Source organism: Arvicola amphibius, chromosome 1 (assembly GCF_903992535.2).
Source record: "Arvicola amphibius chromosome 1, mArvAmp1.2, whole genome shotgun sequence".
In the NCBI taxonomy this organism is placed as follows: Eukaryota; Metazoa; Chordata; class Mammalia; order Rodentia; family Cricetidae; genus Arvicola; species Arvicola amphibius.
The window spans coordinates 174,775,136-174,836,687 of record NC_052047.1 but is presented as its reverse complement, the minus strand read 5'-3'; the positions used below and the strand labels follow the sequence as shown (position 1 = coordinate 174,836,687).

Sequence of the window (61,552 nt, the reverse complement as noted above, 5' to 3'; positions counted from 1 at the left end):
TGAGGAACAAGTGAGAAGGTTGCAGTGGGAGCTACAACTGTAGCTTCCTGTCTTTTGAAATGAATACCTGAAATCAATCTAGATTCCTCTGGAATTGCATTATTATTCTTTTATTTATCAGTAGTTACTCGATCTTTCATGGCATGTGTCATGCTCCTCATTAGAATAAAAGTACCTAGCTGGGCGGTGGTGGCGCACGCCTTTAATCCCAGCACTCGGGAGGCAGAGGCAGGCGGTTCGAGACCAGCCTGGTCTACAAGAGCTAGCTCCAGGACAGGCTCTAAAGCTGCAGAGAAACCCTGTCTCAAAAAAACAAAACAACAACAACAAAAAAAAGAATAAAAGTACCTGAGAAGATGCTTTTTCGTCCTGTTTCTTTTCTAAAAATATTTTACATTTTTGAGATTATAATATAATTATATCATTTCTACCTTATCTTTCCTCCCTCAAGCCTTCCTGTTTCTTTCCATGGAGACTTGGATCTTAAATTTGGATCCCCAAGTCTTTCCCTAATTCTACAATTTCTAATAAGGGCCAACCTACTGTGGAGTTCCCACCGAACTGCAGGAGGTAGGCGGGATAAGGATGGTCCCAGGTTCATTTCAAAGTCCTGCTCTATAAGAATGGATGAGGATGACACATTCGAGGCCATGTCATAGACACCCGTGGCCTCTCTGCACCTGTTTAGGGTAGATAGGACACTTCAGTTCTCATCCTGCTCTGGATGTTGCTTTTCCTCTCACTGATATTGAGCCATGGCATCCTTCTGCAGCCTCTGGTACCTTCGGTTCTAATGTGAAACACCAACAGTCTCCTCTTTAGGATGTGCAAATCTATACCCCACACTCTGGCTTCTTGTAAATCTATATCCCGCACTTCAGCTTCTTAACTTTATATTTCAAGTACATTCTGTGCCATTTCCACTTATTTTTCTGCTCATTCTCTCAAATTCTTACTGTGCCTAAACTAAACTCTCATTTACACCTAGGCCAGGAAACCAGAAAATTGTAAACAGTAAAGCAAATAACTAAATAAACAATAAAATTCCAAAGGCAAAGAAGTTCGTTGTCAGGTCTTCCAAAACACAATTTTGCTTATAGACTTTGGCTTCCTTTGTCTGTTAGCATCTAAAATTAGCTTGGTAGGGCCTCGACAACAGGCTATGTAGCCTAGGCTGGCTGTGAATTCACTATATAGCTCAGATTGGCCTCTTGCACGCCGGGATAACTGGCATACGCCATCACACCTGACCTCACAAAGTCTGCTTTATGATAATGGTGTTAATGCTGCTTCTGATTTATTGAATACTGGCCACAGAGGAATACACAACATGGCTGTGTGGCTACACATCAACACCATTGAATCAAAAGACGATAGAGGAGCCACTGTTAAGCCTGAAACCTTCTGTACTTTCCTTTTTCTTTCGGAGATTTTAGTTTTCTGATCTATGAACTGAATGACAACAGAATGAACTTCTGTTTACCATGAAGGTTAAAGGTGATGCTTCACATGAATTATGTTTCACAGTGCCATCTGTGCAGTATGCCCTTAGGTAAAATTTTAGACATTAGAAAGGAGGAAGGGAGTGGGGCCATGGTGGCGCACGCCTTTAATCCCAGCACTCAGGAGGCAGAGGCAGGTGGATCTCTGTGAGTTTGTATTCAGTCTGGTCTACAGAGGGAGTTCCAGGTCAGTCTGAGCTACACAGAGAGACCCTGCCTTGACAAACAACAAACAAAACAAAAATAAAAAAGGAAAGGTTATATCTATCTTTGGGCATTACAGGAAGCCTTTAAAGTAATCTTGCTTAGCCCTAACATGGGTTAGCAGCAGAGAAGATTGAGTTTAATAGCCCCCCCACCCACCCGCCCTTGGTATGTTCCCACAAAGAACCTCCCTTCCTTGGCAGAACCATGTATTGAGGATCTGGTGTCAATGGAGTGTCTTCTCTTGCATGGGCCTGCCTGGTTGGCCTTTCTTCCTTTTCTTGAGATTGAGTTCGAATTGAGTAGAGCATCTCCCTGCTCTTACCCTTTTCTTGAGAGGGAAGAGTAGGTGTGGTAGATATTTGTGCTCAAAACAGGTATGTTAATGTGCAGCTGACACCCCATTGCAGAAGCCAGCAAACTCATGCGAAGATGCAGAGATGTTTCCTGCATTTTCTATGCTTGTGTAAAAGAGGTAGCCAAGAGCTTATCCTGGCTTTTAAAACATTTGAACAGTTCTTGACAAAAGCAATAATTCATTAGGTACCAGAAGGGCAATCAATCAATCAATCAATCAATCAATCAGCTTCTATAACAGATCTCCAAGAGTTTTCTTTGCTGGTTACACAAAGAAATATGGAATGCACAGGCAAAAATCCCCTTATCCAGAGGGAAGCATCTCAAGCCCAGTGAAACTCCACTATAGGTATTGATTTTGGGTTAAGCCTCTATGACAATTCAGTTACATTTAATGAAGGAATTATTGAATTCCATTTGCAAACCTCATCTCTACCCAAACTCGTACATTCGTGCTTTGATTTACTTAATAAAAAAACTTCTAACCCTCTTTATTTGGCATTTTATTTCTTTCATGGGCTTCAGATTGCTTGGAAGTGCCATCGCTCTCAATACTTAGTGTGTATTTTTTTTCTGAATCAATACTATCATTAGAGATCTACTCATATTCAAGACATATAACTGACATGTTAGTCATTTTCAAGTCACTGATGGGGAAGGAAGTTTAAATTCGAGAAATTTGAGATCAAATTACTTAAACTAGGTCAATGCAATATAATGGCTATTTAAATATGATAAATGTCTTTTTCCATTTTACATGATCTTTATGATGAACCAATATATTGTCCTTCATTCTCTCAACCTGTTTATTTGTGAATACATATTGTCTCTTGCTTTTACTGTCATGTGTGGCAGTGTAATTTGTTAATACATTATACATTATATAAGTGGAGATGAAGATTTTTCTCTGTCCCACCCATTCCACTGTACTGGTTTCTCTCCACCCACCAGGTCCCCACAGTTGCGTATAAAATAAGCACTCTGATGTGCTTATTTTATTAATTAATATCAGTTACAATCAGATATAATTAATATCAGTTACAATTGTTTGGCCAATGGCCTTGACTTCTTACAGCTAGCTCTCTCTTTTAAATTAACCCATTTCTATTACTCTATGTATCATCATGCGGTAGTGGCTTACCCATAATGCCCTGGTATCTTGCTTCCCCGGTGGTTACATGGCATCTCCCTGACTTCACCTTCTCATTCTCCCTATCTTTGTTTCGATTTCCCAGCTATGTCTATATTCTGCCTGGCCATTGGCTGAAGCAGCTTTATTCATCAACCAACAAGAGAAACACATAGTCACAGCATACAGAAGGACATCATTTAATATTATAACTAATTCAGGATGGCGGTCTGTGGTAGAATACTCATATAAGAGGAAATTTAAGATTCACTCGGGGGACAATTCAATGAGGGCCTTAAGTCTGAGGGGGAATTTGGATTTGGGTGGTAACTGATTGGGGAATCTTATGAAGTGGCTCCTGCAGAGGCCTACATCATAACATGCAAAGTTAAACCCCTAACTCCAGTTGTGTGACACCTGTAATTCAGACTGGCAGTCCTAGTCCAACATGCTAATTCTACACTGAACACACCTCAAGGCTGAGGGATAAATGACAACTCCAACATACTTGAGGCTCCAAAGTTGTGAACAACTTCCAAGGAATTGACCAGTCTCTTTCTACTCGGAGAGGACATTGTACCAGATTCTGACCATTCTTTGTTTGAGAATATTTATCAAGTGCCCATTACATAGTGGCCCATCATGAGACTGCAGCAATGAAAAAAAAAAGAGAGAAAAGTGTGTGCGATGGCTCAGGCAACAAAGCACTGGCCAGCCACGTGAATTAAATCCCAGAGTCTTACAAGATGCTAGGAAAGAAATGGAACCCTGCATGTTCTTCACACATGTGCTGTAGAATTCACATTGCTACACACACACACACACACAGAAACACACACACACACACACAAACACACACACACACAAACACACACACACACACATGTGCTGTTTTTTGTCTTTAATTTCTTACCCCCATAGAATTTATAGTTTAGGAGAAAATCAGTCCAGGCAGGCCTGATAGGCTCATTGCAGAGTTAAAAATATGTTTACTGGAAGCTCCTTCTGTTTGTCTCTAGATCCCTTCTTTTCTGGTTTTTTTTTCTCTGCATATGAGATTTCTGACCTATCAAGACACAGAGAATGGAGAAAGGGCAGAGATGTTATTTCTTCTGTCTATTCTACAACAAAGACAACATAAATTCTTCTGGCAGTGTGTGTGTGTGTGTGTGTGTGTGTGTGTGTGTGTGTGTGAGAGAGAGAGAGAGAGAGAGAGAGAGAGAGAGAGAGAGAGAGAGAGAGAGAGAGAGAGAGAGAGAGAGCGCTTTTGAAAGATAATGGCTTCTGGGGGCAGAGAGTCAGTTTTCTCCAAGGATGTGGCCTGTGTTGCAGTGAGTGGCCCTTCAACCTCAGGCCCTCCAGCTGTGCTACAGTGGGGTACAGTGAAAAAGAAGATGTGAGTTAAGAAGCAGATAATGGGGGGCTGGAGAGATGGCTCAGAGGTTAAGAGCATTACCTGCTCTTCCAAAGGTCCTGAGTTCAATTCCCAGCAACCACATGGTGGCTCACAACCATCTGTAATGGGGTCTGGTGCCCTCTTCTGGCCTGCAGGCATACACACAGACAGAATATTGTATACATAATAAATAAATAAATATTAAAAAAAAGAAGCAGATAATGGAGTCTGGGAGATGTTGGATGGGGGAGGGGTGGGCGTGATAAAAATACATTGCACACACGTATGGAATTCTCAGAGTAAATAAAAAAAAATAATTTGAAAAACGGCAACATATTTTCCTACTCTTTAGATTCCTAGCCTTTAATAGTTTCTGTTTTCTGTCCAGTGGAATGCCCTTTACCTGTTCCTGTCAATAACTGCGAACATTACTTAAACAGGGGCCACATGCCACAGATTTCCTGACCCCAGAACATTAGTACACTTGTCAAGTTCCGAAAACTGCTTCCTAATTAGGAGAAAAGAGATTTATTTTTACCAAACAAAGCTTAAAGTGACTCTGCCAAGGTCAATGGTCAGATGGAATTCGCAGAAATATTTTTATTACTTACTAACCACCAGCTGATCTATCTAGGTACTCAAGAAGAATGGCCCTTAATGAATTGCATTCTGTGATGGGACTGCTTCACACAAAATCTTCAACCCAGTGGACAGGGCTTTGGTTTTAGTCTTCCCTTTAAAGCGTTAAGCATGAATTTAAGGCGCAAGCCCTCCAAACATCTCTTTATGGGGAACTAGAATGGTCTTATGTTTGCATTGGTTTCCTAGCAAAGGCTTAAGAACTTAATTGAATTACCAGGTGATTAATTAAGTCCTGATAACTTACTCCTTCATCAAGTAGCCAAGCTGCCTTTTATCATTTTTTTTTTTAAAAATTCATTTATGAGTCATCTCAATGTTTCAGCTCTAATTTTAAAGTTTAATAACTTAAGGTTCTGGGGGTGGTGATATGGTTCAGTGGTAAGAGCTCTTGCTTAGCAAGCCTAGGGTCCTGGGTTCAATCCCTAGGACCCTCTCAGCATTTGCCGGGTGAGATGGGAGGCAAAGACAGGACACGGTCTCCGCATCTCGCCAGCCAGCAGCAAGCAGTATGCATTAAGGTAGAAACAAGATCCTTTCATAATAAGCTGCAAAGGGAGAGGTGACTCCTCAGTGTGGCCCTCTGATCTCCACACATATGCCACGGCACATGTGCAATGGTATTCACACACACACACACACACACACACACACACACCATACAAATATCCTACATGCTATAATAATAACTAAAAAATGAATGCTCTGAAACTATATATGCAACTCTGCAACTGGTATCCATTTTGGATGGGCTCTGGAATGCCTCCACAGAGCAGTGTTTTGGGGGCTTACTCCCCAGCATCCTGTGTGATTTTGATGGCATCAGAGCCTCTAGGGGGTGAGAATTGGTGACAGAATAAGGGGAGGTTTTTGAAGTTTATGCCTGCCTCTGGTCTTGGATTTTTGTTTCAGGTCTGCTGTATGGGAAGCGTCTCCACTACAAGCTCCTGTTGCTGGGAACTCCACCATGCCTTCTGGGCCACGAGAGACTGCTCTCTAAAACCATGGGCCAGCTGTCTGGAGAGATGATGGCTCAGCAGTTGAGAATGCATACTGTTCTTGAAGAGGACCTAAGTTTGCTTCCCAGGATCTGCCCGTAACTCCAGCTCCGGAGGATCTGACACCCTCTTCGGTTTACGTGAGCATCTGCACATGTATGCAGTCAGCTGCACACAGACAGCAAGCATTTACATAATGCAGTGTTTTTAATTTTTAAAAATGTGAGCCGAACTGTTTCTCCTCTTTTGGTCTGCTAGGTGTTCTGCCATTGTGATGCAAAAGATATGAGTTCAGTACCCCATCCAGGGCTCCCTGTCGTGCTTGGCGTTGATAAACTAATTGACTGCTGACGGTGGTGCAATTTAACAAGGGGAAGGAAGGGACTATGACTGGTGAATTGTTTTCTTCATTGTGAATTGCATAGAAGGGTTTCACAGTTGTTGCCCTGGAAACTTCTGGGATTGCCCAATCACTTTCCCCATTAGTTCCTGCTTCTCTTCAAGACTTTCAGAGAGGGCTCAGCACTTAGAAAGGTTGGCTGCCCTTGCAGAGAACCCCACCATAGTCCCTAGCACCCTCATGGCAGCTCAGAACTGTCTGTAACTCCAGTTATGATTCTCGAGGTTCCACATGTGAAAGGAGGGGAGGCAACAGACATGCCATGAGCACTATGGCAAAATGCAATAAAGAAATCAAACATAGAAATTAAGATCACTTTTAGAAAGACTAAGGATTTACGAGTTTGGGTTTTAAAATTCCATATTAGTTCAACTTTGATTTTATATTATTCAATGTTTTTTACCCCTAGGAACTCAATCCTGTATATAAACATATGCACCTTCGGGCTCACAGTCTTTAGACTGTCATCCAAAATGCCTTAGAATGTTTTGGAACTGCTTTTAGGATTTTCAGTTGGACAGACCTTGGGTAACCAAATCAGAAACTCATTAAAGGGTAAATGTGCTTGCTTAGATGGTGTAGATGCAATATTGGAACCAATGGAGAGAATACTAAAGGAAAAGTTGTGTCACTGTGTGGGCTTGCTAGCAGTTTCTACATGAAGGAACACGTGGGCTAGGCTCTCAAGGGTTTTAATTATTTCTATCAGTAGGTAGTATTAACTCCAACTGGCAGGTGACTGTTTAAACACGTATATTGCAATCCTCCGAATAACTCCTTCAAAATTACAGAAGACACGCATAACGTGGTGATTCACAAATTAGTAAACATAGAAAATATCCAAATGCTATAAAAGAAGATGGGGAGGACAGAACAAAATAACAAAGGCAGCATATATGAGCTTGTCATAAAATGGCTGAGCTAATTTGATCATTTCAAATATTTTATTGTTTGTTAATAGGCTAATTATAACAGAATATCAATCACTTTCCTAGGCTTCTTTTGTGACATGTCATCACTGACCAAACAGTAACAACTCCTCTCTCACAGTTTTGTAGTCCAAAGCCCAGACAACAATTAATTTTAAACTGATCTGTTCTTTTTTTTTTGGTGAGGATTTGGAGATTTTGTTTCATCTCGTTTAAAATGGTCAGTTAACAAGCAGCCCCACTAGCTAGCAGTATTAAGGTTTTCTACCCTCTTCATGCATAGGCTGCCAAGAAACCAGGTGTGTATGTGACTGCTCTATCAGAGCCCCGTCCTGTGACCATTGGTTCTTGGCTGCTTTCTCAAGGAGAAGATGCCACAGGTGCACATTATACAAATCGCCGCGGTCACCCTCTCCTCATTCATATTCTAGATCTGCCTTTTCAAATGCCATTTCCTACTATCTTTGGAAATAAAAAGCAACTGTTCAAGTGGTTTTCATTCATTTCTGGCAAACTAATAAGGAGGGAAAAACAAATTCAAATATTGAGAGAGGAGTTAGATGAGTAATACTTGGGTCTAATCTTCATCAAGTGGTGTCTGAGAAATACAACTGCCACCGTTCTTAGTTTATTTTATTTAACACTTCACTTGGATCCTAACATGAATTTAAGTGTGTCATGCAGACCAGGAGTGAGACAGCATCAGCTGGCTCCCTCCCACGGACACATCTCACCAAACATCTTGAGTGGAGTCTGAACATTGAAATTTATTTTAATTAATTAATTCTACATCTATTATTAGTACTGTTGTTATATATTGTGATATGTGTGTGAGTGTAAGCATGCACATACTACAGGGCACACACTAGAGTACAACATTGGAGTCAAATCTCTTCCACAGTGGATTCCAGAGGTCAAAGTCAAATGATCAGGCTTGCATGAGAAGCACTTTTACCTACTATGCCATGTCCCTGGCTTGTGATTTGCCTGTTCTGTGATTATATTTGTCCTTATCTATATTTATTTCAAGTTATGATGAAAATACATTTTATTTGAAAATAAAAAATAAATACATTATCTATCATTCCCACTTGGTGTTGAAACACCCATTAAGTAGTTGAAATATTGAACATCTGAAAAAGAAAAGCCAATGAAACGTTCCCTCTTGTCCAGTTCAGAAAAATGCTTTCCAGTTCAAATCCACAAGTGACTAAATGAGGCTTGAAGATTAGATTTTAGGGCTGGAAAGATGGCTCAGAGGTTAAGAGCATTGCCTGCTCTTCCAAAAGTCCTGAGTTCAGTTCCCAGCAACCACATGGTGGCTCACAACCATCTGTAACGGGGTCTGGTGCCCTCTTCTGGCCTGCAGGCATACACACAGACAGAATATTGTATACATAATAAATAAATAAATGTTTAAAAAAAAGATTAGATTTTATTAGTCAAGATGTCTCTTCGGCATGTTTCTTGTGGATTAATGAAGAGGGGACAAACTGTTGCTGAGTGGTAGAATCCTAATGTCAGACAAGAGCCATAGTTCAGATGTATAACTATCAAGTTGGGAATTCTACAGCTATGCTGGCTGATTCCTGAACTTTCCCGTTGTAACAGTAACGCTCCGGTTTTTCCCATTCCTTGGCACTAACATGAATTGTGCCTAACTGGGCAAAGACTCCTTAAATGGTTCCAGAACTTCTCCACAGGTGCTCTCACTGGTGTGGCTCACCTGAGGAGCAGCAAGGGTGGATGGAGATGGAGCTGGAAGTTGGAAAAAGGCTGGACCCTTTTTACACTCAAAGAGAATCAACAAAAAGGAAAGTTAGCTCAATCACCCCGCCTGCTCATTTCCTGAGGGAGGAAACTAATACTGGAGAGAGTTTTCTCGGGGAAACAAAGTCACGTGAACATGGCAAAGACTTTCCCCTTGGGTAAAGAGTGAGTAGATAGGTGCTTTGATGTGGGAACATAAAAACGAGTCGTTCCTAAACATCAAAGCGCGAATTTCAGCAGCAAGCGCAGGTTATACAGTGTCTGGATATTGAAAAGTATTCTATTCTAGAAGCTTGTAAATTCGTGTTTCCTTCCAATTTCAATCCAACTGGATATGAAGTTAATATCAGCATCCTTTCCAAGGAGCACCTGCTTGTCACTCACTCATCATTAAAAGTCCAGGTGGAGTTTATAATTAAACAACATCTACGTGACCAATATTTACTGGGGACCTCCTATACTAACACTGTGATAGATACTGGCATCCCATGCAGAATTAACATCTGTCAGAGTCCTTGATATGACTCAGATAGGAAGGTGGATATTAATGAAGTCACATCATGCATAGATCTGCTGTTAGACTGTAGTAAGTATATGAGGAAAAGACAGTATACTGTTAAGCCTATAAGAAGACCTAAGCTGGGTATGGCGGCATATATTGGGAATCCCAGCTACTTGGGAAACTGAGGCAGGAGGTTATCCTTGAGACTAGGCATATTTTTAGAATGTCACCTCAACAGCATTCTAAGATTAACTGTTCCTCAAAAACTAAAAGTGAAAAGATCTTATTGAGAGCATAAAAGGGATCACACACACACACACACACACACACACACACACACACACACACACACCTGTAACTGGAAGTTTTTCTCTTGCCTGCCAGTTCCCAATTAACCACTCTAAGGCTTAATATTAACTACAAATTGTTGGGCCTATTAGCTCAGGCTTATTATTAACTAGATCCAAACTTAAATGGACCCATTTTTATTATTCTATATTTTACGACGAGGCTTGTGGCTTGTTACCTAATATCTTGCTTCCCCAATGGCCCCTGGTGTCTCTCAGAGTCTGTCTTCTTTCTCCTTGTATCTCTATTTGGATTTCCAACCTGGCTCTATTTTTCCTGGCTTTTAGCCGAATCATCATCTTTATTAACCAATGCTAATAAAACATATTAACAGCATGCAGAGGGACATCCAACATCATACATCCTGCATCCCTCACACACATATACAAACACACTCATTCACACAAACACACACACACACATATATATATACATACATACACACATAAAATAAAATATTTATGAAATCTATTAAAAATGGATCATCTGAGACCAAAGCTCCAAAACTCTTCTTGTGTCATGCAGGACATTCATGCTTTTTCTATGATTTTTCAGGCTCTTTCAAAGAGGGATATCAAAGGCTAAATAACTAATAGGTCTTATGAACATATGTTTGGGCACATCAGATACCCAAGGCATAGCAGTAAGTGGAAATACTAATTTCTTTCAAAGAAGTTTGCATGTGGACTATTAATATCAAAATTATTTTTGAGAAATAAGACAAGTAACATTAGCTAGACAGTAGAATAATCAAGGCTAGCCATAGAGAAAAAATTCTGAGTCCCTTATGACCATCATTTAAGCAATGATTAATATCTTTGGTTCACCAATAAATATCTTATTTATAAAGATTCTTGTCCTGAGTAGTATTTAAAATGGAAGAGGAAAAAAAATGAAAAAGTTCTCTTTTATCCCAGAACAAAGCTCTCTACACATTCTACCCCCTACATCTTCTAAAAAACCTTTCCTTCAGGAAGGTTTTCTTCCCAGGTGCTTTTCCCATCTCTAGTCTGGGGCATCAGAATCAAAGCAGGCAACCTGTTACCCCAAATACTAAACTTAGAGTTCCAGCAGAAAGTTCTAATTCTACTAAGTCTACTTTCCAAGAAGACCCGCAGAATGGTGAGTGAGGTCTAAGGAACCTGGAGCATTCTTTCGGCACACACACATATAAGTTAGTAGAAAAGAAGAGAGAAATGTCTAAGTCAACAGTTGCCTGGGACATTTTTAGCAGAGGCTCATTCCAGGCCAGCCAGTGAGACCAGAGCAGCAAAGGCCTGTGACTCAGAAGCTGCCTTTCCTTATAAGGTCAAGGTTCTCCGGGTGGTATTTTGACTACTTAGGGAGGAGGCATTCGCTTCTCTGAAGAAGCCAGAATTTTCTGTTCCTCTCTACCAAAAAAGTATGCCACTGACAAATCTGTGTTAAAAATGCAAAGCGTGCCCGCATTCTTTCAGGTTGGGGCAGTGCCCTTTTTTTTTTTTTTTTTTTTTTTTTTTTTAACCAACATTCATGGCAGAGTTTGGGGCTAAGCTCTTGTTGTCATGGCTTCAGGAAAACAAACAGTTTTAGTTGTTCCATCCTGAGTTTTAAATTCAAAATTGAACAAAAGCTGCACGAAGATTCATCAGGATTTTATCTCTGAACAGAATATTCCTATGGCAAATCTTTGCTGTGAAGTAAGAGCATGAGCTGAGCACATAGCTAGGACTACTTAGAAACGTCGTTCATGTTCTGATTAGTCAAATACTCTGGTTAAGTGAGATCAGCTACACATAATTCGAAGGACTTTAATCCACATTAGTGTACAAAAATGAAAGATAAGTGCAGATAATTATAACACAGTTATTCCTGAATTAATTTACTTCTGAAAGAGAAAAGGTACACTCATGACGTACCTCAAGCTCACAAGAAAAAATTCCAATTATTGTTGCATGCAATAGCAAAAAAATAATTTTTATCTGAATAATATTGTTTGAATTATAGATAAAATATAACCATAAAGCATGAATACCATACTAGTACTCTCTGGAGATTTCATTCATGTGAAGGTTTAGATTTGTGAGAGATGAGAGGGTGTTTTGTCTTGGTGTTTGACCATGCTTGGCAGTTTGCAGTTTCTTCACTTTCTTAACAGATCAAAGTGCCAATTTTCACGAAGACCCTGACTGGCAAGTGCATCAACCAGAGGTGGAGCCCAATGACATCATCCAGAATGTGAAAGCTAAGACCAAGGATGCATAAGGACGACAATCCCCAGACCAACTGAGGATCATCTTTGCAGAAGCTGGAGCATAGCCACGTGTTTCTAATTATAATATTCAGAAAGAGTCAACCCTGCACCCGGATTGCCATCCGAGGGGGGTGGATAATTATTTTTCCGTCTGCATCCCTAGTGGGCCATGATGGTATTACCCTACATTGTAGTCCTTTGACCAGATTTAAGTTTAAAAATCATAAGTTTCAGTAATAACTGTATCTCCATTAAAAATTAATAATAGATTTGTGCTTATTCCAGCTTGCATCCCCAGAGGGGGGACAAAGAAAATGACCTCCTTCTCCACCCTCCTCTTTTGAACTGAGAGGTGGCTGAATGGATTCCTGGGTGTGAACGGTCATTGCTCCTGGACTAGTGGAAGCTGCAAGTCTCAGCCTGTTTTTTTTATTTTAATTGACCTTTTCAAGATTCAAATTAAAGAAAGAAAGAAAATCATAAAGCAAAATGTGGCGCTTCATCTGCTCAGTCTCCATCTCAGGTGGCTTCGGAAACGACGGCCCTTGTTCTGAGTCTTGCTGCTGTTTGAAAGTTGTTGCCAGGTGCGCTCAAGTTAGCAATGTGGACTGTCACAAAATGCATGCAAGAGTGGAACAACGCTAAGGATCATAATGTTGTCACCAGAATCCAGCATTTCACCACACCCTTCTTCCTGGCCACCTGCAAGAGAAGGAGCTGTGCCATTTCCGTTTTGTAGACAACGAGACCAAGGAGTTACTAAGATTCGAGGCCAGCGGGTTTGAAAGACTGATGCAAGAATAATGCTTGATTCCAACCGAATTCCAAAGGCCACACTTCAGCCTCTGTTTCATTTGTCATTTCTCATAGGTAACAAGAATCTTGCCTGGCTCTAGCTATCTCAGTTTCCAGTCAGACTTTCAAAGCAGTGGGAGCTGGGTAGTATGGAATTACCCTATAGGGTCTCAAAGCTGTAGACAAGGAAGGAAAATGTCTCAGATTTCAAGTTACAGCTTCTGACATTCTTGAAGCATCCAGAGATTGCTCTCAGGGTCTTAACTCCCTGCTTTCTTTTCTGGGCTGTAAAGTGTGTCTGACGCAGACTAGCGTGAACTCCTAGAATGATCTTGGCTCAAAGCCATCTCTGCACTCTTCGGGCCACTTTCCTCTTCCGGGAATAATCAAGTCTCAAGGTCCTCCGGTGGAAACTTAAGTGTCTGCCTCTTCCTATGTTACTCAACATCAAATACTTAGGTACCACCCAACACCAAAGCCTAAGCTTGAACAGCTTAAGTGACAACAGACAAAAGACTCCACAAATTGAGATTTTATATTTTCCAGAATTCTTGATCAGGACTGACAGTAGAGCCCAGTGGTCAGGGCTCTTATTTGGATTCCTCATGGGTAAAGCTCTGAGGACAGTCCCGGGACTGCAGACTTCACCAAGGCCACTTAGCCATACTCTTGACCTAGCAGGCATGGCTGTGGCGAAAAGTGAGCAAGAGGTGAGTTGCTGCTCTGCCGAGAAGGGACAGCCTCTGCCTGTTAGTGGTGGTATAGTGATGGTATCCGACTTCTACTTCCCTTTTATGACGGATTCAGCTTCGCTGGTAGATGTCACAGATAAATAGAAGAGTTCACACTTTCTCTTTCGCTTTTTCAAATTTGAAATTCTAATCAAAGATTATTAGAGGCAGAAATAGCGAAACTGCAGCAAACCGTATAGCAGTAAGCAGTAAGCATGCGACCGAAAGGCCTGAGGGTTCTGTGAACTGTTCAAAGCCATGCAGACGACTAGCAGTTGCAAAACCTGACAGGAAATATTGGCTACTCACCTCCTTTCTGCTGTGTTGTCCTGCGGGCTTGTGCCTGCGGTGTCTCACAGGGAACTCTTACAGTACTGATACTATCATTAATTTTGTGTGCTTTTTTTGTTTTGTTTTGTTTCATTTTGGTTTGGTTTGGTTTGGTTTTTCGAGACAAGGTTTCTCTCTAGCTTTGGAACTTACACTGGAACTCCCTTTATAGAACAAATTGATCTCAAGCTCACAGAGATCTGGCTGTCTCTGCCACCCCAGTGCTGGGATTAAGGGTGTGTGCCACCACCTCCTGACTGTATGCTTTGGTGTCCCCCTGTTCTATGTCTCCGGCCTATTGAGTGGCTCTTGCTTTAATGCAGATCTGCATAAAAATCTCCACGTCAGAGAACCTGGCTCAAGGGAGGCCTGGGATGAAGATGATAGAATAATATATGATATATCTTAACCTGCTGTCCAGTGATTTTGTTGATTATGGTTCTGGAAGTTTAGGCCACACTTTAGAAAATTGTGCTCACAGCGTTTGCAGGGACCGAGGTGGAAAAAATGATGGCAAATTATATTTAATAAGCGATTTACTTTTTGGAAGGGTTATCTCCAAATGAGCCATAATGATCAGTTAACAGCAAATGTATTGCCAAGCTGATCCTTGAGGAAGGGCTTGTCTGAAGCTAAGGGATCGTGGAGAAAATCTGTGCTGTATAGAAGAGGTGCGGAAGAGGCCTGACAGCCAGTGTTGGCCACTTTGCCAAATGACCTGATAGGCTAGAGCATATGTGATCCAGTCTCTGTTCCATGTGGGAGCGTTTGGTTATTGGATAATACTATTGTACCCAATGTTCTTAAACTCCTGAGCAAGAACCCTGGGCAGACACCAGACACACCTTGCGTGTGGAAAACAGGGCCAAGCTCTCGGGTTGGAATAAATATGAAATTACACAAAAAAGCCTAGAACCACAGAACTCCCCTTATCCTATACACCTTATCTACTCTTTTCTTAAAAGGAAGTAGAAGGTTACCGAAGATAAGTGTCTGAGATGTTCACTATAGCTCTTTGAAAGCTGTGGAAAACAGGAAGTTGCGTAACTGCATTCCTGAGCAGGCTGGCCCAAGGGAATAACCAGCACACTGGTTCTCTCCAAATGTCTGCAACCCAATGGTTGAGTGTAGGAAAATGTGTAGAAAAGACGAGAGTTGACAGAAGTTAATTGTGTTAAGTGTGTCACTGCAATAATAGGAGCATTATTTGAAGCTGTGGGGACAGGGTCCAGTTGGAGGAAGTAGGACCTTGGAGGCACGCCCTTGGGGCTGTGTCTTGCCCCAACTCCTTGCATTTCTGTCTCTACTTCCTAACCTCCTATGCGCTGTATAGTAGCTGCTCTGCCCCTCCCTTCCCACTACCTTGGCGGTGGATGACAGCACTGAAACTGTATGCCAATGTAAACCTGTGTCCCTTTTAGTTGTCTGTGTCCTATTTTGTCATGGTGGTGAGGAGAGAAAATACCACACGTCAGTAGCAGGAAGGACAAGGATTGATTACTAGAGATGATTGCAGTCACCTGCCTGAAGGCTGATATAGAAGCAGCTAGGAAATAATTTACTACCAGCACCTATTTGCCTTTTAATTCTTACACACTTTTACTTTTCCACAATTTGACATCCCTAGGGACCCAAAGACATTTTTTTATGTCTTTAAATCTCCAAACATTGTTATATAAATAAGAGCGAAATCACGTCTTGAGTGAGAGTACTCATTTCTTAGGTGTTTCCCATCTGGATATGAAGTGCATTTCTTAATAAACTTCCACTAGAATTTCTGTTATTCAGCTCTCTTTTGTTGCAATGATCTGAGGTCAGCACTCAGAAAGAGAGAGAGATTATTCTTTTTCTGCTGTACGATGCAAAAATATATGTATATATATGTAGTACATGAGCCCCAAGATAGGGCCTAACCAATATAATGAGAATCAGAAATAAGGAGTTTGGTTAAAGGAGCCATTTAGAGTGATCTAGAAGGTAACTAGAAATTGTAACGTTGTAATAAAGTATGGCTATGCAGAGAAGGGAGAATAAGGGGAAGTCTGCAAAAAGCTGGGGGTGATGCTTCACACTTACAACCCTGTGCTTGGAGGCTAAGGCCAGAGAATCACCATGAATTTAAGGCCAACCTGGTCCTCAAAAAGTTCCAGGGCAGTCTCAGAAAGAAAGAGAAAGAGAGAGAGAAGGGCAGAGGGAGATGGTGAGAGGGTGGGAAGAGTGAAGGAAGAAAAGGAAGGGTTAAAAAAAGAAAGCAAATTTGTGCAAATGTTTAGTTAAGAGTGTTTGCACATTTTAGTTCTTTACAAACTGGGTGGGAATATCAGTCTAACTGCTCTAGAATTACCTTCCTTTTTTTTTTTTATCTAAAATATCATTATCCAAGTTAACCCTTCACTTTCTTTACCGGCCTTTGATAAAAAATGGTGTTTTGGTGCAGTTAGGTGATTTGCCAGCACTGAAGAAATCCAAAAGAATTTGCTGTTGTCTTAATCCATAGGTCCAGAGGACATGGGACATGCCACACACTGTTGGAAAGTTTAAATTCCTAGAAGAATTTCTAGAGCGAGGTAAAAGTAACTTGGCTATCTAAAGCCAGTTGACTGTAAAAAATTAAAATCCTTGGGTACTAATCATAACCCTCTAAGAATGTCAGAGGTGCTGTTTAAATCCTTACTGCCAAGGAGAGAAACTCATTCTTCACACAACCTACACAGTAAGCACTATCCTTGGGGACATATTCAAGTCTTCCTCTTTTGTGAATTATTGGAAATGAAGACAGAACATTTAGGACATTACCAGGCTTTTGCTACAAATGTTACATTCCTCAAAGGCTGATCAGATAAGTCTATGACAATAAAAACTGTTTGAAGGGTTGGAGGCACGCTGAGTGGTTAGGAGAGCCTGAAGTTCTTCTGTAAGACCTGAGTTTGGATTCCAGCACTGGGGAGTCAAACACATGCACTCTTACACACACACACACACACACACACAAATGTGTGCATGTTCACATGCACTAAAAATATTAAAAATAAAAACACTTTCCTTTTGGGAAGATAGCTTCAGAAGCAGAGGACAGTATTCAGTAGCAATGAATGAGTACCCTTTGTACCATAAGCTCCCAGGAGTTGATATTGATGATGATAGTTGCCCCTTCTACTTTTTTACCTATACTTTTTCTCTAAAGTCAGTGACTTAGGGATGGTATCCTTTCCTACATTCCACAGCGTGAGCAGGGTGCCTCTTTTCTGTTTTATACACTGTGCATCCTTTGGATATTTTTGGTGATGAGCCACTCTTCTGTGAATTCAGTCAGCCTTTTTCTTTTCTTTAGCTATTTGTCCCCCAAATTGTATAGACCCAGGTCTAGCTCCTGTGCCTATCACTCATTGTGACTAAGTGTGATTTAGAAGAAGGTCCTCAACTCTGTCAGTCCCGGGTATCTACTTTAAAAACTGGATCTACAGAAATTATGCTTAGTGCTGAGTGTAGGGTGTCCATTTCACACTAACTGCATAGCTTGTCAATGTTGCTGATGTCCTGGAAGAATGGAAGGGTCACCTGATCTCTACTTCTGTCCAATGGGCTCAGAGGCATGGAGGAAGATCAGCAGGCTTCATTTCAACGTGTCAACTTTCTTTTACAAGTGATTTTGTATGGCAGGGTGACAGGTCACCTCCACAGCCAAGGGACAGTTCCTAATCATGCAGTCAAGGGCCAGTGACAAAGCAGCAGCCTGGACGGCACCTAAGGGCTAAAGGAGTTTGAGTGACGCTGACTTCTCAGCTCCTCTCTGGGCCACACAGGCAGGCTCATCCTATCTACATCCTGTCTTCACCTCCTCTTTTCCTTAATGCTACATGCAGCCTCGATGTATAAGCATAGTGTGACTACCATAAAATGATCGCCCCTCTCCATATTTAGGAGAGTCCACTGTGTCTCTTGTGAGAGCGTTGCTGTGAAATCCCAGCTAGTCAGAGGCAGGCCCTTCCTGATCTCAGTTCCTTAGCAAATGGTCCAGAAGGCCAGCTTGACAGTGGGCTGGTTTCTTCTGAGGAATGTGCAAACCATGCCTGCATCTGCCCCAGGACACTAACCCGCTGTCTGGGCAATTCAGCAGTTGTTCTGAGGGCTCAGGATGCTTATCTCTCCCCCCACCCCCCCCAAGAGCAGCTGAGCTGCCTCCTGTTGCAGGAGCAGAGCAGAGGAATGCTGTGGAAGAGACCCAGGCCTCTGGCCACCCAGATTAGAGAGTTTTGTGCTGAGGTCCCTATATGGTTGTGTTAGAGTGAACGGCCAGCTCCAGCCTGTCTCTGCTCCTTGTTTGGGAAGCAAGTGGGAGGGGATCGGACTAAGGGGCTATATAACCCTTCAGCATCCAGCTTCCCCAAGACACCACCCACCCAGAGTGGAGAAGCCCAGCCAGTCACTATCAGGGTAAGTGGCACCAGCCCAGGGGTGTGACTGAGAGATTCCCTGGACTCTTATGGCTCAGTGTAACCAGACATTGTGCTACTCTGGATGACTCTCACATTCTGCAGTTTTGAATGAATATTTATACTATTAAAGTGGGTGTAGCTTTTGAGCTTACATGATTTTACATTCAGATTGAGCTAAAATGAAAGTTGATTTAGAAGTTGATGAAGAGAACTGAAATTTTGTTTATGCATGTCACCTGAAAAACCTGTTTATACTAAACCGATTGACTGTCCGGGTACTGCTGCCTACTCTAGGGGTGAAGTCTAGCTGAATATGGCAAATTATGCGTTTATTTCTGCTGGGATTGGAAACTTGGATTTGTCTATGGTTCCTATTTAGAGTGGAGACTGTACTTTTAGTGCAACTGAGGTAACTGGAAGTGGTTGTGAGGAGTGAACTGGGGTGTCCAGCCCTCTGGTTTCTGCTGAACGTATTCACTGCTTCCGGGTCTCCGTGGCTCTAACGTGGCGTCGCGTGTTGGAAATGTGTTTCTTGTGAGTGTGCTGGTGTCCTTGCTGTTCAGACCTGTGTCATTGCTCATTTGTAGCATAGCATAGCTTCTGTGCTCTCTGCAAAGAAAAAAGGAAGTGTCTCATCCAGGGGAGGACTGCTTTGCATTTCTCTGCCCCAAGGGTCCCTCGTCCTGGCAAGCAGCGCCTCTGTGGAGTCAGCCTTGCCACCCGAGGCGAACCCCCTGTAACTCGGGGTTTGGTAGCTAGGGCCGGGAATGCAGTTTTCTCAATAAGATTTTCCTCCCATTTTGTGATTCATGACTAAATATGGTTTGCGTCTTGAGACCCAGCAGCCGGGAATGGTACTGTCCTAGCCTCCTCCCTTCCCCACCCCTCCCTGACAATTCAGTTTTGGCACGAGATGCACTCCACTGTGCTGCACCGAACTCCCTGACCCGGGTGCAGTTCCAAAAGCAGTCGCTGAAGCCTGTGTGTTTTACCTAATTAGGAAATGCTCCGCTTAGCCCTGAGCCACTCATTCAGGTTAGATAAGAGCTGTAAACCACTTCAGCAGTTTCTCTGGGAACGCGCAGGCTTCTTTTCTAGCGATAGTGCTCCTTTCGGGATTTATTAAGACAGATTTTCTGCACATTTTTAGGTGAAACATAAATACATCTTTCCTGAATTTATACAGTTTTTTTTTTTGCATTTTTGGGGGGGAGGTGGCAAGCAACTTATTTTTCTGAATATATTAAAGTCATCTCTATGCGACAAAAAGTTTAGGTGGTTTATCCTTCCCCATTTTGAGAGAGCTTCCTAATTCTAAGTGGTTTATCCGATTTGTTGACCTGCTGTCCAGTGGGGGAAAACAGGCTTAGTATATGCACAGACCCCCCTGCCTGTCCTTGCTGCTGGCTGCCTCTGATAGTCAGGGCACTTTCACCTGGGACTCTTTGTATTTACAAACTGTCTTCGGACTCCTCATCGTCTACCAAAAAGGTAGCGTCTGAAAGAAAAGGGGAAAGCGAGGAAATGAAAGAAATCATGAACAAGTCCTGTTTCCCGTTCTCATGGGGGGAATCCACAATGAGGATTTCATTCTAATCCTGAGGGCAGTGTTGAAAAGAAGGACAAGCTGACAAACAACGCTCTGGATAATGACAAAAACCCCACAGTGGTATCCATTCGCAAAGTTCTGAATATCCTTCCAAGCTGTCAAAAACCCAAGCTTAAATGCCAGTTACTTAAAATTTTGTTTTAAAACCAAGGGAGTATATTCTCAATTAATCAAATTTAGAAGATAGGCCAGAACTCAGGGAAGAAAATAAAGGCTTCTACAAAACCCAATACTTTCCACTTCAAAAGAACACCACCAGTAAACACCTTGGTGAGAATAAGTAAGCTTTCTGCAAACAAACAAACAAAACCCCACATCTTATTGTGGTCATATTATGCTACTTTCCCTAGCTTATTAGTCTTACGTAAGATTAGCTGTTAGCATACTGTTGAATTTTCAGCTTAACAATGACTTTAAGGAAGAAATGCCGTAACTCCTAAAATTTCAAACACCCTCTTGGTGTTTCTATATTAGAGTTTCAAAATTCAAATTTCTATATTAGATCAGTTCCTGTTGGCTTCAAATGTGTGATCCACCTTCCTCAGCTCCCAAGTGCTAGGATTACAGGTGTGCATTGCCTCACACAGCTTTGATTTATGTTTAATGTCTCCCCGAATGTGCAAATCTTCAGAGCCAAAAAAACTGTCTTTTAAACATTTAAAATGACCAAATAGTTTAACATTTTCAAATTGACAAATATTGTTCTTTCTGTAAAAATCTACCTTTAAAAAACACATATTTAGAAAAAACTGTGAATTTTATTTGATATAGACAAATAAAACTGGATAGTTCTTCAACACATGCTAAACCCCGGGAACCCTGCTCTCTTACTCTGGAACTCTATCTATGCAGTTTGTCCTTTCTTGATGTGCCCTAGCCAGCTTGAGAGTGTTGGAGGAGCCTGTGACACGCCAGTCCTTGTGCTGAGGGCCTGTACTGTTAACCTGGAAGTCAGAGTTGGAGCTCATCAAAGGCTCTACAGCCTAGTGAAAGCATTTCAAGATAAAGAGTGTGTTAGCTGAGATTTGGGGAGAGCCTCCAGCTAGAATAACACAAAAGGGCCAAGAACCCTGTCTGAGGGCCGGAGTGATGGTGAGCTCTGGGTGATTGGCCTGGTATAGAAAGGGCTGCTTCCTCCCTGTCTCTGTAGAACCCCGTGAAGCTGCTCCAGCAATGTGTGAAGAGGAGGACAGCACTGCTCTGGTGTGTGACAATGGCTCTGGGCTCTGCAAAGCTGGCTTCGCTGGTGACGACGCTCCCAGGGCTGTTTTCCCATCCATCGTGGGACGTCCCAGGCATCAGGTGAGACAAATTCTCATTGAATAGGGAAAGAACAGGACTATAGGCTCGATCTCTCTGTCTCTACATGTATCTAACGGTTGTCAGACCTGTCTGTGTCTACATGTGTCCATTGACACATTGCCAGGTGCTTTCTGCCCAGAGTTTACACCACCTTCTGAAAAGACTGGGGTATAACCTAGTGGTGTAAGGTTCTCTCTCTCTCTCTCTCTCTCTCTCTCTCTCTCTCTCCTCTGCCCCTGTCCCTGTCCCTGTACTGGTTATGATTGATGTCCAGGAATAAATGTCAACTTCACATATCAAGAAAGATTATCTGGCACATTTTATATATATATATATATATATATATATATATATATATATATATATATACATATAATACCTATAACATGTATAATATATAATGGCTAGTATTCTGCTATAGTTATAGATAATAATATATAATTATAATATAGTTTAAAAGTCTTTCATTTTCTCATGTACACTATCGAAATACAGCCACTGTGACCATTGTCCTCCCTGCAGTAGCGGCAACAGCAGAAATCGCTATATGCTACCCTTATGAACATCATCACCCTTTCTGGGAAAGAAATTAAAACAACAGTCAACCTCACAGAGTTTGGTTTTAGATGAAAGGGAACACTGTTACTAAGTGTAACTTTATATCCCATGAGTTGTCAGAGAAATCGTCAACTGCACTGACTTGGGGTGTGTTGCACCGTTTTAGGGAGTGATGGTGGGAATGGGACAGAAAGACAGCTACGTGGGCGACGAAGCACAGAGCAAAAGAGGGATCCTGACCTTGAAGTACCCGATAGAGCACGGAATCATCACCAACTGGGATGACATGGAAAAGGTACCAAAACCTTTCTGCAGGCTGTGTCTTCAGGGTGCAGGGTGTGGTGCCAGTGTCCTGAGATGGGAACAATAAGCTGCCACATGGGGCTGCTGTGGAAGACAGCTGGCCAGCATTGCTCAGCTGCGCTGCTGTTTGCTCTTGTTTAAGTTGGATTATTAGTCATTGAAAAGAATCTTGATGTACTTCATTCTGAAAATGAATTTCTTGGCTATTGATGTTTATAAACTGGTGGGAGACGGTTCTGTAGGTGGGAGCAGCCCTTCACTAATGTGGGACTGATTTTCTTCCACACTCTTTGGCCTGCTTGTGAGGACAGGTGTCCCCAGAGCAGCAGGTGTCTAGAGCTAGAATTCTGGGATGACCCTAAAGCAGCCCATTCTTCAGAGTTTTTTGTTAATTCAGGCAGTTTTCTTAATTTTCAAAACTGAAAAGAGCAGACCATAGTGCATTTGGTACATTTCTAAATGTCCCTCAACATATTTAAGTGCAATCGTGACTGAAAATTTTTTTAAATGAATACTTTAAAGTTCTTGTCCTGTGTCATATTGAGCAAGACCTTTGCTTCCAGACCATTGTGAAAGCCAATGGAAAGCAAGTCAAATACAAGAATTATAAAGATTGTTATTAGACATTTTAGAAACACTAGTAGCAAAAAAGTAAAAGGAACAATAAGAAGGGAACATAATTTTTAAATTACAGCAGAACATGTTAGAACTGTAATACCTGCTTCTTATTTATGTATGTATTAGCTTTTTGAACCCCTGAACACATATACTCATGCACACATGCTCACATGTGTCATTTAAAAATAAATCCTACACATAAGGCTGCTACAATGTCTTGCTAATTATGTGTACGCCTTCCTTTCTCTGCAAGGGCGGCGTCCTTAGCTTTGCTCTTGATTGTGGACTTGGTGCAATTGCAGTTTGTACCATGCAGGTGGCGGTGTCACCAGTGGAAAAGGGTCCTTCAGGCATCTCTCCGCGGAGCCAAGAGCATGGCAGCAGGGATGACCTGGGAAAGAGAGTATTGGAATGGGAAAACAAAAACAACCAAACAAAATCCCAAATCTCTGCTTTCCTGGCATTTAAAGTCAGAACTTTCTCTGGAGAAAGGGAGTGAAGGAAGGATTGGGTGTTTTTACAACCCGTTTTAACCATGGTGTGTAGTAGAAGACCGGGATTTTTGAGCATTCTGTTTTTCCTTGCACTTTATAGAGCAGTGTGTCTACTCAATTGATTATCTATTCGGTGGAATGAGGTGAAGGGAATAAGGAATAGTCGCCCTCTGATCTTTACTGTACTGATGAATTATGAAGATGGTTTTCCAAACTTGCTCAGCCCTGCCCTTTCTTCCTTTCATGCCCTGCCCCCACCCCACCCCGCCAAGGGACAGGACTTGCCAGAGTCCCTTTCTTTGTTGGAAACCACAAAACCAAAAGCAGGAAACTTGAATCGTGACAAGGTCTTTCAAGTTGGTTTTACTTTCATTGGTCTGCAACCTGTCAGCCATGCATGTTTACCCTTGGGTAAATCTTATATTCCCAATGCTGGTGGACAGCAACCCTTCCTTAAAAGGCGAATTATTTTAACCCTTTCCATAATAATGCATTCTTTTTAACATTCGGGAATTAAAGACACTGCTTAACTACAAAGCCAATGAACTTTTGTCCAAAATACATTCATACAAAAACACTACACACAGGTTGGTGTGGGGTTTTGGGGAAATGTCTAAGGCTTTCGTTTGCCCCTGCCCCCCCCCAAAGGAAAGTCTAGACTGTTCCTGCAGAGGCTGCTTTACCTGTCCCTGGAAGGTGAAGATGCTGAGGGAAACAGAAGTGAAGCCCTTTTCTCTACCTGCACACACCTACACACAACTGCACACACACACACACACACACACACACACACACACGGTCAAGAACAGTCTCCAAAAGCACTAGAGATGGCAATTGAGTTTTCAGGTGAGCCGCCTTCATTTATATGTACAGTCGTTTGACCTTTTCTTTATCATCCTAAATCAATTCCCCATGAATAAACTAGAGGAAGGCATGAGCAAAGGCGATGTAGCTGAATAATGAATGAAACTGTTTAGCCACTGGGCTGACTAGTTACTCTAGTGTTATCTTATGTAGCTCATAACAGAACCAGTGAAGCACATGCTGTTTATTTTCTCCTTCACTTACCAGTGGAGCTGGGAACTTGTTAGCTCACACAAACAGGAAGTGGCCCAGCTGCGGTCTGAATCCTCCCTTGACTACAGAGCCTATGTCCTTGACCACAACACCATCCTGCCACACACACACACACCTGGTTTTGAGTAGCCCCTTACTAGGTGCGCAGCCTCGTGCATTCGGTTCATACCCTCTGGGCCTCCGAATCTTCACAGATAGATGAGGCCTTGCCCATTTCACCCGATGCTAGTTTTGCTCTGCACATTCTGGTCCCTTTCCTGGAAGGCCCTTCAGTGGCCCACAACAGCACCCCACTCTTTCTCCCACCCCTCCTCTCTAGATCTGGCACCACTCCTTCTATAATGAACTTCGTGTGGCCCCTGAAGAGCACCCCACCCTGCTGACGGAGGCACCACTGAACCCCAAGGCCAACCGGGAGAAAATGACCCAGGTAAATATTTGTTCTGGAATGCAATGCTGTTGGATTGGGGGTAAGGCTAACTGGAGGAAGACTACAGCAAGGTAGATACAGGGCCCTAGCTGGCAGTTCACAGATTGACCACCTGGAGACACCCCCAAAGGCCAGGGGTCATGACAGTGCTCACATCTTTACTGCCCAAAATCTACACCGTTTTCCCTCAAAGGGCAAGAAAAAAAGTTTAGAGGTTTAATTAGGAAGGGAAGATTTAGGGTTCGAATCTTCCGACCATAAACATCCAACAAGCATGGCAATTACTGTCTCTATTGTCTGTGTGACACTTGAGATCCTACAGCAAGAGACCACCCAGGGATCTAGCTCTGGAGAGTTCTGGTGTGGATGCGCTGTAAAATGAGAGCATCTAATGTCTGTTCCACCCAGGCCCTGGTCAAGCATGGGGTGTGTTTCACATGCGCTCTAACCCCTAACGTTGTGAAGCAGGAGCTTCCATCCCAGTAACTTCAAAGACGAAATTAAGGCAAGAGGTGTACTGAGTGTTTTTCCTAATGTCACGATGTGAGGAGCGGCAGTGCCTGGAGTTGACCCGTGGCTTTTCCTGCTGAGAAATCCTAAACGCATACAGCCCAGGGCCTCCTTCTTGGAAGAGCACTTGGTGTGCACACCAGGACATCAACTGCTCTGAGAATCACACTACCTGTCCAGAAGCCATAGTTCTAGTAAAGCTGGTTTCTAGCAAACATCAGACATTCCTTCAGGTTCATACACTAGGGAGTGTTACTAAAATGGAGGCTGAGGACTTCTTCTGATGCAGGAGGCACCTAGGGGTTCTGATTTTAATTTTGTCCCCGAACCACATGGACTAATGAGTTGCATTTATCTGTAGCCAAGATCATGGCATCTCCTATGCTATCCATGGGGCCTCATTTCCGGGGCTGGCATTGACCCACAGTTTCATAAAAACATGGCCAAGATTAAACTGAACCTGAGACCAATCACACAGCCAGGGTTATTCCCAGCATTGGACTTTTCGTTATGCCTCTTGGGTGTTACCTTGTTGATAATCTTAGAGTCTCTCTGAGAGCTCACTTACTCCACAACCCATGTCCCTTCACATTTGAGAAATAAGGAGAGAGTGAACACTTAGTGAATCCTGTCACATCAAATTCAGGACCAAGACTAGAGCCCGCCACTCTCCACCATACCGGGTCTTGTGTTCATGCTGCTGGCTCCTTTCCTCTCCCATCGGGTCACCAGTGTGATGGTCCTGTCTATTGCCACCTTCATTTTTCTTTCTTGTGGGACCAGCTCTGCCTTGGCCTTCCTTCCTTCCTTTGGTCTTATGTGTCTGCAGGGTCCGTATCAGGCAAGGGGTTATCCTCTCACATGCTCTTTGTAAGACTGATGGCATCATCTACTTAACTGTTTGGATTCTTTTGCAGATTATGTTTGAGACCTTCAATGTCCCTGCCATGTATGTGGCTATTCAGGCTGTGCTGTCCCTCTACGCCTCTGGACGTACAACTGGTAGGTAGCCAGGGGAATGGGAACCTTAGTCCAGTGAATCCACCAGAAAAAAATGAGATTTGATGGTTACAACCTCCAGCTTGTGATGGATGAGAAGTCAATAAACACAGACAGAGATGGCCCCCCCTGCTCTAAAAACAAAAAAACAAACAAAAAAAAAAAACCAAAAAATGAAACAACAAGAAAAAACACTTTGCTTTTTTCAAAATCAGCCCTGGGCCCCACTTCTTTAGCAAGAGTGTTCAGGGACTTTTTCTTTCCTCTTCCTATCTCCCCCAAGCACTCTCTAATTTTACCTAATCTAATCTAATCTAATCTAATCCCGTCACCACGTTCTTTCTTCCCCTCCTATAAGAGGCTAAGGAATTACTGCTCCTCGCAGTCTTCTGTGTACTAGAGCAGCAAGTAACTGCACACCAGCTGCAGTGGTGACTTACAGCAAGGTCAATGATCCCCTAGGTATTGTGCTGGACTCTGGAGATGGTGTTACTCACAACGTCCCCATCTATGAGGGCTACGCTCTGCCCCATGCCATCATGCGTCTGGACTTGGCTGGCCGAGATCTCACCGACTACCTCATGAAGATCCTGACTGAACGTGGCTATTCCTTCGTGACTACTGGTGAGACCCAGGGGATGTCAAGGGAAGAGGGTGGGGGGCAGCATGCTGCTCACAGTCACTTAGTGGAATGAGTGCCGTCACTCAAAAGGGGTCATGGAGCTAGAGAGATGGCTCAGCTGGTAAGACCATTTGTTGTGCCAACGTGACAACCTAAGGACAATTCCTGGAGCCACAGGGAAAGGAGAGAGTTGGTCGGCAAGAGTTCCCTTCTGCCGTCCACACAAGTATACCTGAATGCACATGTGGGCACACAAACATGCGCACACACAGCTATATCCACGTAATAATAATAATATTAATAAGTAAAATCTGGGGGGCTGGAGAGATGGCTCAGCGGTTAAGAGCATTGCCTGCTCTTCCAAAGGTCCTGAGTTCAATTCCTAGCAACCACATGGTGGCTCACAACCATCTGTAATGACGTCTGGTGCCCTCTTCTGCCCTGCAGGCATACATGCAGACAGAATATTGTATACATAATAAATAAATATTAAAAAAGTAAAATTCTAAAGATAAAAAGTAAACTACTAAAAATGTTGGCGAGTTAGTGACTTAACTAATAGTAAAGTCTGTCTCCAATGCACAGAGCAAAGCACAGCTTTTCTTGCCTTGTGATTGCAAAGTTATTGCAGTTTCTCTGAGAGTGGCTATAGACAGGGGTGTAGAGGGGAAGTCGGGGTGAGAATGCATTTGTGTATGCTGCTAGAGATCAAATCCAGCATCTTGCATTTGCTAGCCCAGCGCCCCATCCCTGAACTACACCCACAGGGCTACTCAGATATTTTTTAATTTCTGCATTATAAATAGAAAAGAAGGGGTATAAAGATAGAGAGGTGTGGCTGGAGATCTTTGGAGACACCTAACAGTGCTTGAGTCCCTACTTGTTACCTTCTAGCCATGTGACCTTGAACACTAATCAGCTTTGCTAAGCTGTGGTCCTCTGATCTGTAAAATGGGCAGAGTCAGAGATTCTGCCTCCTGTGACATGGGGTGGGTAGGCTTTAGCCCCCGTGCAGACCCTAATGTATACGGTGTTTGTATGTGTTTGACAGCTGAGCGTGAGATTGTCCGTGACATCAAGGAGAAGTTGTGCTATGTAGCGCTGGACTTTGAAAACGAGATGGCCACTGCGGCCTCCTCCTCTTCCCTGGAGAAGAGCTATGAACTGCCTGATGGGCAGGTCATCACCATTGGGAATGAACGCTTCCGTTGCCCGGAGACCCTCTTCCAGCCATCTTTCATTGGTAGGCACTGGAGGGGTGGAGCCTCCCTATTCTGTACCCAGCCTGTCCCTCACTACATTTGCAGCTAGAAATGAATCAGGGCTTCAGAAATAGAAGCAGTCCGACAGGAAGGAAAGTGACGTATTTCCAAAATGAGAAGACCACAGGGAGCCAAGAAAGCACTTGACTGCCTCGGGAAGCTCTCTTAAGTCATGGTTCCCACAAACACGCTCTCCGCATGCAAAGTAAAAGATAAACGGTATCTGTGTTTGGGATGTAGTGGAGCACAGGGATGGTTGGGGCTCTGAGTTTGGGGATGCTGGGTGTGAGGCAGAACAACTAGAGGGCACCTATTCCATACCGGCAAGGCACAGTTTGCAGAGGCATCCTCTTTGGAGGCTGGGGGCCAGGTGCTTGAGACTTGGCTCTATTTTCAGGATTTTGAGAATGTCACTTAACCTCTCTGAGACTCAGTTTCCTCCTAGTAGGGTAGCTGGGAGGTTTATAGCAGAGTTGGATAGCACCCGCTTCCTACTGCCTGTTCAAGCCTTCAACAATTCGCTACTGTCGGTAATGAATAATTAGGTGGTGCTGCTACTTTTGTATCTAAGATGACAGTGCTAAGAAGGGATGAGGGGGCCGCCTAGAGGTTTATTACAGAAAAGCCTGCATCAGAAGTCAACAAGACAATCAGCCCTCCTCAAAAAACGTCTGTACAAAGATCACATAAAAAGCATCTTGGTAGCTGGGCATGGAAGTACATGCCTTTAATCCCAGTACTAGAGAGGAAAAAGCAAGTGGATCTCTATGGGTTTGAGGCCAGCTTGTTCTATAGCAAGTTCCAGACCAGTTAAGGATACCTAGTAAGACCAGTGTTAAAAAAAAAAAAAAAAAAGCAAAAGACAAAACAAAAGCAAAAACTTTATCTAAGTAGGAAAGATACTTTTCCAATTAAATGATTCCACCATTCACCATTCAATCTTGGGTGTTGGAGGCGCAAAATAAAATAACAGCCAGGGAGGGATGGGGCTGTTCTGATCAATGGCTCTGGCCCTCCCTTTTATGGAACACCTGAAGGCCTAACCCCTTAGTAAGCCATGTATAGCAGAATCCCTGCAGAGACACTGGTGTTAGCATGCTGTAACCTCACCCTTGAAGTGCTGCAGCTGAGCTTCTTCTCTGGAGGAGGCAGGAGGACATGGAGCATAACAAGGTCTCTTGGATGGTAGTTTCTAGTTCCTGATGCCTGCCAGCCTCACCCAAGAGAAGATTAGTCAGTTGTGCCAACCCGGTTTTCCATGTTCAACCCAAGTTTTTCTCAGAACCCAAGGAGCATAGCCTGTGTCTCTTTTCTAGGGATGGAGTCGGCTGGTATCCATGAAACCACCTATAACAGCATCATGAAGTGTGATATCGACATCAGGAAGGACCTCTATGCTAACAACGTCCTCTCAGGGGGCACCACCATGTACCCGGGCATTGCTGACCGGATGCAGAAGGAGATCACGGCTCTCGCGCCCAGCACCATGAAGATCAAGGTACCACACTAAGACCCTCTGACTCAGGAGGCAGGGGGAGGAACAGTTCTAGAACAGCCACCAGCTTGTGAGACAGCCTAGCAAGTTCTCTGTTGTTTCCAAGGGTGATGAGGCTGAGCTGGGAGCGATTTAGACTTAAACACATGCCCCTTAAAACAGGCTCCGAGAAAGCCTTTCTGGAGGACTGCATGGTGAGAGGGAGCCACTGCTTCCTGGGGGCTTGGGCTCCTTGGATGTCTCACTGACCAGCTAGAATCCCCCCACCCTCCAATGGCTGCATGGCTGAGCATGCTGCAGAAACTACTTAGTTGGAGTTTGAGAATAGGCAGGCTGCATGCAACAGGACTGGAGACAAGCCTCAATTCTCTAACCTTAAAATGGAAATGGATGTGAAACTTGGGGGCCTCATGTGGGCAGAGAGCACTGAGAGCCAATATAATTGGGGACACCAACATAACGAGTTCACGGAATGAGCCTGAGTAAGGTCAGGAAGTCCCTGTACCATCTGCATAACTTCCTGGAAATCTTAAATTATCACCAAATCCCCTCACCATGGGGAAGAAAATGCATAGCATCAAAACAAAACTCCTGTGGGGGCCAGTTTTAAAAGTAAACCTGATACTGACCCAGCCATTTGTGGTCGTTACTGGCAGTCCCCTGAGCCTATTTCTTTGTATGTGATGTGAGAATCACTGGATACCTACCCTTCAGAATTGCTATAAGAATCAAGTAAGCAAACACCTGTAAAACACTTAGTGCAGGGCTGACAGTGAGAGCTCAGAGATTGAGAGAACAAACAAATGACCCCCAGACCCTCCCCTGGAAACAGGTCAGGGCTTTTATGCAGAAGCCTCAGTTGATCTAAGGCCAGTTCGCATTTACCCTATGAAAGGATAAAGGAATTAGATTTGGCATAGATTGCATAAAAACAAAACAACAAACAAACAAACAAAAATCAGTGAGCTCACCTGGGAATCACTCTCCCCAGCTGTAGAAGAATGCCCTTGTTTTGCTGGAAGGGCCAGCCCAAGGCACTTGCTCCTGGCGCCGACGCTCTCCTTTTCTTATCCTGACAGATCATTGCCCCTCCAGAACGCAAGTACTCTGTCTGGATCGGCGGCTCAATCCTGGCGTCTCTATCTACCTTCCAGCAGATGTGGATCAGCAAACAGGAATACGACGAAGCTGGTCCCTCCATCGTGCACCGCAAATGCTTCTAAGCCACCTCCCTGCTCTGTCTCTAGCGCACGACTGTGAATGTTCTGTGGATCAGCGCCTTTGGTTCCTTTCTAAATCATTCCTACCCAAAGCTTTGACTTGTTACTCGTGTTTTTTAATAAATCAGAAATGTGCTACCCTTAATTCCTAGCACTGGCCTATGATCAACACTGTGAATTGTTTCTGTTAGATGGGACGCAGTTAATGGAGTGGCTCCCTCTAGTGGTCAAGAAAGGATGTGACATTTCTGGCACCCTCTCCTCAGCTGCCCAAGGAACTAGCTGGGGGCGTCTTCCTGGACACCTGGGAACCCCTCTAGAGTCAAGTCTCTGCCAACCCTAGAGTGGCTCCCTTAACTAAGATATATAATTCCTTGTTCCCATATCCACCCTTCCTATATCCCAACCATCCTACTCCCCCAAGCTCTTCCCATCCTCCACTTCACACTTTTCTCTCCCCATCCCCCCACCCCCATCCCACCCCACCCCCATGTTCCCCCCCATCCCACCCCACCCCCATGTTCCCATTTTTTTGTCCGGCAATCTTGTCTACTTCCAGTATCCAGGAGGATAACTATATGTTTTTCTTTGGGTAACTCTACAGCATGGACGGGCTCACTGTGAGCCTTGTCAGTTTGGTTGCTCACCTTCCTGGACTTAGGGGGAGCTGGGAGGACCTTGGACTTAACATAGTGAAGGGAACCCTGATGGCTCTTTGTCTTGGAGAGGGGAGGAGTGGGGGTATGGGTGGAAGGGAGGGGAGGGAAGGGGGAGGAGGAGGGGAGAAGATGGAAATTTTTAATAAAAAAAATGAGAAAAAAAAAAAAGAAAGGATGTGACACAATTAGAATGGCTAGTTCCCAGGCAATTGATAAAAATCATTTCAACAGGAGGAAGCCCCACTTAAATGATATAAACAGATGCATTTGAGAGTGCATAGGACATGCATATATTACATATAATAATATATATTAGGGCCAATTTGAAAAATCTACACTTACCTCATGACTGGTTGAGTGATTATATTACTTTATACATATAATGGCAGCTTGATAGGTAGAAACAAAAACAATTTTACATGCATTTAAAATTTGACAAGCAGGAGCCGGGCGGTGGTGGCTCACGCCTTTAATCCCAGCACTTGGGAAGCAGAGGCAGGCGGATCTCTGTGAGTTCGAGACCAGCCTGGTCTACAAGAGCTAGCTCCAGGACAGGCTCTAAAAGCTGCAGAGAAACCCTGTTTCAAAAAGCAAAAAAAAAAAAAAAATTGACAAGCAATATTGTTTTACTAAAATGATATATTTTGTTTTAAACCTTACACTTATGCATGAATATGCATGTGTGACTTTTAATTTGCATCAAACCTTGTATATTACTTGATTTTAATGCACATCAAACCATACGTATTTAAGAAAGTGTAATTTTTGAGTTTGTTTTTAAAAAGAACATCTTTGCAAAACCCCGAGAAACTTCTTTAAAAGCCTCATAATGCACCTGTCATCTTTCCCTCTTCCTTTGACCAATATCTGTCTCTGTAAAAAAATGCAGTGGATGTATTTACACTAAAAGGAAGAAGGACCAGTCATGTCACTCACCATACATAGGGCTGTCACACGTCACCACTATTTTTTCTTGAAGACTATGTGTAGCTAAGTATTATCATTAGTCATCAGATGAGGAGATCAAGTGTCCCAGACACATAGCTGCTTCAGGGCGAGCTGCCTACTTCAACAGTACCTTTCCTGCCAGCATGGGAAGCCAATGACTTTTTAAAAAATATACCAGACATTCTGGGGCTGGAGAGTTGGCTCCATTAAGAATACTCCTTGGTCTTTCAGGGAACCCCGGGCTCAATTCCTAGCACCCACATGATGACTTCCAGCCAACTGACTCAAGTCCCAGAGGATGCAAAGCCCTGCTCTGACCTTGGCTGGCACCAGGCATGTACATGGTACACATAAATACATGTGGGCAAATCATGCATACGTATAAAAATAAAATCTAAATAAAATTTTACAAATAGGTATATTGTTATTTGCAGCACAATTTATTTTCTGAGGAAATTATTTGGGTACATTAATAGGTATAGATTGAACAGCATGTGACCTCCTTTGAGACACAGCAACCCAAAAAGGAAACTTCAAAATGTCCAAGAACAATAAATATCAAAGTTTTGGTCTAAAATATATAAATATAAAATATCAGTCACTTCTGGAAACATCATAAGAAATCTAGCAGTCACACACATCCATGGCAGGTATCTGGTGCAGATGGTCGTGTATCTTGAGCACGTCACCTCAGGTCCAACACAGTTGTTTTGATGTCTTTTACTAACACATGGTTGCATATCTAGAAAAGAAAAAAAAAACAGTGTTACATAATAATGTTTAATGCATGGTTTTCTTTAGGAAAGGTATATAGAGTTCCTTACTTATTTTTTCTCTGAATTTTATAAACATTGCTGAATTGGGGTAGAGTAAACCTAACATAAACATCTGTGAGGATAATCCATGTTGTCTATACACAATGAACTTCTGGGAGAGTAATCCCTGCTGCTCAGCCAAACATTGTGGTGCTCATCTTCATCACAGCTCTCAGGAGGCAGAGGCAGGGGGATCTTTCTGAGTTTGAGGGCAACCTAGTCTGTACAGTGAGTTTCAAGGCTACACAGAAGGACCCTGTCTCAACAAAAACAACAACAACAATCATCCAGGATGTCTACTCACACTGAACAGCCTGGGGTCCTTGGTGTGAGGATGAAAGCCCTTCTTTTTACAAGTGGAAACCTCAAGCATGCCGGCATTGGTGAGCCTGAAAATGCCCGTGCTAAACATGAGGGGGAAAAGAGGCACAAAGTTAAAAACCAACTGGGAAGAAGCAAACATGCACATTCCTCAAATGGGATGGAGGAAGAAATCACCAACCAGGAATCCCCAGTAACTGTCACAATTAGCCACACCATGACTACTGTTAGATACATTGATCTTCAAGTACCTACAGGAACCCAAAGGGACCATGGGAAAGACCCCATGGGAAAGGTCATACACATGTTCTCCACCCTAGCAGATAGTTCTAATTTCTGTAAAGTTAGTGTTCTTTATGCCAATGATCAGGCAGGTAGGTGGCAGTGTTGGGCACTGTGATAAACACATCATAGACACTCTTCTAGTGTCCTTCACATTCATCCAGGACAGGCGAGGATGAAGGATGAAGAAGCTGGATCCCTGTGCTCAGGGATCCAACAGCTTGCAGGTAGAGGCAGGCTTCAAGCAATGTCTGTCTTATTCTTATGATTATAACTACTTGTAAACTGAATCCCCAGAAAATGAAAAGTCATTCCTGTGTTAACAGATCTGCAATACAAGGCCGGATGACTTGTGTGTGAAGGGTTAGAATGCTGTAGACAAGTGGCAAGTTATTTAGAGCTATTTTTAGTCTCCTTCAAAACTTTTCCCTGCCCACCTTTATGTTGACAACTATCACAGTTTTAGAAAATATTCTTCACAGGCCTTTTACTCATCGAGAAGTTACAAATGTCCTCAGACAACATCTGATCCCGACAGCACAGTTGCCCGCCGGCCTTGCTCGACCCATTCTACTTGCTGTTTCTGCCAATTATATTTGATATATGTCTTGATTTGTAACTAGCTTTGTTCTGTAAACAACAGAGCTGAATGCAATCACTTCCGTGGCGGAGTATGTTTCTCAGGGCAACTTGAATCCATGTTCCTGGGCCATGGCCACTTACATCTGGCTCAAGAATAAAGTCATTCTTTCCCGGATGAGAATGATTTGTGTTACATAATAACATTTGTATTCAGAAACTAGGAAAGCTTTGGAGGTAACTCGGGAAGGCTAGTCAATTTCTTTCATAGAACAAAGAACAGTAGAAATATGATTGCAAAGGCAACTGGGATGGTGAGCCCATTATGTGTTATCACACTAGCAGAAGGGGGACTCGCAGGCTCACTTTTGAGAAGACTTAAGACAACAACAGATTGCGGAGCTACAGGTGTACAGGAACTAGCCACAGCCCGTCTCCTGCTGAAGGGCCTCACGTCCAAGCAATCGAAGCCCTCTTGCCACACTTACTCGTTATGCTTTGGGGAGCACACGATGGCCACCGCCTCGGGCAACATCAGCTGATAGGAGCAGTGAGTGTGAAGATCCACACTGGACAGGAACGCGGTTTGCGTGGGGTGCGTCTGCAAATGGGAAGGACGAGTCTCGTGAGGGAAGCCCAGGCTGCACTTAAACCTTGCCCTGCGATTTTCATGGAGCACGTGAAAAGCACGCTTTGCTGCGGGTCGGTGAGACGGCTCGTGGGTAACAGCGTTTGCCATGCATGCTTTGATGACCTGGACTCGATTCCTGGGACCCACGGTGGGAGAGAACTGACTCCCTGAAACAGGTCCTCTGACTTCCGCATGTGTGCGCTGGCACCTGAACGCCTGCACCTGTGCGCATCACACACTATGCTAGTAATAATGCATAAACAGAGATGAATTAGGTGGAGCTGATAGAATCCCTCGATTTCTGCCATGCCATTGCTTATTTGTTTGGAGTAACTATGCCTCAGAGACAAAATTCCTAGGAGTGTATGTACTTTCCTTGTGGGAAAGGCGGAGACGGCTTCACTTACCAGAATAGAGCCTCCATTAATCTAATGAGGCAATAATCTGACTATCTCAGCCTATATCCAAGGCTCTCCAGACTAAGGAAGATGAAGCAAACAAGGCTACAGAAATCAGAAACCTGGAGTCTCGGACACTTTTGCATTCTGACAGAATTAAATATAGCACATAAATGACACTGTCTATGGCTCTTCATCCTCATAAACAGGAAAAGGGGGTCTCCAAGTTGCTGAAGGTGTTTGAGACTCATTAAGCTTATCCACTGAAAATGCACAAAGAGAAAGGAGGCTATGAACAAAATCCTGTCGTGCTAAACACCCACCCTTCCATGGAGTCACACACTGAGTAGGCTCATTGTTCAAATGCAAAGATTTAGTAGAGGAATGAGTGAGAAGGCTTGACACTGCTCCTCTGCCAGGGAATACCTTCTCTGAGAAAACCAGAGCTTTCTATATCATGGCAGAATGGAAGATGAGTTCGAAGGAACCTATGTGCTGTGGAGACAGCAAGCAAGTTGTCACATAGAAAAGTCACTATGCCCATCAATTGACTTCAGTCTGAATGTGCCCATGTAAACACCTGAGCTCTTCATTTCTGTCTCAAAGAACCGGTTCTATGCTCAGGAGGACATCTCTCCCATGGGAGCATGGTACTCCCATTGCAAAAAAAAAAAAAAAAAATGATGGTGGTGTTGGTGACAGCAACGGCAAATGCCATTTATTACAAAAGAATGAAGAACTGGGCTGAAAATGAATCGCTTTCCATGAATTATGACATAGAGTTCTCATGAAGGTTTGTGTTGTTATTATCCCCGTTCTACAGACAAGGAGACGATTGAGATAAACAGCACAGTATCTTCTAGAAGTCAAAAGAACCAGTCAAGCTAAGACATGTAAAATTCGACCCCAGGTCTGCCAGATCCGGTCAGAGTTTCTTCCTGATGATGAGTTTGTATAGCTCTAGCCCGGGATTGACTACTGTTATCGTGTTCTGTGAAAACCAGCACTTCACCGAGCTTTAGAGATGTAACCGACAGCTGTACATTTTCATCCAGTCACAAAAGCTTGACTCAGGAAAATCTAAATCTTAGAAGTCTGGAGTGATGACAAATGCATTATTTAAACAACTTAAATTCACTAGAGCATACACAACAGACACAGCACATCTTAAGAAAACCTTTGATTCCAGTTTGGGAATCGTTCATCAAGATGAACACTGACTGGCCTACATAGGCAATTTTAAAAACTACCACTTTTAGTTTGCTGTAATTCCCTTGCTATGGCTTGCGTGTGTGCATAAATGCATGTGTGTATGATATAGTGGTGTCTGTACATGTTTATGTGTGTACGTGCATGTGTTAGCCGAAGGATAATATTAGGTGTATTCCTCTATGGCTCTCCACCTTATGGGGGGGGGGAGGGGTCAGTTTTTCCCATTGAACCTGGAGCTCACTAACTTGGCTAGGTTGCCTACCTACCTGGAAATCACCAACTATCTGCCTGTTTCTAACCTCAGTTCTGGGACTCTAGGCTAATGTGGCAGACCCAGCTCTTTAGGTAGGTACTGTGGTTCTGAATTCAGGTCCTGATTTTTGCATGGCAGGTACTTGTACCAACTGGCCCATCTTTCCAAGTCTCTGTGCTATAGTTTATTTTGCTTTAAAATGCATTCTAGATATATTCTGTTAGGCTAAATAAAGACTTTAAAACAGCAATTTCTGGCCAGGCAGTGGTGGTGCATGCTATTTAAATCTCAGCACTTGGGAGGCAGAAGCAGGTGAATATCTGTGAGTTCGAGGCCAGCCTGGTCTACAAGAGCTAGTTCCAGGACAGCTAGGACGGTTTCACAAGGAAATCCTGTATCAAAAAACCAAAGAAAACAACAACAACAACAAACCTCAGCAATTTCCATCCAGTAGTAAAGTGTATTATTTATTATTAAATAAGCCAAATAAATGAGTAGCAAGTTTTTTTTTTTTAACAAACTCCTACATTCGAGGCACAGTTTATACTTTTCAAAGGGCTTTCATATGCCATCTTGTTTGCCGCTCACATCAAATCAGTGAGAGAACTCATTAGCTTCCCTGTCAGTGAGAGAACTTGAAAATAAGGAGCTAGTGGTACTGACTAAGAGTACAGAGGGACTCAAAGGCCGAGCGGGAGTAATGTCTCCCCTACCCTCCTAAACTATATCATGATAACACTTAGCAGGAGTGTGTGTGTGTGTAAGTCCACACGGCTCCCCCCCAGCACTTTTATACAAACAAATAAAATGCAAACCAAACATTGTTCATTCTTTAGGTCTCTTGCAGACGTTATTTCATTTAACACTCAGTATCTTAGGAAGTCAATTATTATGGCTCCCACTTTGTGGACGATGAAGATGCTGTTACAGTCACCTGTCAATGTTCCTACCATGAGCTCTCAGTAGAGCTGATAAACTCATGTCTATTTGATGTATAAATCCAGTTTCATATCTACAGTGGCCCAATGGATGTTAGAATCCAATATTCTGGCCCTAGTTGTTTGTTCAATTCCCCAGCCATTTTATATATGCACTTCTGCTCTGTGGAGCAGGGTACTGAATGTGTGGACCCCCTTTGGTACATGCATTGTTCAAAAGAAGTGTCATCAAAAAAGATTTATAAACTATTTAGATCCACAGCCAAAGAAAGGAGATCACCACACAGTCTAGACTCTGGCCATTTCTCTGAGATTATCTGAACCCATTAAAGGAAGGTCTACTGTCATGTGTTACCTTTCTTAGCTCTGGTGAAAGAGAAAAAGTATAGGCTACCCCTTTCAAATCTAGATGTGACAGACTCATACAAAGCCCAGCACTGAATAAACTGCTTTAAATCGGGATAATTACTTCCTCCAGGCAAATATAAAGACAAGAAACTATACAAATTCAGCTAAATTCCTGTTTGAAGAAAACAACATACCACACAAAAATAAACCGAAACCCAAAAGGCCAGACGTACATGAATCCATCCCAGTGTGAGGAGACCATGTTGATCTTGAACACTGAATAATTCCTCTACGTTCTCCATGTCGCAATAGTCTGGGCCTGCAGACTGCTTTGGCACGATCACATGGGTAATAGTGAATTCATTATGTGTCTGGAAAACAATCATCCACAAACAGTAACAAGTCTCTGAAGAGGATGTGGGATGCTTCATTATCGGCCAGCAGACCTCACCACTTGTACTACGACACTATCACAATTCAAAAACAACAGAAAAGTTGACTCTACTGAAAGTTTCGGGCATCCGCTGTTTGGGGCTTGAAACCCATTTCTGTAGTAGAAAATAAGATGGAATTAGCATCAAAGAGCAATGGGGAATGGAGTTGTTAGTTAAGAAACAATGTGTTGGTATACTAGACCTACAAAGGAAAATGTCTCCGCACAGCAAGGCTGGTTTCTGTGGAGGGACAAGACTAAGTTGGCAAATGTGTGGTGTTACTCAAAGGGAGTCCTATGCGTTGTAGGGATTGCTGTCTTGTTTTTACCAGTCATATGTAATTATGGAAAAATTAGGACTTTCTTCAAAGTCACCAGTGTTTTCCAAAATTAAAAAAAGATGGCTCTTAAAATTAAGTAAAAAGAAAGAAGAAACACATTGGGCTCTTCTTGGGGAAAAGGTACGCAAGAGAAAGAAAGGGTCTTGAAGTAAAGATCGGGAGGTCCTGGCTGGGCTGTGAGGGGTGTCATCTCCGGGCCCACTGGCCTTCCTATCCTTCTACAGCTCTGCTCTCTCCAGGCTCAGGGCCTCCTTCCCATTGAGCACAGTTCCTTACATCTTGACTTGTAATCAACCAGTTTTTTAAATGTTCTGTTTCTAGTGTTTGATGGTGTTTCTGAAATTTTAGTGTTCATTTTATACGAATTCTGAGTTAATGAACAATAACAGCTGTTTAAGGAAGTGCGTGTGTATAAGGTTAATTTCCGAATACGTATCGCCCCTCCCCACATGCTTCCACCCTGCCCTCCCTATCACTGCGACTGAAAGTGACCCTCTGAGAGATGAAACAAGACCGTACCAGTTTGCCACAGAGGATTCCACAGGTTTCTATTCCTCTTACTGTGTTTGATTCAGCCAGCAGCAGAAACTTATGGCAAAGGTCTCTTGATAAAACCACACCCCGCAGGCCTTCAACCACTAAATCTAAGACAGAGAAAAGAGAAACGTGACAGAAAACAAAGCTTGGGTCTCGTTCTTCAGCACTGAATCTCGGCGAGCAACTAAAGCACAAATTTCAACACTATCAGGCGGTTCACTTTTCATAGCTCATTTAAAAAAAAAAAACGCTGGAAAGTAAATACTGGTTAGAAGGACGGTAAACTGATATGTACGTTTCATATGCAAATCATTTTACAAGAAAGTTTATAAAGAGCCAGCACTCTTACACAACTGCCTTCTGGAACAACTCTCGCATGCGTGTGTTTTCTTTCTGCACATCGCGAATGCGCCAATGAGCCCACAGACGGACCGCAGTTCACGTGCCATGAGACGCAGGATGAATACTCCTTATTGTGTTTGTTATGTGCTACTTCTAGTCTAACGAATGTGGGCGATCCGTAAACAAAAGCACATTTTTCTCCGGAAACAATTACCAGCAAAGTAGCATGGCTGCCTACCGTGACTCTTAAATAGGAGCCTCTGCCAAAGAGAACTGCCTACTCCATTTGGGAAACTTGCTAGAGAAGATGAGACGGTACTTAAAACTAACACCAGGAACTGCTGGTGGAAACCCGCAAGGTTCACAGCTTGTCTGTTGATGAGACTGACCACTCCACTGGTCCATGATGAGGCTAAACACTGCCCTTTACTATCTGTCTATTGAGCTAGCTAGGGTCTCAGCAACTAATTTCTCAGTATCTTCTTTCTGGAGTCCCCAGTGTGTTTCCCTTTAAGATGGATGTGTGTATTGAATAAAACACAAAGAAGGAAAATAAATGCTTGGACTTCTCATTCAAAATCTCTATCCAGTAACAAACTTTGTCTGCTCCGTAATCAAGACAAGTTAGGTAGGTGGGCTGGATTGTAAAGTTAGAGAGAGAAGGTCGTGCGCCTGTGTCCTAGTCACTTACTCTGAACGGCGCTCAGAGTGGCCGCGGGCTTTAAGGCCCTGTTCACCGGAGGAGAGTGATCAGCGAAATTGCTGCCATCGCTTTTACGGGGCTGATCGGCAAATACGTTCTGGGGAGAGTTGTTCTGGTGGGTGGAAAAGCAGGACAGTCCGCTTCCATCAGTCTGCTCAGACAGCACCGGGGAGTCTTGACCTCGCATCTGGCCGCGGGCCAACTCTTGCTTCTTGAGCTGATCTTCGAAAAACAGGAACTGTTCTGACTCTAGTTGCTGCTGGCGCATCTGAGCTATCCGCTTGCGCTCCGCCTCTATCAGTCTCTGATGTTCCAACTTTTTAAGAATTTCGGCTTTGTATTTGTTCTGAGGGTATGGTTGCCAGGAAAAAAAAAGTGTTAGTTTCCAATCCAAAATCATCAAACTGAAATTAATAGATTCTTTAGTCTTCTGGGGGCGGGCCGGAGGGGAGGGAGAGACAAAGAGAAAGGAGAGAGATTCACAGGAAAATAGAAAAGTAAACACCACAGCAAAAATGCAGAATTTGATAAAGAAAGTAGTTTCTAAATCGGTCATATTTCACGAGAGGCAGCACAGAAATCATGTTCTACATTCCCGTGGTTCTAAATACTGGAATATCAATGTCTTGCCCTCCTGACCCTTCAGGGGGCTTCAAAGGATCTTGTCCCTTAGACAGCACTTTCCAATCTGGCAGCCAGTTGCCAGAAGCTGCCAGATACTGCTATTTAAATTCAAACTGAGATGAAATAAAACTAGCCATGCGGTTCTCAGGTACGCGGGTCACATTCAAGTACCCATCAGCCTCCCCTGCTGGTGGCTGCTGTACTAGAAATAACAGACAGATAGAGCATGTCCACTGTTCTAAGCTCTTTGGCATGGGGCTCCCTAGAGGCTTTCTGTATTTGTCTGTAGAATGCATATGTATGTTATGGGAACCACAGGGAAGTGGTTCCCAAAAGTGTTTCTATTTCTTCTCACCAAAAGTCGTGTTAAAAGTTAATAATCCCAACACCCAGTCCTAACAAAATATCTGGGCATTACTAGGGTAGAGGGATACCAAGGGGGTAGTAAGTTCCCCAACTGGTGTTAAAAGAAGCTTAGTGGCGAGCAATTTAAAGGTGCGGGGAGCAGAGCGGACTCACTTTATAGCCATGCTTCACAAACGTGAATCACTCTGGGCCTTGTTTGCATTAGCAATTCTGATTGGGCACGGATTCTACAGCTCTAACAAGCACCAGGGCAGGCAGGTGTTGCCCATAGTCAGAGCCTTCAGGTAGATTTAACCCTCTCCCTAGCCTTGGCTGCTGCTGCTCTACCTCTCCAGAAACCTGCACGAGAGGTAAGACTGCATGTAGACTGTGTGGGGGCACTATCGTGACCACGGCAGCACAGGGCACAGCTGTCCCATAACCGCTCCTCCCAGAGACACCCTGAAGGAGCGCCATCCTTGCTCCCTCTTCAGTTTAGCTAACCAGCCTTCCAGCGATGTCCCCCCAAACTCTGGGACTGTTAGCAGAGGTAATGAGATGGAAGAGACGCCAACAGGCGGAGAAGCTGGAGACCTCCGAAGCAAATGGTCACCCAACCACAAAGAAGCAAAGCGACACCTCTAATAATCTCTTAAGACCTAAGAATTTGCGTATGGAATCTGAGAACTCCTTAGATTTACTGGGTAATCTCCCCTTTCAATGCCTGTCAGTCTCCTTTCGCTGTGTAATAAAAATCCAGAAACTAGCATCCATTGGAACTAGGATTATGTTTCACTCACATGATTAACTGTTCTACCTTGAGGAAATGTTGACTGAACTATTTAAGAACTAAATTTAAATTTCCAAGGCCTACATAATTAAATACATCAAAACCATGCTCTGGTTTTTTTTTTTTTTTTGTCTTTTTTTGTTTTTTTTTTTTTTTTTGTCTACTTTCTGCTGCTTCTATTCATCTGGAAAAATAAATGTATCAGCCATCTGGCTCAAGGTTACAGGGGAATGACTTAGTCAGAGGCTCCATTTAAACCACTGTAGGAAGTCTATTTCCTAATGCACTCTTTATTAGATGTTTTAGGAAATGAAAATACCACATTCTTGGAGCACATGCTCAATCTGGACAGCTGCATGAATCTTTTATTAGCTTCACGTCATTACATCTTTAATTTTTAATTTAAATGCATATATTTCAAAAACTCATACAGAAATTAAATTCAAAAACCATTTTCTCACACACACACACACACACACACACACACACACACAAGAACAGTGGATAAATAAATGTGCCCATTAAACTTACTTTGCTTTGCAAATACTCTTGGTATTCTATGTTATATTTCCTTATCAGGTCCTTTTTCAATTCATCTGTCCTTGGGAAGGCAATCTCCTTCAGTTTCTTTCAAAAATATATACACATATCAATTAGTGGGAATTGCAGTATACGCTTTCCGAACATCAGTTGAGAAAGAGAAACAGCTGGGATGTATATTAGAAACCAAGTTAGAAGAAGCAAAAATAGTCTCAGGAAAACAAATCTATTCCAGGATTTCAAAATACAGCTCCTAGCAATGAAGAAAATAAACTGTGAACTGTGTTTGTGTGTATGTGTTCCCTTTGTAAGATCTCCATCGATTCTACTTGTTAGATAACCATTTTGTTTAGGAAGGTACCAATGGAGTTTCACATTTGCATTTGGAGATCTCTTATTCTTGCATTACAAGGGAGACAAAGGGTTTATAGTGGGTAGGCATTCCTACACACGTCAGATGTAAAAAGCAGCTGAGGGATCTTTCATGAGAATTCAGAGTCCCAGGCTAGTCCCAGATCTCCTGGCTTCACATCTCTAGGCACGAGTGAGGGAGTCGGGATCTCAGACAACTTCTTTAGCAGTTCTTAATGACAGGAAAGACCCAGGGAACTTGATAGGGTCCTATCACACCCTCCCTTGTAAAGGAGAGGAAGGAAAAACCTAATGAAATTGGTTCACACAGGGAGCTGATGGTCCAGCTAGGACTAGTTCCCAAGTCTCTTCTCTTGTCTCTAGCTAAACTCTCCCAGGAAAACTTCTTTCTAGGAGGCAAATGGTTACAAACCACTTAACAACAAGGCTATGTCCCAAGAAACTTATATTCCAGTGATTTTGTTACTATAGAAAAATCAAAGTATCCACTTAATAAACTAAGATGGTAACGATGTCACTAGGCAATAGAAGTTAGTGGAATCACTGTCAACTCTAGGGTTCAGGAATTGAAACATTGTCATGCACACAGCACAGGACTGTAGCTAAAATGTGGGGCTACTGCAAAAATCACCCCTGATTTCCAAAGAGTTATTCCATCCTGTGGAGAATAATACAGCAGCTAAAGGGGCTGCTTCAAGGAAGTGCATGGGAACAACTGTTCTCTCAGTCTCTGGGAAAAGCTGTAAAGGGATTCCTGTCTTACATCCGAAGTTAATGGAGCACATTCTCTTCTCTCTCTCTTCTTTTTTCCCAATGTAAATTAGACACCTTGAATGGCCACCACCACAACCACTAAATGCATTAGGGGGAAATCAAAATGTCACGGCTGATGGAATGAGGTTTGGGAATTTACATTCTTTAGAGGACAAGCCAAGGAGGAAGCTATAAATCAATCACATATACTTCAGGGCATCTGAGCCCACAGGGGAGGCTCAACCCCGTGTACCTTCATGATATCCTGCTTCTCCGGAACTTCACACTGCTGGTAATCTCGATGGCTGGGAAGCTTTTCTACAAACAATCTAGAGAAAGAAAAAACACAGCATTAGTATGCCGTGACAGCGAAAGGCCAGTGTCAGTTTCTAATGAGCATTCTTTTAAAAAAAATAATTACAGTCAACCACATTTCCCCCCAACCTCCCCAGACAGGTTTTCTCTGTATATTTGTGTGCTGTCCTGGAACTCCCTCTGTAGACCAGGCTGGCCTCAAACTCACAGAGATCTGCCTGCCTCTGCCTCCCTGAGTGCTGGGATTAAAGGATGTGCCACCACCGCCTGGCAACAACTTTTATTTAACTATGGTCTTTTCATCCACCCACTTTTTCGATAAAGGTTGGCATGCATATTATTCTGACTCTACATTATACTTATACTAAACAAAAAAATAGCAGGGCTGTGCTGGTTAGTTGTTTGTTTGTTTTTCTCAGCTTCATGCAAGCTCGAATTATCTGGGAAAGACAAACCTCAAATGAAAAAAAAATGCCACCTCCAGACTGGCCTGTAGGCCAATCTGTAGAACTTTTACTTGATTAACAACCAATGTCGGGAAGCTCAGTCTACTATGGCAGTTGGTCCTGGATTGTTTAAGAAAGCAGGTTGAGCAAGCCACGAGGAGCAAACCCATAAGCAGTGTTCCTCCATGGCTTCTGCATGAGTTTCTGCATCCAGGTACTTCCCTTGACTTCCCTTCATGATGAACTATGATCAGAAGCATTTGTTGGAATATAAACCCTCCCCTCCTTAAGCTACTTTTGGTCATGGCCTTTATCACAGCAATAGAAACAAACTCAGACAAGGGATGAGGTCAGGATCTCTACTGGCTCCCTCCGTGCTCTAGTCCTTCTTGGGCCTTGCATACTTGAACCCACCACAGCAACATCTTACTTATGTGTAAGATTTTGGAACAAGGGTATAAATCCCTTTCATCCCCGAAAAAGACCCTAACCACCTAATTCCTGAATTAGCATCACTGTCGTGTGTTTGTAAAAACTCATAATTGAAAATTCATAGCTAAGAGAGATGCAACAGAACCTCTAGCGGACATATTGAAAACAAGTTATTTGCCGGGCGGTGGTGGCGCACGCCTTTAATCCCAGCACTCGGGAGGCAGAGGCAGGCGGATCTCTGTGAGTTCGAGGCCAGCCTGGTCTACAAGAGCTAGTTCCAGGACAGGCTCTAAAAAAGCTGCAGAGAAACCCTGTCTTGAAAAACCAAAACCAAAAAAAAAAAAAAAAAAAAAAAAAAAAAAAAAAAAAAAACAAGTTATTTTCCAATTGCCCGGGAGGAAAAAGATTTAGCAGAGATGAAGAGAAAACCATACAAGGCAGGTGCCTTGCTCCTGGGGAAGGGAAGAGATGGCTTGTCTTCTGGGGAAGATGTTCCTCCTTCTTACTCTAGGATGTATCCCTGGCATGAAGAATGGTGCTAGCCCCTAAGTGATCAATATGGATTTGGAAAATGAATGCCTAGCCTTTCCTTAATAGATCATGGTAGAGTATAGACCATTTAATATGGGTACTTTGCAATTACTGGTTCACTTAATTTCTCCTCACGGCAGGGTGACATGTCACACCTAAACACAAATATAACTTCCATTTATGATATGAGACAGCTAAAGCTTGCAGAAGCTAAACAAAAGGTATTAGTTGCCAAAGACTTCAGAAACAGAGTAAAATCACAGACCCGGTGGTAGTTTGAATGTATTTGGTCCCCATAAGTTCATAGGGAGTGGCATTGTTAGGAAGGGTGGCCTTGTTGGAGGAAGTGTGTTCTTCTTGGAAAAGACTGGATGCTACACACCTTTAATCCAGACCTTGAGACTGGAGGGCACACCTTTTATCTGGACCACACCTTCTATTGGAAGTGTGTCATACTGTCGGGGTGGGCTTTGTGGTCTTTTTCCCAAGCTTTCCTGAGTATGACAGGTAGCCAACTTGTTGCCTGCAAGATGTAGGACTCTTAGCTCCAGCACCCATCTGCCTGCATGCTACCATGCTCCCCTTCATGATCAGAATGAACTGAACCTCTGAAACTGTAAGTGAAACACCCTCAATTAAATGTTTTCTTTATAAGATTGCCATGGTCACGGTCTCTTCACATCAATAAAAACCTTAACTGGGACAGACGCTCAGAACTTTCTCCTTCGTGAGGAGAGTGTTGGGGGAGTTTATACATAATTGAACCTGAAGGTGGAAAATACATGACATATTTAAAATATAATTCAGAAACTAAAACTTTTACAGCATTTTGGCCATAAATTGTGGTTAACAGCCCTCAGTTTCATATTTATTGTTCACCTTTCTGATAACCATTAATTTTTCCCAGTCAGGGTGAAGTTAGTCATTAATTCTTTAAATTTCTACTTTAAGTTTCCAAGCTTACTAACTTGGGAATTAAATATGTAAATTGTTTTTACTCTCTTCTTTGGTGGAATCCTTAAAAAACCAGTTTTTTTTTAAAAAAATATTTTATTCTTTCAACTTGAATGTTTTCAGAATAACATCCTCCCACGTGAACTACTGTAATCATAAATAAAATAAACAAATACAGAATATGAGTATTTCATGATCTCATTTGGGATTTTTAAAAGACAAAGGCTATACCACACACAGTGATGCACGCTTGCAATCCTCAAGACTTGGGAAGTAGAGGCAAGAAGAACAAGCATTTAACTCCATCCTTTCCCTGGTACATGGTATCTTTCAGTCAGTCTGAGCTACATGAAACACTGACTTCAAACAAGGAGGAAGGAAAGACTGACACGTGAGGTTGCTTTCTGAACTCCATATGTGTATGCTGTGGTATGCATGCACCTGCATTCATATATACAAATGTACATGTATGTATAGCCATCATACACATACACACACATACATGTGCGCGCACACACAGTTTTTTTCAAACAGTTCAAAATTTCAGATGGATGAATAAGTTTAGGGATCTGCTGTACAACATGGTATCATAAATAATGAACTATACACTAGAAAGTTGCCAAGACAGCAAATTTTTAAATATTATCACGATCAAAATTGGCAAGTGGGTGATATAAAAAGTTAATTAGCTTGATTTAGCCACACAGGCAAATAAAAACATAAATATGCACAACTATTTTCCAACTAAAAACAAATTAATAAAACTAATTAACATGTGGCTTTAAACTGAAACAATGAAAGGCTTAGCTTAGAGTCCCTTATTATTGTTAAGAAGGGATCCTCTAGGCAGGGAAATTACCAAACTTGTAATGGAAGTCCAAAATCATCTACGCTAACTCTAAAGTTAGGATCCATTACTAACACACATCTGAGGGGGAAATACGGTAGTTTCTGATGGATATTGTGGTGTAGCCACTCTTGCTCAATATTCGGAAAATTCTTTTGTAGATTAACTTCTTGCATAAACAAGCAAATGCTTCTCAAAAGCAGCTGCTGAATTCTGTGTGAAATGGACTGCTGTGGCCTCGGCAGGAATCACACCTCTCCTATGCTCCCCAAGGTGTCCCTGCTCTCAAACCTTCAGATCAAATCTTTAAAAAATAGATGGCATGCTCTAGATGAAGCAATACGGCTCCTGCTCTCAGAAGGCTCTCTTGCTATGGGAGGAAAATGGCACCAAATATGAAACTATAGATGTGAAGAAAGCCTCTACCCCTCCACTCCTGTCATTCCTGAGGCTCACGGAGGGTATCTCGATACATTTCAATGCATATCGACATACATAGTCCACTCTTAGAAAATGGTCAAACTGGTCTGAATATGAACACTCTCATGGTATCCAAACTGCCATGTCAAAATATCACATAAATATTGTTTCAACGTTCTCATTCTAAAGACCTCTAAAACAAGACTTACGTTATAAATTTGTTATAAAGAACAAAGGCATTTTCCAGGTTCCCTTCTTCCAAATACACAGACGCCATCCTTTCCATTTCTACTCCAGACCTGAAGTAACGGCGTGGGGTGATGTCTTCGTTAATGGAGATATTACAACCAAGCTTGCTTAGGGCGCGGACCCGCTCCTCTGGACTTAGAGAAACATCTGTATGATCAGGCATTGCAGCCAACTTTTTCTGCAACGAAACATTTAAATATTTGATTATAGGTTTTTAAAAACTACATAGCTATTTAATTCATGTAATTTCTGTACCACAAACCCAATATTAGTATACCTCCGAAAATCCTTCTATAAGAGTTAATGATAGGATCAGTGTAAGACCTATTTGCACAGTCACACCCGAGACACACATCCAGGAAAAGATAAACACTTTTATTGGTCTAAAACCTCTTCATAGGTTTCAAAGTACAATCATGTGGCATTTCTTGGGTCTGCAAGGGCTTTAGGTATAAGCATCATGTAAGTTGTCATGTTAACCATTCTGGATCATTCTTGTCACAGGAGGGCTCACATTACGGGACTCTGAGGCTCTCCAGAAAGTTGCTTACATTGAAGTTATTATTAGGATTTGGTTCTATCCCACAATATATCTAGTTTGATTGGGAGTTTCTAGGGTCTCCCTCCACTGCCACTATACAACAGAAATGACAACAAAAAACTACTGGTAACTCCTGGAGAAGCCGTTTCAGAGAAAAAGAACACACTCCAAGCCCCACCCTTGCCCCATTATTTTTCTTTTAATACAAATAAATCTAATAAACTTCCATCTAATAGTAATTGCTGTCAATTAGTTCTCAAGTGAGACGACAATAATAATAAATTATGGAGAAAAGTAATTTCTATTTCTATCTTTGAATTTTACTAATGCCATTATGTGTACTCTCAGACGTGCGCAAAGCACAGTCAGGATAACTGAGATGGCGCTGTGCTTCAGAAATGCCAGACTCGAAGCACGGCTTGTTTTGTTTTTCCATTTATTTAGGGCACAGTAGTAGATATTTTATGTTCTTTACAACTTGACTTCAGGTCTCCACATGTAAAAGCAGCTGTAAACAATGTGGACATGAACAGCCCTGGTTCCTTGCCAAGGCAATGAATACAGCACTCAGACCACAGCTTGTTTTCCCCTTAGTTCAGACTTGTCTGTCTCAAGGGTATGGTCCAGGCACCTGCAGCATCAGCAGCAAGACAAGCTGTTCTCAAAAAATGCAAATTCCTAACTGGCTCCACTGAGGATCTACAAACTCAGGACCTCTGGAGGTGGCTGGAAAATTGCTGCTTCAGTTAGTGCTCGCAGAAGGACTTAATGCGTTCTCCAGCTTTAGAGAGAACTTTATTTCACAGTCCAAGAATGAGGCTGCTCCAGAGAAAACTCAGCATCGTGGGGCCTTCCTTAATCAAATATGGGTGACTTGTAAGCCCAACTATAGGGAAGGCAAAACGTTTGAATAAAGTCCATAGGAAGCTCTGAAAAAAAAATTAAATCGGATATAGCTTTATTCTGCCATGAATAACTGAGCCACTGGGCAGAGCACAGGAGATTAGGTACATCAGAGTTTTTCTTGTGTCACTTGATTTACTTTATTTCCAACTTTATAGCAAGTAAAACACTAGAAATCTGAAATGATTCTTGTTTCTGAAGGTTTAATATATAACAAAAGCCATAAGACTTTTCTTAACGTTCCATTATGCTGAAGGCAGCCACTTCCTGTGCCTGATGGGACTTTTGGTTGGACCTGCAGCTATAGACATGAAAGCTCTTTCCCGCTAAGTCCTACCCAAGGAAGAGCCAGGCAAGGTCTCCAGGTAACTTCCCTGCAGATTGATGGGCATACCTGGTCCAATTACAGTCCAAAAAACAGTAATATTTAGTTTTCTACATTCCCAAAGAAAAGAAGTTTCTGGTCCAAGTGACCACCATAAAAGGATACACAAAATTTTGATTCTCACCTTACACTTTTTGATCTATTTTCTCTTGGTCAGGAATTCCGAAACTAGAGATATAGGACGAGCAGCAATGCAATATATGCTCTTCCTACCTTAGTTTATGCCAAAGTAAAACACATTTCTTCCATTAGAGATTAGGAACCAAAATAGAGCTAGCAGGAGGAATTAGTTCAAAGTTCTAAAGCACAATAGGATAACAAAAGACACAAATTATATATAATGTGAAAGTTTCTAACACAGAGACCTGGAAATGACAACTGCCCTGTTTCAATCCCTGCAGAGTGTGTATGTATGTGTGTGTGCGCGCGCACACACACACACACACACATATATATATGATATAATTAACATCATATATTTTATAAATTTTTTTTAAAAATCTGTTGGAATTTGTCAAAGGAATTTTCTAGCAAAGTCCAATATCTGCTCATGATAAAATTCCTGTAGAACGAAGGGATTGAAGGAAGAGATCTCAATGAATAAAGGTATATATGAGAAACCAGTGGCCAACAATCACATGAAACAGAAAAACTTGAAGCATTGCCACTAAGATCAGTGTAAGTATGTTACTACTCCTATAAAATACAGTGCTTGAATTTCTAGCTAGAGCTATAAGAAAAGAAAATGAAATAAGAGATACAAATGGGAACAGAAGAGGCCAAGATATCCCTATTTGCAAACAATTCTATATATGAGATACCCCAAGGACTCTACCAGGAAACTTCTAGAGAAGGCAAGCACTTTCAGAAGAGTGACAGGCTATAAAATTAACAGCCTTCCTATTATACTGAAAAAGAAAAAAAACAGACTGAGAAAGAAACTTGAAAATCCCATTCACAGAAGCTTAACAACAAAAAAAAAAACTTGAAATCAACTTATAGAATGAAAACTTTAAAACACTAAAGAAGGAAACCAAAGAGGACACTAGAGGATAGAGAGAACTCTTACGCACATGGGCGGGTAGGATTAATACGGTAAAAACGGTCATCCTACCAGAAGCCATCTACAGCATCAATGAAATCTTCATCAAAATTCTGATGCAATTCTTTACAGAAATTGAAAAAGAAATTTTAAGATTGATATGAAAGCACAAAAGACTCGGGTTAACCAAGACAACCCTGAGCAAGAGAAACACTGCCGGGAGAATCTTCATTTCTGATTTCAAGTTATACTACAAAGCTATAGTAGTTTTAAAAAAAGTTCAAAAACAGTCAACATGATTAGTTGAATAGAATCAAAGACCCAGATATAAGCTCATGCACCTTACAGTCACTGGTTTTTGACAAAAATGGAAAAAAAAAATACATCGGAGAAAAGAGCATCTCTAACAGAAAGTTGTTATCTGTCTACATGTAGAAGAATGTAACTGGAACCTTTCTTTTTATCCTGCAAGAGAAATCAGTTACAAATGGATCACAGATTCCAATGCTAGACCTAAAACTTCTAGAAGAAAGAGCAGGATACAGGCTCAAGTAAGAACTTTTTGAGAGGACCTTGGTTTCCCAAGAAATAGAATCAACAATCAACAAGTGAGACTTCATGCAACTGAAAAGTTCCTATACTGCAAAGGAACCTGTTAACTAACTGAAGAAGCAGCCTACAGAATTGCATTAAAAAGAAAAAAATATTCGCCAGCTATATATCTGGTAGAGGACTAACATCTCTAATATAGAAAGAACTCAATAATATAAATGTGAATAAAACAACCCAATTAAACAATATGCAGAGAGTTCTCAGAAGAAGGAATGCAGATGGCCAAGGGATATTTTTAATATATCCACCATCCTTACCCATCAGGAAATTACAGATAGAAACTACTTTGAGATTTCACTGTATTCCAGTCAGATGGCTAAGATTTAGAACACAAAAGAAAACACATACTGACAAAGATGTAGGGAGAAGAGAACCTTTATTCACTGTTGGTCAGAGTACAAACTGGTGCAGCCACTATAGGAATAAGTGTGGGAGTTCTTCAAAAACTACAAATACATCCACCATGTGATCCAGATACATCACTCATATACATATACCCAAAGCATTCTCTTTCCTGTGTCGGAGATACATGCTCAACTTTGTTCATCATTGCTCTATTTTTATTGGCTAGGGCATGGATACAATTGAGATGCCATCAGCAGCACAAAGCGTGATAAAGATGAGTCCCTAGATACAATCGAATTTTATTCAGTTGCAAAGAAAAAAACTTAAATAATGAAAATTTCAGGTAAATGGACAAGATTGGGAAACATTATCCTGAGTGAGGCAACCAAAGACCCAGAAAGACAAATTGAGCGTGCTCTTAGCCACATGTGGATCTTAGCATTAAATCTTTAGATTTGTGTATCTAACTTGGAATACCTGTAGATGCCAGGAAATGGGAAAGGGGTCATCGGTGGGATGGGAAGTGTCAAAAAAAAAAAAAAAAGATCTTAAGGTAACAAGAGACAGTAGGGCTCAGGTGATATAAAGAAAGGTGTTCTCAAAGTCCTGGTTACTTCCTCTCCAACACACTGTGCTTCAGGGATGCAGCTAGAAAGGTGTGAATTCTGCAGGGCTGTAGAGGGAGAGTGAGAAGAGAGAGAGTTTCAAAACTGCAGGCATGCAAGGAGGATGCCCAAGCAACACTGCCACCGCCATGCTGAACACGTAACTCTTTTCCAGTTACTACCACCCAAAGCAAGCCTCCAGCTTCTATCAGTAGAGAAGCTGAGACTGAGGCAATCTAGGTGATGTCCACGCTGAAATCCCCTTCAATGTTTCTCGAGAGGATCTACACTCTTAGAATCTAGCCACACAGATTAAAATTTGACAGATGTGTCAGTAAAATGATATTTTTGTCTGGCAAAGATGGCTTTATTAGTCACTTCCCCAAAGGACACAGACACACACAAGGCTGTAAGGAAGTGCTACGCTTCTTGAAGTGGTTGTGATTCTCTCCACAGTCGGTCCTTTCTGTTTGTCTTTTGGAGTTTTCAGTCATAGCCAAAGTGTGAATTGGCAGAACTTACCAGCGAGTTCACAGTGAATGGCTGCTCCATGCTGTCCCGGCTGCAAAGACAAGGTGCTCGGCTCGCGCTTTCCTCTCGATCACTTCATCTGTTTCAAAGACACAGAGCAAAGCTGAAGTTACTCTACGAGAACTTGTCTCAATCCCCAAGTTCTAAGTTCAAAAGGACGTGAACACTGAAAAAGTTACACAGCCAGAGTGCCTAAAGAGACTATGCAGTTCTTCCCAAGAAAAACAGAAAACCATGGGTGCTTGTGGGTTCTTGAAATTGATCTTCAAAGGCAGAGGGATGCCGAGAATTAATGTTTGAGGAGGAGAGCGTGTGAAGCTGCTGTGTTAGTTTATTGAGAATCCTATGGAAGGCTTACTTGCTTCAAAAAGAAAACGAAGAACATAGATGCTATGATCAAGAATGCTGAGGTCACTGACTGGAGAGGAGCCTGGAGCCAGGCTGGGTTTCAAGAAGTATAAGACAGCTCCATGAGCCCTGCCATTATAAACCAGTTTGTGGAGTCCCCTCCCCTTGAGAAGGGACAAGACCTGTTTTAGTGGGCCTTCTGCCTACCAAACGTGATAAACGAATGTTGCTCCCATGATTATGTTCCATTATACACTAAAGATGAGGATTTATGACATATATTGCAGCCCCTTAAGCAGTTAGTATTAAGCTAATTAAAACCCAGGCTACCACCACCTGGTCTTCACCAAAGGAAGTGAGACTTTGAACAGAAGCAGGTGCTTTGCTTGTTTTGAGATCCAGATGCCAAGAGTTCCGCAGCTGCGAGAAAGCCAATTCTACCAAAACCCACAAGCACTTCAAGGAGGAGCCACAGCCACAGCTGAGCCCCTACTCCCCAACACCCAAGTTACAGATCCCTAGTCTGTCCTACTAGGTCAACGGCTTGACTGCCTTAGCATGCAGAGAATCTAGGTAGGCTATGCTCAGACACATGCCCATAAAAACCTGGGATGAGTACAGACTGTCTTTAGCCATTAAATCCAAGGAAAGGAATATGGTAGCAATAGAAAGCCAGCCAGCTGTGTGACTACAGAGAAGTTACAGTGTTGGGACATCTGAAAACTGGGGAAGTAACAGTACCAATGACATGGCTGTAACAAGGTTTAAATGAGTTAGCAGGTAGACTATAAAGAGTTCCAGTCCCATAGCCAATATCCTATAAACATTACAATTATCAGAATCTTTAATTTTCAGCTGAGGAAACTAGATTTCAACAGTGCTAAATCATGACCATCGCTAGTCTTTTCTCTGGACATCAGTGAGGGCGACCTCTCCATCCCCAGTTTCCACCGCTAACCCCGTCACATTTGGACATTCATCTTTTCACTTAGGAGACTGTGGAGGTGGCGGTCTCTTAAACTGTAATATTCTGTGATTTCAGAAAGCTCCAATCAGAGCAACCAACTCATCTTGATGTTAGTTTTCATTCCAAACCCGCAGAAACCCTTCAAAGAAGACGACCGTGCCGCTAGGTTCTAGCTTTTTCCTTCTTGTCTCCAGATAACCTTAGAGTAAATACTGAGCGGTATGCCAGACTTACAAAGATGTCAGAAAAGAAACTGCCGTGGAGAAGTGTAGCATGATTAATAAAAACCCAGAGACAGAAATCAGGGTTCAACCTGAAAGTCAGAAGAAAAGCAAAACAGCCAGGCACCGGCTCTTACCTCAACCTCAGTCTGAAAGGGCGATCCTGCCTTCAGGAATCTCAGAATGAGACTGTCTGAGAGCCGTCTCCTCCTGTTTTACAATCCTCTCTAGCGCTGGGATTAAAGGCATGCACCACTATTTCATGGTTTCTATGGCAAACAAGTGTGGCTACCGGATTAAAGGTGTGTGTCACCACGGCCTGGTCTGTAAGGCTGGCCGGTGGAGCTGTTTGACTCTCTGATCTTCAGGCAGGCTTTATTCATTAAAATACAAATGAAATGCCACTACAGAGAGCTACCGTCACAAGTCACAGTGTGAACTGATCACTCCGGCGCTGTGGCTGACGTAGAATGCAGGCCACTCTCACTGGGGAATTGGCACTTCTCAGTTCTCAGAAAACAACAAAACTGAAGAGTTGAAGAGACTCCGTGTCTGATGTAGCTGCGTGTGTCTGTAACCTCTGCGCTAATGGGGTAGAGTCAGTAGGATCAGGAGTTCAAAGTCAGTTTCGGCAACAAAGAGAGCTATACAGAAAATTGAAGGCCAGTGTGGGCTAAGTGAGCCCCTGACCCTGTCTCAAACATCAAAACGAAGAGGGCAAAGGGGGAGTTAAAGAAAGAACCAGAACTGCGTGAATGGGTGGGGGAGGGTGCGTGGGAACAAAGAAATACTAGCTGGTCAGCGGGCTTCGTGAAAGTAGGGTTCTTTCTGGACAGGAGGGTCGGGTTTCTGTTCAAGGTCATTCTGAGCTACACATCAGTTTAAGGCACCCACGGACTTATGAAACCATATTTTAAATTAATTAATTAAAACGAAGAGCCCTAGAACTCATCCACAAAGCTTCTAAGCCCAGAAATAGGCATTTTAGAACGAAGCGCAGGATTTCCATACCCGCGCTTCCGGAAGCGACGGTGAACAGATCTGCACTAACTGCGCCTGCAAATGTATCCTACAGGATTCTTAGCTGCGGGCAAAGCCCCCCAACTCTCTTGAATTCTGAGAATAACGGAGAGATCACGGATTTCCAGGAAATCGGGCTCTGAGGCTGCATTTCCAGGAACACCACCCAAACCTCACAGAAGTCTAACAGACCTGAACGCCACCTTGCCATCTGCTACAACGCCAACAGTCTGGACCAGAGACTCCGGCAACGAATTGTTGCCGTGGAAACTATGTGTAGTTGCCTGAGGGGGTTTCTGTAAGTTTGCAGTTTCCATACCACAGCGTGAAACATAGATGGGCATCAATTATGCCTAGGTCACGTGCCTGTAGCCTGGCTATAAAGAGGCCTGGCCTATTCAACATTCCAATTCCTATAGAAAGCAATAAATGTACCAAGTTAGAAATGGTGTGTTTAGGTACAACAGTAAGTGTGCAAAACCAAATGAGCAAAATTTTCCTTGTAATGGTAAAATGTTTAGTTCGTATGCCTTAACGGCCAGAATTAATTGGTTTGACACAGTTACAATAAGCACTGTGACCTTTCACATGTTATTATTCAATGGCAGAAACCAACCTCTCCCAAATATAAGATGAAAGAAGTTCACAGATTAGTTGGCCTTTCTTTTGGACTGTCCATTGCTCGACGGCACTGTTCCTAGAGGAGTTCTTATATTTGGATGTTCCCTGTTCTGGGTCTTACAACTGCTAACCAATCACAAAGTGGTATGCTGTCTAGGTTGGCTCTCAATGTGTAGACCAGGTATTCCGAGGTACTTTCAAGGAGCATTCAAGGTCAGTATTATTTTCACGACATTACTATAGCATTTGCTTTCTGGAACATGTGTGGGTGAGCATGTACGTGGGTGTGTGATGAATGTGCACGCATGCCCACAGGTGTGGAGGCCATGGGTGAATGTCAGCTGTCTTCCTCAGTCACTTCTCCATCCTATGTTTTTGAGACAGGCTCTCTCATTGAATGTGACGCTCACTAGGTCGGCTATGCAGGCTGGCCAGCTGTGGCTGGGTCCTAAGGACTCCCTCAGGGGAGGGGGTGAGAGGGCGCAGAATCAATGGCACAGACTCTGGGAGTCAGGCAAGTCAAAGCAAACTCGTTTATTCAGCAATGGGGAGAGCCTTCTATACCCTTTTCCCAGCACCCGGGCTGGGTTCTGAAATTATCTTCCTGCAGTCAGCAAGCTGAAGGGATTCCCTATTATTGCCTCCCCAGGGCTAGAGTTACAGTCAAGCCCTTTCTGGCCCAGCTTTTCCATGAGGATCTAACCCCAGCCCTCAAGATTTCACTGCAAGCCCCTGTCAATCAAGCCATCTCCCAAGCTCCATTGTTTTGGGTTTTTGGTATCCATCTCTCACAACTGTGTTTTAGAGGGTGCCAAATGGGTGAAGTAATTCACAGAATCTCCACTTCAATATTCTTAATGTCTGTTTCAATATTTAATGGTGCAAATAATCAACCTTAAATCTTTCAACTCTTTAGTAATGTTTTAGACCAAAAAGTTTAAGTATTGCTTTTCTAAGACAACCAAGCAAACAAACAGCATAAAAACTCATCACACTATGTGGTGCAATCAGAAATAAAGCAAGCCATAAGGATCTAACCCAGGACAAAAGTCAATGGCAAGGCTGCCTTTCATCTGTGCTGCTGGAGTCTAGCTGAAAAGAATGAGAGAATTTAAATAGAAAGAGACGCTCAGTTTCACTGAGGCCCACAAGTACAAATACAGCAGCCTAGCAAACACCTCACAAAGCCATTCTCTTCCTGATATAAGTATGTTATTCCCAGTAGAAACAGAGTGCCCAGCTCAGACCCACAGTTTTGTGGCCACATCACCAGGTCACAGTCTTCAGACACAGAAGTGAGGCAGCCAACATCTAGATCCCGAAAAGGAATGACAGGAATGATCGAGGAAAAGAGGAAAACATCCTTGGCCTGGGTTTGCAGGACCCAGGGGCTTAGGGCAGCAGAAATTCAGTGGTCACCAAAGTCAACCTGAGAGTGTGGTGCTCACATTGGTGGTCTTGCTCTGGTGACGATTAAAGACAGGGAACGTGTAGGAGAAAGGAACACAGAATTAATTCTCTCAAGGACGAGAAACTAATGGAACGTGAGGAATGGAGCAAAGTGAAGTTCCCAAGAACAGGGAGGGACTTCCAAGAGATGGGAGAAAGTTAACCTGTTTCGTCTGGGTCAGGGATAACAGTATTCGTTGTGGAAGCTGACAAAAACTGAGATATTTCTATCCAGACTGGTTTGCACTCTGGGAATAATATCACAGGAGTGGCCGTTTAAGGGGTGACATCTGTCTGTGTTCTGGCTCAGTCCGGAGATGGTCATGTGCTCATTTGCTACCCATCACAACCCTGTCTCTCTCTCTCTCACACACACACACACACACATACACACACACACACACACACACACGCACACACGCACACGCACACACGCATGGGTCTTTCTCTGACTTCTGATTTGTCAGCCGCTGACTCGGACCGTCTGCTAGCTCTTGAATCTGGCTGGCATTGTTACTCCTGACCTTGCAGGTGTTCTAGGGAGCTGATTAGTTGGTGCCCTTTGTTCTCACATTTATGTGACCGGCTTGTAGTGTCACCATGGAGATAACGCCTATCACAGCTCCCAAGATACAGCCACGATACGATGTAGACACAGCTGTTCTTGGTCTCCTCACATTTAACTCCTCGTCTGTGTTTTCAGGAGTCTCTTTCCTAAAATGAGTGGAGGTTTCTAGAAACTGTTCTTACCCACTTACGATTCAGTCTTTTGCAATTGGCTGCACTAGGGGCAAGAATATGTGAAGAGGACAGCAGCGCTCTGCACATGTCTCGCAAGGCACGGTGCTTCAAAGGGGGCAGCCGGCCTGCGAATGCTGGCCCACACCTCTCCCGTCCCTACATGGCCAGCTCGATTTCATAATGCTCAACTGCAAGCTCTCTAGTTTTTCCTCTCATGTTCCCACACTAACTGCTTTAACCCCCACACATCTGTTCTCACCCTAATATTTGTGATAACATATAGTTTTTAATAGGAGTCCATTTTCCCTGCGTCCCCATGGTGAGCTAGCTTCTATCTCAGAAGGATGTATATGACATGCTCCACCCACCCCTCCCTCTTTTGCCAGCTGAAGTCCCAGGCAGGTGAGGTGTGTCATAAGGATGAGCCATTGCAAAACAAGAAAAGGAGATCTTAGTTTGCTCATACTCACACAATTTAGAGCTGCTGTGGAATATCCTTTCACACACTATGAAGATGTGTTGCTTTCATTGTTAATAAAAAGCTGACTGGCCGATGGCTAGGCAGGATTTTTGGGCAGAGAGAATGCTGGGCAGAAGAAGGGTGGAGTCAGGGAGATGTCATGAGACACAGAAAGAGCAGGACGGGAAGCATGCATATGAGGTAAATGAGCCTCAGGAAGGCACATAGGTTAATAGAAATAGGTTGCTTTAAGTTACAAGAGGTAGCAAAAAAAAAAAAAAAACAAGCTTAAGCTATAGGCCGAGCATTTAATAGTTAATATTAAGTCTCAGTGTAGTTATTTGGGAGCAACTGCTGGGACACAGAAAAAAACCTCTGCCTACACAGAACAGGGGTTCTCAACCTGTGGGTTACCATCCCTTTGGGATGCATATCAGATATTTACATTACAATTCAGAACAGCAGCAAAATTACCTGAAATAGCAACGAAAATAATTTTACAGTTGGGGGGGTCACTACAACATGAACTGTATTAAAGGGTTGCAGCACTAGGAAAGTTGAGAATCACTGACTCAAATGCAGCCAGCTTTGAGTAATTGTGTAGGCAGCTGGACCAGCATCCTACAAAGGCAATGACTCAGGAAGGCATAGGGACTATGTCCATGCTACACAAAAACCCAAGCCTGTTTTTTGCCCTTCTTTCCCTAGACTTAGTGTCTGTCTGGTTGGCTTTTACCATTCCCCTATCTCCCAACAGCCCCACTAAAAATGGCCCAGATTGTAACATCGCATTTACCCATCCAGAAGTTTCAGGCTTCTCCAGAATCAATGCCACACAACCCTCAGGTCTACAGTGAGCTACAGTCCCAAATACTACCTGTGGTTATCATAAAGAGTAAATTTTGTGGTTTGCAGTAAACTTTAAGTTTTAAGTCAATTATCACAATTGAAAACTGGGAAGGTTTCATATAAAAACCGTGTGTGTGTGTTGTATGCATCTATACCTGTTCACGTGTGTGTTTGTGCATGTGCAGGTGTGAATGTGTACGTAGACAGCAGAGGTCAGTGTAAAGTTGTCTTCCTCTATTGCTCTCTGGCTTACATTCAACAAGGTCCCTCACTGAACCCAAGCTCTTTAATGTAGTAAGGCCAGCTGCCCAGCCAGTCTCAGAGATGTGCCTGTCTCTGCTCCCACTGCTGGAACTGTATGCAAGCATGCATCACCATACCCGGCCTTGGAGTGTGTGCTGGGGACACTAACATGTCTTAAGATGTGAGTGGCAAGCTAGTCACCAATCAAGCCTTCTCTCCAGTCCCAGATTTCCAGCGATCAGGCTCTGATATCAGTGAGCCTAAGGCCCTGGGTATTTCGGCACTTACAGTAGTTAGCTGCTTGCTCTGTGACTTGGGATCAGAGAAAGAGAAGCAGGGCTTTGATGAGGAAACCACAGTCATTTTCGTTTATTTATTGCCCAATAGGAGAGAAGGCATACAACTTAAGTGCTAAGAAGATAAGCAAATGGTACTTCATGGAAAGAAGTAATTCATGTAGCATGAACTCCGCAGGAGAGCGAGCTTGAGGCTTGTCTGTTAACGCTCACACTTCCGCAGCTCACACAGGCAAGACAGGTCGACCATTTCAAGTGCTAGAAACAAACACTGCAGCTTGGAGAATCAGAAATACACTGAAGCAGAGTGTCAGAGGCCACACAGAAGTATCGCATGTCGTGCAAGAAGAAAATATAATTGCTTGTTCGAAGTGAAGGTCCAGGGTGGCGCAATCACACAGTGCAAACAGCCCCATAGTCCCACAAGCTGGCTTTAAACCTGATTCTGACATCTGCTTGTTAGCTCTCCATGTGCCCCTCCAAGTTCACAATGGCATCAGAAGCGGCCTGACCTGGTCCCACCGCTCTCACACCTACAGCTGTTTGAGAACACCCATCAGCAAGGTTTGATTTAGTCTCAGCTTGCTTCTTAACCTTCGCCCCGGCACAGCCCACATTCTTTAGGTTTGATAACATCGGAGTTACAGCCACGAGGCATTTAACCTGGAAGACTCCCTTTGGGAGTCTCTTTTGCTCTGTAATTTTCTGCGTTCTTGCATTTATCCCCAAGCCCTTTCCTCCACAGCCTCTAGAAAATGTAATCATTCCCTTGAAACTGACCTTTTACAGAGGTGCAGTGAGCCTCAGTTTCTTGCCG

The 61,552-nt window shown here is 42.9% G+C and overlaps 2 protein-coding genes across 2 annotated transcripts; one reads left to right on the top strand and one right to left on the bottom strand.

Moving 5' to 3' along the window:
- Nucleotides 1-18,664: 18,664 nt before the first annotated feature.
- Nucleotides 18,665-31,343, top strand: Acta2 (actin alpha 2, smooth muscle). The gene is made up of 9 exons (XM_038326756.2): nucleotides 18,665-18,697; nucleotides 21,459-21,610; nucleotides 22,335-22,463; nucleotides 24,980-25,090; nucleotides 26,518-26,602; nucleotides 27,062-27,223; nucleotides 28,273-28,464; nucleotides 29,800-29,981; nucleotides 31,058-31,343. The coding sequence occupies exons 2-9, from the start codon at nucleotides 21,482-21,484 to the stop codon at nucleotides 31,199-31,201; spliced, it is 1,134 nt and encodes a 377-aa protein (XP_038182684.1). The 5' UTR covers nucleotides 18,665-18,697; nucleotides 21,459-21,481; the 3' UTR covers nucleotides 31,202-31,343.
- A 1,904-nt stretch (nucleotides 31,344-33,247) lies between these two features.
- On the bottom strand, nucleotides 33,248-48,723 carry Stambpl1 (STAM binding protein like 1). The gene is made up of 9 exons (XM_038333305.1): nucleotides 48,517-48,723; nucleotides 44,616-44,691; nucleotides 43,229-43,324; nucleotides 40,927-41,284; nucleotides 39,876-40,000; nucleotides 38,816-38,953; nucleotides 35,291-35,403; nucleotides 33,925-34,024; nucleotides 33,248-33,547 (listed from the first exon to the last, which is right to left on the bottom strand). Exons 1-9 carry the CDS (start codon nucleotides 48,717-48,719, stop codon nucleotides 33,491-33,493), a joined length of 1,266 nt encoding a protein of 421 aa, XP_038189233.1. The 5' UTR covers nucleotides 48,720-48,723; the 3' UTR covers nucleotides 33,248-33,490.
- Nucleotides 48,724-61,552: the final 12,829 nt, after the last annotated feature.

Bases quoted from the DNA above. Each gene is read 5' to 3' on its own strand.
- Stambpl1 (XM_038333305.1), bottom strand. From the start codon at position 48,719: ATGCCTGATCATACAGATGTTTCTCTAAGTCCAGAGGAGCGGGTCCGC. The intron at 41,285-43,228 runs GTAAGTTTAATG...CCATACCCTCAG, and splicing joins AAGAGTATTTGCAAAGCAAA to AACAAATACAAAGCCGAAAT. The intron at 40,001-40,926 runs GTAAGTGACTAG...TCTCTGTCTTAG, and splicing joins CACTCTGAGCGCCGTTCAGA to ATTTAGTGGTTGAAGGCCTG.
- Acta2 (XM_038326756.2), top strand. From the start codon at position 21,482: ATGTGTGAAGAGGAGGACAGCACTGCTCTGGTGTGTGACAATGGCTCT. The intron at 25,091-26,517 runs GTAAATATTTGT...ATTCTTTTGCAG, and splicing joins ACCGGGAGAAAATGACCCAG to ATTATGTTTGAGACCTTCAA. The intron at 29,982-31,057 runs GTACCACACTAA...TTATCCTGACAG, and splicing joins CCAGCACCATGAAGATCAAG to ATCATTGCCCCTCCAGAACG.